This window comes from Somniosus microcephalus, chromosome 6 (genome assembly GCF_052327205.1).
Source record: "Somniosus microcephalus isolate GS21.2 chromosome 6, FLI_Smic_1.0, whole genome shotgun sequence".
Classification (NCBI taxonomy): Eukaryota; Metazoa; Chordata; class Chondrichthyes; order Squaliformes; family Somniosidae; genus Somniosus; species Somniosus microcephalus.
Genome location: NC_140992.1, coordinates 163,949,079 through 164,021,167, shown reverse-complemented (window position 1 = coordinate 164,021,167; position 72,089 = coordinate 163,949,079). Strand labels below are relative to the sequence as shown.

Genomic DNA, 72,089 nt, shown 5'->3' with positions numbered 1-72,089 from the left:
TAAGAGCAGAGAGGTTATGATGGAGCTGGACAAATCTCGAGTTAGGCAACTGCTGCAATATTGTTTGCAGCTCTGGTCGCCACACTATAGGAGAGAAAGCATTTCATTGGAGAGGGCGCAGAGGAGATTCACGAGGATGTTACCTGAGTTGGTGTGATTCAGCTACGAAGAGAGACTGGACAGGCTGGGGTTGCTTTCCTTAGAGCAGAGAAGGCTGAGGGGGGAGCTGATTGAGTTGTACAGAATGACTTACATCTGCAGAAAATTTCAAAGGAACTACCACTGAGAAAGCTTATAAAAATTGAACTCTGAAATGAGATAATAGACTGGCTTGACGGGGTAAAGTGATTCTTAGGCTTCAGAGGTGGCTCTGTAAGTCTTCAACTCTAAGTTTCACGGGATCAAGGTACTGTATTTGATATTGGTCGATATCCTGAATAAAACTAATAACTGTAAATCTATAGTGAAGTTAAGATCTGAGAATAAGGATTTCTGATGATAAGATTGTAAAGCTTTCTCTTTTTGGAACTGTTAAGGTTGTGATTGACTCACCAGCTGTAAATTATATGTCGGTTCTTTAATAAATCTATATATTTTTAGAATTGTCTCACATAATACTTCTGTATCAAACTTGCAAACTCAATCTCTCTCAACTCTTTGGCGAGGAGTTGCAGAATTCTGGGTGCATTTTCTGGACCCACATAATATCCAGAATGTTATGGTTTAGCTAAACATATTAAAAGTGCTATCTGAAGGACGGTAACATTTTCAGGTTGTTCCTTTCCTTTATGGAGAAATAGTCCAAACATTTAAACCCAATTAAGCGTCTTTAGGATTCGGCTACCTAAAACTTTAGTTGAAAGTGAACGTCTGAAGAATACACCTGATCCAGGGTAGAACTAAAGGGGCGAGGACAGGTAATAATCCTATCAGTTTGAATCTGGAACTCATTGCCTGAAAGGGTGGTAGAGGCAGTAACCCTCACAACATTCAACAAGCATTTAGATGAGCACTTGAAACGCCATAGCATACCAGGCTAAGGGCCAACTGCTGGAAAATGGGATTAAAATAGATAGGACTTGATGGCCGGGGCGGACACGATGGGCCGAAGGGCCTCTTTCTGTGCTGCATACCTCTATGACTCTAGGTCGATCTGTCAAGTGTATTAAGGGGGATTCCCTTCTTTGATTGGCTCCCCATGGCCCACGTGATCCCAGGGACACTTGTGAACTGCATGCACCTCTGGGATATGTGGACCTTTCCAGTTGGGGAAGCCCAGAAAGTGTCCAGACCTCGGGAGCCTTCAGGTAAGTCAGTACAGCGTACAGAAGTCGGATCCGGGCGACAAAATGCGTCCCGAACCCGAATGCGCGCAGAGTCCCGAAAAGATACTCGTGATCCACCCTGTCGAACGCCTTCTCCTGATCCAAGGAAAGGAAGGCGACCGACAGACCAGCCCTCTGGGAATGGTGGACCAGGTCTCGGACCAGACGGATGTTATCATGGATGGTCCGGCCCGGGACCGTGTAGGACTGGTCGGGGTGGATCATGTGGGCCAGCACGGCGCCAAGGCGAACAGACATGGCCCTGGCAAAGATTTTGTAATCCGTGCTGAGGAGGGAGACCGGGCACCAGTTCTTAAGGAGGCGGAGATCACCCCTCTTAGGCAGCAGGACAATCACCGCCCTGCACCAAGAGAGGGGCATCTCCCCGGTCGCCAAACATTCCCCCAGGACCCGCGCGTAGTCGCCCCCCAGGACGCCCCAGAACGCCCTGTGGAACTCCACAGTCAGCGCAACCAGCCCAGGGGACATCCCCCTAGAGAGCTGGCAGAGGGCGCCGGACAGCTCCTCCAAACTCAGAGGAGCGTCCAATTTTTCGGTGCCCTCCAGGCCGACCTTCGGCAGGTCCTCCCACAAAACTCTGCGCGCGTCCTCGCTGGACGGATCCGGAGAGAACAGAGCCCCATAATAGGGGCGGGTCTCCGCGCGGATTCCCTCCGGATCCGAGACCAGAGATCCGTCGTCGGCCAGCAGCTCCAAAGCTGCTTACGGACCCCTCGTCTTTTTTCCAGCGAGTAGAAGAAGGGGGAGCCGCGGTCCAGGTCCTGCAGGAACTGGATCCGCGACCTCACGTACGCGCCTCGGGACCCGACGAGCTGCAGGTCCTTCAGTGCACCCTTCTTCTCTTCATACACCAACCGCAGGGCCGGGTCCTCGACGACTTGACCGAGACGGGACTCCAGGTCGAGCACCTCCTTCTCCAACTGCCCGACCTGGGCCTCCCGCCTCTTGGTCGACCCCTTCGCGTACTCCTGGCAGAAGAGATGGATGTGAGCCTTGCCCACATCCCACCATAGCCTCAAGGAGGGGAAGCCCCCCTGCTTCCTTCTCCAGCCGGCCCAGAACCGACCGAACGAATCCCGGAACCGTGCGTCCTCCAGCAGCAGGCTGTTAAATTGCCAATACGCGGAACCCCCCCCTGTGCGCGCAGCGGAACGAGCTCCGCCCACACCAGGTGGTGGTCCGTGCACGGCACCGGCCGCATGGAAGCTGCCGGAACGCAGGAGACGTATGCCCGAGAAATGTAGAGGCAGTCGATCCTGGATGCTCCTCTCCCAGACCTCATGCAAGTGAAGGCGCTGGAGTCGGGATGGAGATTTTGCCAGACGTCCACCAAGTCGAGGGACCCGACCAGGTCACTCAACTTCTCCGTCGCCGCCGGGCAAGGCAGGGCGCCCGTGCGGTCCCTCGCCTCGAGGGTACAATTAAAATCCCCCCCCGAGGATAACGCACTCGCCCGCGTCGATGGAGCCCAAAAGAGTGGACACTTCTTCAAATAAGCGTGCCTGCTGCGCACCGGCCTGAGGGGCGTACACATTCACTAGATGAAGCGGCACGCCCCCCAGGCGAACAGTGACCTGGAGCAAGCGGCCCGGCACGATCTCCTTGACCCCCATGATCGCCGGCTGAAAATGCGGGGCCAACAAGATAGCCACCCCACTGGAAACACTGGAGAGGTGACTCATGTTGACACCTCCTTGCCACTCCAGGAACCACATGGCCTCGTCTCCCGGAACGGTGTGGGTTTCTTGCAGGAAGCACACCGCATACTTCCCGTCCCGAAGGACCGAAAAGTTATTAAATCTGCGGCTAGCTTCCCTGCTGCCGTTGATGTTGAGGCTGGCTATGGTTATCTTCATTTCAGAAGCATAAACCAACCCCTACTTATCACTAACGGGGGAAGGAAGGGTGGCCGCTAGTCGACCACCACTTCCTTAGCAGCCCAGTGAGAAACAAACGGAACTGACGCAGCTCGAGCGGGTTCACGCCCGCATCATTGCCCATGGTCTTGTAGGTGACGCGGGCCGACCCGATGAGCAGCGCCAGCTCCGACCATCTGTCGAGGGCCCGCCGGTTGCTTTGGCGACCCTGGCACGTGGCCACAAAGTCCCGGAGCTCCCTGATGGGAATAAGAATGAGGGGGGTCCCGGCGAGGGGCGCGAGGTCAACCATCGCCTCATCGGCGAAGGAATCTAGGTCCTCCTCCGCCCCTACCACCGAATCCCCGTCCTCCTCCGGGGGGTCACCACTGGCGGCCGAACCGTCCGCCACGCAGTGCGCATCGGGCGGCTCAGCCGCGACGGCCGGCCCCTCCTCCGCCCGGATCCAACCCCCAGGATCGGTAGCGGAGGATTCCTCCCTGGGCTCCTCTAGGGGGGCCGGGCCAGAAGACTTCGGCGGTTCAGAGACCCCCTCCGCCCCAGGCGCCGGAACGACCGGAGAAACCAGAAAGACGGGAGAATACGTGGACCCGGCCTCCTCCAAGTCGCCCGGCGCCGGAGACACAGACAGAGGGCCCTCCTCTGCTACGCCACCGGCCTCCGACCCAGCAGATGGGGTAAACTTTTGACAAACCTTGACGAAGTCGAGCAGCACCTGGGAAAAGTCTGGGCCGCTCTGTGCGAGCTCTTCTTCCGCGAGCTCGCCCGACCCAGACCCCAAGCCGCCCGACTCGTCGAGGGGCAATTCCACCGTTAAAGGGTCAATCCCCGCCGTGGGTTGTTCCGCGACCCCCCCCACGGGCAGGGTCTCGTCCCCATCCCCGGGAGGCACAAACTTGGCAGACGCCTCTGCCTCAGCCTGCCCAGGCACAGGCGACCCCTGCCGTTCACCCGCGATGGTGTTAGCGGTGGGGTGGGGCGCAGTATCCGCGGCGGGCGATGACTCCCCCCGACTGGAGGGACCTTCCTCCTCCCGGTCCTCCTCCTCGTCCAGGGGGTCGTGCCTTCTCTTGAGCGTGGAGAGGTAGAGGGAGGCCTCCATTTCTTCAGGGGCCTCCCCAGCTCCCTGCAGTGGAGCGAGTTCTTCGGGACCCCCGGGCCCGAGCCCGGCCACAGGTTCTGGTGTGCCCGCCTCGGCGGTCACGGCCACAGGCTCAGGCACGAGGTCCCCCTCACTTCCACACTCCGCGATCAGCGCGATGACGCGCTCGGGCGTCAGGGGCTCCAAATTAAGGGGGACGCCCTCCACGGGGGGACACACCCTGCAGTTTTTGGTTTTGCACCACGCCTTCTTTCCGACCGGACCTCCCTTCTCCCCCCCGCCGGAGGCCTGGATGGCGATGGCCTCCGACGACGACCGCGCCCTGGTGGCATTTGTTTGGGAGGGGGCACGGCTAGACCCGGAGGGAGGAGCGGCGGCGGCGCCAGCCTTGGCCACGCCAGTCACCCTGGCGGCTTTGGAGGTGGGGCAGTTTTTCCGAACATGCCCCACCTCCTTACAGGCGTGGCACCACACGCCGTCCATCATCCAGAAGATGCGGTACGGGGTCCCCTCATGGAGGACTGTAAAGGCCCCGTCCATCTCCCCCTCCTGCGCCAGCTGGATAAAGGCCTGGCGCCGGAAGGAGAAGACATGGTGAAGGCTGCTCTCCCGGAATCCGAGCGGGATCGGAGAAATCCCCGACCTCACCTCCCCAAGTTGGTATAAGTGGGGGAGGTGGAGCTCACCGGCGATAAAGGGCGGGTCGTTTGACAGAACGACCCTCTGCGCGGTGGCCTCAAGAGGGTCCACCGGCAGGAAGGTCCCGCCCATGGTGAGCCCCTTGGCGATGGCCTGGGCCACCGCCCGCTCGGACTCCAGGAAGAATACAGCCTTCCCATACATCTTCGAGGCGGCCACTATGGCCGGAGGGCCGACAACCCCAGCCATAGCCTTGACGCACGCCTCGATGGTCATGTTGGGGTGGGTGTAGCTCTTCACCCCAAGCTTCTTAGTCATTAGCCGGAACGGCGACGGGGCAGCAGCAGCAGCGGGAGCGGCCGTGGCTTTGGCCGCCGCCGCCGCATAAGTCATCGCCGGCCCCGTCACCGCCGAAGAAGTACTGGCCATAATGGGGTGGTTCTTAAAAAAGAGCTACACACACCCCAACTTCGTCACAGGCCTGGAGGTTTTTAATGGCCTCGGTAAAAGAGTCCTGAGCAGAGGGAGTGTAAATGTACTGGGCCGCCTCTCCCCTTGATGGTATAAATTGGGAGGGGGCCCTTTCTTCCCTCTGCTCAATTGGTAATAATAAATAAGAAGAAGGGAGGTGCCTTTTGGAGAGGCAGAGGGAGGACAAAGAGAGAGAGAGAGGGGGGGTGGGAAGGAGGGGGGGCCGCAAAGGCAGGGCCCCACTCAAAAGATGGTAGATGGTGGGTGGGTGTCGGCAGGGTGCACTCCCCCGATGGTGACACACAAAGTCTTTAAGCTGGTCTTCGGGCAGGGGGAGAGGATGTTTTCGCCTGGGCCGGCTGGAGAACGCCCAAGGTCAGCCCACACCAGGAACAAGCTTCACCTGGGCAGGCTCCAGCCAACCCAGGCCAGGCTTTCGGCCCGTCTTCTTTTCCTCCCCCCGCCTAGAATGCTAAAGTCTTTAGGGGGAATACACAGAGACACCCACCTGCAGATGTTAGAGTTGCAGCTCCTCCCCTCCTTCCAAGTGGAGCTGTTTGTATCCTCTCTCCCTCTCTCCCTCTCCTGGGCTGGAGGCCGAATTGGGAGGCAGTGCTGGAAAAGGCCTCTCCCGTTCTAATGCTGGCCTCCTCCTCTGTCCTCCATTCCTTCCTCTCCAGGCACCTCTGTAGATGATGTAGATGGGTTGGTGTGGGTAGGTTGTAGTGGTGGTGGCCTGGGGTCACTCCTTCCTTCCACTCCACTCTACTCCCAGGCCAAGGCAACCACACACTCTCCCCACAGTAGCAGCAGGAGCAGCTCAGCAACACAACCTGCTCCTCTGACTGCAAGGAACAGAATGAGCTTGTGTGAGGGTGCCGGTCAGTTGCATCAGTAACCCCTAGATGGCACCTTCACTGGTTGGTTCCTCTTTTTGCGAGACAAATAAGTTAAACAATAAACTGTAAACAAAACTCTAATAACCCTTTAAATAAACCTTAACAAATCAAATTAAAATTTGGTTGTTTGAACTAATTATGCACTCCAGTCCCCGCGGCGCCCACCGGTCACGAAATTGCTTGAGCGCACCGGTGGACACCGCGTGCTCCATCTCTAGGGCCACCCGGGCGCAAACATGGCCACGGAAGAGAGGGAGGCAATCCGGTCGGACGACCCCCTCGACCACCCGCTGCCTGGACCAATTAATGGCCTTCTTGGCCAGGCCCAGGAGCAGACCCACGAGGAGGTCCTCCAAACTGGCCGCTCCCCTCCGCACCGGGTGACCGTAGATCAAGAGCGTGGGACTGAAGTGCAACCAAAACTTGAGGAGCAGCCCCTTCAAATAATGAAAGAGGGGCTGCAACCTCTCACACTCACTATATGCGTGAAACACGGACTCCTCCAGACCGCAAAACAAACAGGCGGCCTGGGAGTCCATAAATAAACTTAAGAGTCTATTGCACGGGACTGCTCCGTGCAACACCCTCCAGGCCAAGTCCCCAATAGAACAAGGGAGGACTCCCGCATAGAGAGCCCCCCATTGGGGACCTCCGCCTCCGTCGGAAGGTAAAACGGCACGCCACGGCGTGTCCGGACGGCAGGCGAAGATGGCAAAGTGGAAGGTGTGCAGGAGCAGCCCGTACAGGAAACCCCTCCGTGCGGAATGAAAAGGCACGGAGGGCATTTCCTCGAGACGGCTCAGGTTGTGAGGCGCCGATCCCCGAGGGGAGTTTCGGGGCAGGGCGCCGATAAGGAACTCTGTCCGAACGGGGGTAAGCTCGGACGGAATCGCCCCACGCGCCTGAGCCGCCTCGATACACCTCGCGCCGCAGCATCGCTTTCACCGCCCCGATGGCATTGGCCGCGAGCCGGACGCTGTTCCAGGACATGCGCCGCGCCAACTCCTCTTGCGCCATCCAGCCCGCTCCTCCGCCATCGAGTAGGTCCCCGACTCTAGTCAACCTGGCAGGCAAAGCCCTGCACTCCGCCAGCCACCCGAACCCGCGGACGTGGAGGTGCGGATTCCTGAACAGCGGCTCCCGGAGGACAGCCGCCATTCCTGATGGGGGAGAGCTCCGCCTTTAGGTGACGCAGCTCCAAACCCATAGTAGTTCCTGGTAGAAGACAGGCAGCTCCCGTAGGCTGGCATGCCTGCCGCTCAGTTCCAAAAACAGGAGCTGCATGTCGTAATTGAGGCCGTGCAGCTGGCGGAAAAAATACGTCGCCAGCGCACACCATTTCGGAGGATTCTCGACGTACAGGTATCTCTGCAGCGTCTGAAGATGGAAAGTCGCAGCCTGGGTGCGGAGGCACACCAACGCCTGACCGCTCTCCCGAAGCGGGAGACTCAGAACTGCGGCAGAGACCCAGTGCTTCCTTTTGTCCCAGAAGAAGTCGACGAGCTTCTTTTGTATCTTGGCGACAAACGCAGGGGGAGGGATCAAAGTGACGAACCGGTACCACAGCATGGCGGCCACCAGTTGGTTTATGACCATCGCTCGACCCCTGTAGGACAACACCCGGAGCAATCCTGTCCAGCGTCCTAAGCGAGCGGTGGCTTTGGCCTCCAACTCTTGCCAGTTCGTCGGCCAGGCGTCCTCGGCAGGGCTGAGGTAGACTCCCAAGTAGAGGAGGTGTGTAGTGCTCCAGGCAAAGGGCCTGAAGTCCTCCGGCAGGGAGTCCACCCGCCACTGACCCACCAGGAGTCCGGAACATTTCTCCCAGTTGATCCTGGCGGAGGATGCGTCCGAGTAAATCTGCTGGCATTCCCGCATCCTCCGCAAGTCAACGGGATCCGTGACCATGAGGAGCACGTCATCGGCGTAAGCCGAGAGGACCACCTCCACGCCCGGCCCTTGCAGAGCCAGTCCCGCCAACCTCTTCCGCAAGAGGCGCAGGAAAGGCTCTACGCAAATGGCATATAACTGGCCGGACATGGGGCATCCCTGACGCACCCCCCTCCCGAAGCAAAGGGGCGCCGTCAAGGACCCGTTAACTTTAATCAGACACTCCGCGGCAGCGTACAGAAGTCAGATCCGGGCGACAAAATGCGTCCCGAACCCGAATGCGCGCAGAGTCCCGAAAAGATACTCGTGATCCACCCTGTCGAACGCCTTCTCCTGATCCAGGGAAAGGAAGGCGACCGACAGACCAGCCCTCTGGGAGTGGTGGACCAGGTCCCGGACCAGATGGATGTTATCATGGATAGACCGGCCCGGGACCGCGTAGGACTGGTCGGGGTGGATCATGCGGGCCATCACGGCGCCAAGGCGAGCAGACATAGCCCTGGCAAAGATTTTGTAATCCCTGCTGAGGAGGGAGACCGGGCGCCAGTTCTTAAGGAGGCGGAGATCACCCCTCTTAGGCAGCAGGACAATCACCTCCCTGTGCCAAGAGAGGGGCATCTCCCCGGTCGCCAAACATTCCCCCAGGACCCGCGCGTAGTCGCCCCCCAGGATGCCCCAGAATGCCCTGTGGAACTCTACGGTCAGCCGGTCCAGCCCCGGGGACTTCCCCCTAGAGAGCTGGCGGAGGGCGCCGGACAGCTCCTCCAAACTCAGAGGAGCGTCCAATTTTTCGGCGCCCTCCAGGCCGACCTTCGGCAGGTCCTCCCACAAAACTCTGCGCGCATCCTCGCTGGACGGATCCGGAGAGAACAGAGCCCCGTAATAGGCGCGGGTTTCCACGCGGATTCCCTCTGGATCTGAGACCAGAGATCCGTCGTCGGCCAGCAGCTCCAAGAGCTGCTTACGGAACCCCGTCTTTTTTCCAGCGAGTAGAAGAAGGGGGAGCCGCGGTCCAGGTCCCGCAAGAACTGGATCCGCGACCTCACGTACGCGCCTCGGGACCCGACGAGCTGCAGGTCATTCAGCGCGCCCTTCTTCTCTTCGTACACCAGCCGCAGGGCCGGATCCTCGACGACTTGACCGAGACGGGACTCCAGGTCGAGCACCTCCTTCTCCAACTGCCCGACCCGGGCCTCCCGCCTCTTGGTTTACCCCTTCGCGTACTCCTGACAGAAGAGACGGATGTGAGCCTTGCCCACATCCCACCATAGCCTCAAGGAGGGGAAGCCCCCCTGCTTCCTTCTCCAGCCGGCCCAGAACCGACTAAACGAATCCCGGAACCGTGCGTCCTCCAGCAGCAGATTGTTAAAGTGCCAATACGCGGACCCCCTCCGTGCGCGCGGCAGAACGAGCTCCGCCCACACCAGGTGGTGGTCCGTGCACGGCACCGGCCGCATGGAAGCCGCCGGAATGCAGGAGACATATGCCCGGGAAATGTAGAGGCAGTCGATCCTGGACGCTCCTCTCCCAGACCTCACGCAAGTGAAGGCGCTGGAGTCGGGATGGAGATTTCGCCAGACGTCCACCAAGTCGAGGGACCCGACCAGGTCCCTCAACTTCTCCGTCGCCGCCGGGCAAGGCAGGGCGCCCGTGCGGTCCCTCGCCTCGAGGGTACAATTAAAATCCCCCCCGAGGATAACGCACTCGCCTGCGTCGATGGAGCCCAAAAGAGTGGACACTTCTTCAAAGAAGCGCGCCTGCTGCGCACCGGCCTGAGGGGCGTACACGTTCACTAGATGGAGCGGCACGCCCCCAGGCGAACAGTGACCTGGAGCAATCGGCCCGGCACGAGCTCCTTGACCCCCAAGATCGCCGGCTGAAAATGCGGGGCCAACAAGATAGCCACCCCACTGGAAACACTGGAGAGGTGACTCATGTTGACCCCTCCTTGCCACTCCAGGAGCCACGTGGCCTCATCTCCCGGAACGGTGTGGGTTTCTTGCAGGAAGCACACCGCATACTTCCCGTCCCGAAGGACCGAAAAGTTATTAAATCTGCGGCTAGCTTCCCTGCTGCCGTTGATGTTGAGGCTGGCTATGGTTATCTTCATTTCAGAAGCATAAACCAACCCCTACTTATCACTAACGGGGGAAGGCAGGGCGGCCGCTAGTCGACCCGCACTTCCTTAAGTGCCGAGTGAGAAACAACTGGAACTGACGCAGCTCGAGCGGGCTCACGCCCGCGTCCTCGCCCATGGTCTTGTAGGCGACGCGGGCCGACCCGATGAGCAGCGCCAGCTCCGACCATCTGTCGAGGGCCCGCCGGGTGCCTTGGCGACCCTGGCACATGGCCACAAAGTCCCGGAGCTCCCTGATGGGAATAAGAATGAGGGGGGTCCCGGCGAGGGGCGCGAGGTCATCCATCGCCTCATCGGCGAAGGAATCTAAGTCCTCCTCTGCCCCTACCACCGAGTCCCCGTCCTCCTCCGGGGGGTCGCCACTGGCGGCCGAACCGTCAGACACGCAGTGCACATTGGGTGGCTCGGCCACGACGGCCGGCCCCGCCTCCGCCCGGATCCCACCCCCAGGATCGGTAGCGGAGGATTCCTCCCTGGGCTCCTCTAGGGGGGCCGGGCCAGAAGACGGCGGTGGTTCGGAGACCCCCTCCGCCCCAGGCGCCGGAACGACTGGAGAAACCAGAGAGACGGGAGAGTACGTGGACCCAAACTCCTCCAAGTCGCCCGGCGCCGGAGACACAGACAGAGGGCCCTCCTCTGCTACGCCACCGGCCTCCGACCCAGCAGATGGGGTAAATTTTTTGACAGACCTCGACGAAGTCGAGCAGCACCTGGGAAAATCCGGGCCGCTCTGGGCGAGCTCATCTTCCACGAGCTCGCCCGACCCAGACCCCAAGCCGCCCGACCCGTCGAGGGGCAAAGCCACCATTAAGGGGTCAATCCCCGCCACGGGTTGTTCCGCGACCCCCCCCAAGGGCAGGGTCTCGTCCCCATCCCCGGGAGGCACAAACTGGGCAGACGCCTCTGCCTCAGCCTCCCCAGGGACAGGCGACACCTGCCGTTCACCCGCGATGGTGTTAGCGGTGGGGTGGGGCGCAGTATCTGCGGCGGGCAATGACTCCCCCCGACTGGAGGGACCTTCCTCCTCCCGGTCCTCCTCCTCGTCCAGGGGGTCGCGCCTTCTCTTGAGCGCGGAGGGGTAGAGGGAGGCCTCCATTTCTTCAGGGGCGTCCCCTGCTCCCTCTGGTGGAGCGAGTTCCCCGAGTCCCCCGGGCCCGAGCCCAGCCGCAGGTTCTGGTGTACCCGCCTCGGCGGTCGTGGCCATGGGCTCAGGCACGAGTTCCCCTCACCTCCGCACTCCGCGATCAGCGCGATGACGCGCTCGGGCGTCAGGGGCTCCAAATTAAGGGGGACACCCTCCACGGGGGGACCCACCATGCGGTTTTTGGTTTTGCACCGCGCCTTCTTTCCGACCGGACCTCCCTCCTCCCCCCCGCCGGAGGCCTGGATGGCGATGGCATCCGACGACGACCGTGCCTCGGTAGCATTTGTTTGGGAGGGGGCACGGCTAGACCTGGAGGGAGGAGCGGCGGCGGCGCCAGCCTTGGCCACGCCAGTCACCCTGGCGGCTTCGGAGGCAGCGCAGTTTTTCCGAACGTGCCCCACCTCCTTATTGGCATGGCACCGCACGCCGTCCGTCGTCCAGAAGACACGGTACGGGGTCCCCTCGTGGAGGACTTCAAAGGCCCCGTCCGTCTCCCCCTCCCACGCCAGCTGAATAAAGGCCTGGCGCCAGAAGGAGAAGACATGGCGAAGGCTGCTCTCCCGGAATCCGAGCGGGATCGGAGAAATCCCCGACCTCACCTCCCCGAGTTGGTATAAGTGGGGGAGGAGGAGCTCACCGGCGATAAAGGGTGGGACGTTTGACAGAACGACCCTCTGCACGGTGGCCTCAAGATGGTCCACCGGCAGGAAGGACCCGCCCACGGTGAGCCCCTTGGCGATGGCCAGGGCCACCGCCCGCTCGGACTCCAGGAAGAATACAGCCTTCCCATACATCTTCGAGGCGGCCACTATGGCCGGAGGGCCGACAACCCCAGCCATAGCTTTGACGCACGCCTCGATGGTCATGTTGGGGTGGGTGTAGCTCTTCACCCCAAGCTTCTTAGTTATTAGCCGGAACGGCGACGCGGCAGCAGCAGCAGCGGGTGCAGCCGTGGCTTTGGCCGTCGCCGCCGCATAAGTCATCGCTGGCCACGTCACCGCAGAAGAAGTACTGGCCATAATGGGGTGGTTCTTAAAAAGAGCTACACACACCCCAACTTCGTCACAGGCCTGGAGGTTTTAATGGCCTCGGTAAGAGAGTCCTGAGCAGAGGGAGTGTAAATGTACTGGGCCACCTCTCCCCTTGATGGTATAAATTGGGAGGGGGCCCTTTCTTCCCTCTGCTCAATTGGTAATAATAAAATGAGAAAAGAGGTGCCTTTTGGAGAGGCTGAGAGAGGACAAAGAGAGAGAGAGAGGGGGGGTGGGAAGGAGGGGGGGCCCGCAAAGGCAGGGTCCCCACTAAAGATGGTAGACGGTGGGTGGGTGTCGCCAGGGTGCACTCCCCCGATGGTGAAACACAAAGTCTTTAGGCTGGTCTTCGGGCAGGGGGAGAAGGTGTCTTCGCCTGGGCAGGCTGGAGAACGCCCAAGGTCAGCCCCCACCAGGTCTTCTCGATGTGCAGGAGCAAGCTTCACCTGGGCAGGCTCCAGCCAACCCAGTCCAGGCTTTCGGCCGTCTTCTTTTCCTCCCCCCGCCTAGAATGCAAAAGTCTTTAGGGGGCATACACAGAGACACCCACCTGCAGATGTTAGAGTTGCAGCTCCTCCCCTCCCTCCAAGTGGAGCTGTTTGTATCCTCTCTCCCTCTCTCCCTCTCCTGGGCTGGATGAAGGATTGTGAGGCAGTGCTGGACAAGGCCTCTCCCGTTCTAATGCTGGCCCCTCCTCTGTCCTCCACTCCTTCCTCTCCAGGCACCTCTGTAGATGATGTAGATGGGTTGGTGTGGGTATGTTGTAGTGGTGGTGGCCTGGGGTCACTCCTTCCTTCCACTCTACTCCCAGGCCAAGGCAACCACACTCTCTCCCCACAGTAGAAGCAGGAGCAGCTCAGCAACACAACCTGCTCCTCTGACTGCAAGGTCCAAAATGAGCTTGTGTGAGGGTGCCGGTCAGTTTCTTCAGTAACCCCTAGATGGCACCTTCACTGGTTGGTTCCTCTTTTGCGAGACAAATAAGTTAAACAAATAAACTGTAAACAAAACTCTAATAACCCTTTAAATAAACCTTAACAAATCAAATTAAAATTTGGTTGTTTGAAGTAATTATGCACTCCAGTCCCCGCGGCGCCCACCGGTCACGAAATTGCTCGAGCGCGCCGGTGGACACCGCGTGCTCCATCTCTAGGGCCACCCGGGCGCAAACATGCTAGCACTGCTGGGGAGGGTTTAAACTAACTTGGCAGGGGGTTGGGGTACAGAGTGGAGCAATAGTAGGGGGTGATTTATGGCCAAATACAGAGAGAAAAACAAGTCAGCTGGGAAGGCAGAGCAAATATGTGAAGGCAAAAGAGAATATGGCAGGGCTGGAAGGCATTTATTTTAATGCAAGGAGTCTTGCAAATAAGGTGGATGAACTGAACTTGTTGTTGAACACATGGGAGTACGATATTGTTGCTATCACGGAGACATGGTTGAGGGAGGGTCAGGACTGGCAGCTCAATATTCTGGGGTATAGAATCTTCAGGCGAGACAGAGGGCGGTGTAAAAGGGGAGGGGGTGTTGCAATATTAATTAAGGAGTCAATTACTGCTGTAAGGAGGGATGATATATTAGCGGGTTCCTCTAATGTGGCCATATGGGTAGAACTTAAAAACAAAAAGGGGGCAAGCATTTTGCTGGGAATGTACTATAGGCCCACAAACAGTCAGGGGGCGATAGAGGAACAGATATGTAGGCAAATCTCAGAAAAGTGCGAAAATAATAGGGTAATAATAGTGGGGGATTTCAACTTCCCCAATATAAATTGGGACAGTCAGAATGTGAAAGGCTTAGAGGGTGCAGAATTCTTAAAGTGCATCCAGGAGAGCTTTTTGAGCCAACATGTAGAAAGTCGGACAAGAGAGGGGGCGGTACTGGACCTAATTCTGGGGAATGTAGCCGGGCAAGTGGTGGAAGTGTCAGTAGGGGAGCATTTTGGCGACAGTGACCATAATTCGGTGAGATTTAAGGTGGTCATGGAAAAAGACAAAGACGGCCCGGAAATAAGGGTTCTAAATTGGGGGAAGGCCGATTTTAATATGATAAGGCAGGATCTGGCCAAAGTGGACTGGGAGCAGCAGCTTATAGGAAAATCCACATCAAAACAGTGGGAGACTTTCAGAAGGGAAATTGAGAGAGTACAACGCCAACATGTTCCTGTAAAGGTCAAGGGTGGGACCAACAAGCAAAGGGAACCTTGGATGACAAGGGATATACAAAAATGCATTAGAAATAAAAGGGGGGATTTTGGCTGTTACAAAGGACTAAAGACGGAGGAAGCCCTAGAGGAGTATAAAAAGTGCAGGGGCATATTAAAAAAGAAATTAGGAGGGCGAGGAGGGGCCATGAAATAACACTGGCGAGCAAAATAAAGGAAAATCCTAAGATGTTTTATAAGTATATTAAGGGCAAGAGGATAACCAGGGAAAGGGTAGGGCCCATTAGGGACCAAAGTGGCAATCTGTGTGTAGAGCCAGAGGATGTAGGCGGGGTTTTAAATGAATTTTTTGCATCTGTGTTCACTATGGAGAAAGACGATGCAGACATAGAAATCGGGCAAGGGGACTGTGACATACTTGAACATATTAGCATCGAGAGGGAGGAGGTGCTAGCGGTTTTAGCAGGCCAAAAAGTGGATAAATCCCCAGGCCCGGACGAGATGTATCCCAGGCTGCTGTGGGAGGCAAAGGAGGAGATTGCAGGGGCACTGACACTAATTTTCAGAACCTCTCTGGCCACAGGGGATGTACCAGAGGACTGGAGAACAGCTAACGTAGTACCATTATTCAAGAAGGGTAGCAGGGATAAACCAGGGAATTACAGGCCAGTGAGTCTAACATCTGTGGTGGGGAAATTATTGGAAAAAATTCTGAGGGACAAAATTAATCTCCACTTGGAGAAGCAAGGATTAATCGGGGATAGTCAGCATGGCTTTTTCAAGGGTAAATCATGTCTGACAAATCTGATCGAATTTTTCGAGGGGGTGACTAGTGGGGTGGATGAAGGAAATGCTGTGGATGTGGTTTACATGGACTTCAGTAAAGCTTTTGACAAAGTCCCGCATAGGAGAATGGTTAAGAAGGTAAGAGCCCATGGGATCCAGGGTGCCTTGGCGCGTTGGATCCTAAACTGGCTGAGTGGCAGGAGGCAGAGGGTGATGGTTGAAGGTTGCTTTTGTGACTGGAAGCCTGTGTCCAGTGGGGTACCTCAGGGATCGGTGCTGGGTCCCTTGTTGTTCGTGATCTACATAAATGATTTGGATGAGAATGTAAAAGGTATGATCAGTAAGTTCGCAGATGACACGAAAATTGGTGGGGTGGTAAATTGCGAGGAGGAAAGCCTCCGGCTACAGGACGATATAAACGGGTTGGTCAGATGGGCGGAAAAGTGGCAAATGGAATTTAACCCTGAAAAGTGCGAGGTGATGCATTTTGGATGGACAAATAAGGCAAGGGAATACACAATGAGTGGTAGGACCCTAGGAAGTACAGAGGGTCAGAGGGGCCTTGGTGTACATGTACATAGATCCCTGAAGGCAGCGGAGCAGGTAGATAAGGTGGTTAAAAAGGCATATGGGATACTTGCCTTCATTAGCCGAGGCATAGAATATAAGAGCAGGCAGGTTATGATGGAGCTGTACAAAACGCTGGTGAGGCCACAGCTGGAGTACTGTGTGCAGTTCTGGTCGCCACACTATAGGAAGGATGTGATTGCTTTGGAGAGGGTGCAGAGAAGATTCACCAGGATGTTACCTGGGATGGAGCGCCTCAGCTATGAAGAGAGGCTGGACAGGCTGGGGTTGTTTTCCTTGGAGCAGAGAAGGCTGAGGGGGGACCTGATTGAGGTGTACAAAATGATGAGGGGCATAGATAGGGTAGACAAAGAGTAACTTTTCCCCTTAGTGGGGGGGTCAATAAAAAGGGGGCATAGATTCAGGGTAAGGGGCAGGAGATTTAGAGGGGATTTGAGGAGGAACTTTTTCACCCAGAGTGTGGTTGGAATGTGGAACTCAATGCCTGAAAGGCTGGTAGAGGCAGGAACCCTCACAACATTCAAGAAGCATTTGGATGAGCACTTGAAATGCCATTGCATACAAGGTTATGGACCAAATGCTGGAAAATGTGATTAGACTGGACAGGGATGGATGGGCGGCGCAGACACGATGGGCCGAAGGGCCTCTTTCTGTGCTGTAAAACTCTATGACTCTATGACTCTAAGAGAGGGAGGCAATCCGGTCGGACGACCCCCTCGACCGCCCGCTGCCTGCACCAATTAATGGCCTTCTTGACCAGGCCCAGGAGCAGACCCACGAGGAGATCCTCCAACCTGCCCGCTCCCCTCCGCACCGGGTGACCGTAGATCAAGAGCGCGAGACTGAAGTGCAACCAAAACTTGAGGAGCAGCCCCTTCAAATAATGAAAGAGGGGCTGCAACCGCTCACACTCACTATATGCGTGAGACACGGACTCCTCCAGACCGCAAAACAAACAGGCGGCCTGGGAGTCCGTAAATTTTGTCTTGAGATTTCTGAACATCTGCAGTTCATGATCAGTCGGAATAGGAAATACCATTGCTTGAAAAGCCAAGAAAATTCGCTATGTGTACTGAAACAGACTTTTTCATTTTTGACTTCTTGTTCTAAATGCCCAGGAGGGTGTGTGACTGTGACTTTGGATTTATCAAGTTTGAGCATTTTAAGTCTTTTTCCCCCCTTAGGTATCCATACCACTATAATACAGAATTGTGGATAATTTAAGCTTATGCTCTATTTTCATTTAAATGATTATCCTGTGCCTTATGTCTTTATAATGAAACGAGGGCCATTTTATAATTGTCTGTTTCGGCCCGGGACATTTAGGATCCTGAACTCATCAGGGATTTTCACCGTCGCCACCCTGATCGTCCAGGAGGAACGTCAGGAGCCGTTCCTAGGGGACGGGGCCCTGTGAGGGTGCCAGTCAGTTCCTTCAGTAACCTCTAGATGGCACCTTCACTTGTTTCTTTCCCTTGGTTAATTGTTTCTAGTCTCTTGTGTTTATTAGTTAATTGCCTTTTATCTGGTTTGTTGGTTTCACCTGGTTTTGCTGGTATTTAACTTCTGTGGTTTCTTCCCTCTGGGCTCAGTCCTGACAAGGGAGTTAGTCTTGACAAGGTGCTCTGTCTTGACTAGGTGCTCAGACTCGACAAGCCTGTTGCCTATGTGGTAGCTTGCCTTGACAAGCCGTTTGCCTCTGCACTTGGGTCCAGAAACAGCCTCGCCCGGACAGCACGGCCCCGTGTCTACACGGCCCCGTGACAGCAACCCGGACAGTAGGACTGAGCCAGTATGGACCCAGCAGCGATGGAGGAATTTCGTTCTATTCTCGTACGTTAAGGTGCTTTCCTCACCCTTCTTGCGTCCTTTCGGAATATAATCCATTGAGCGTGCTAACTCTGGAAAACGATGGCTCTGTCACTTACAAAGATTATGATCATATGATCGCCATGACATGTACCTGCTGCTAGTGGATGAGGAGGATGATTTTGTCTTGAGATTTCTGAACATCTGCAGTTCACGATCAGTCGGAATAGGAAATACCATTGCTTGAAAAGCCAAGAAAATTCGCTATGTGTACTGAAACAGACTTTTTCATTTTTGACTTCTAGTTCTTAATGCCAAGGAGGGTGTGTGACTGTGACTTTGGATTTATCAAGTTTGAGCATTTTAAGTATTTTTCCCCCCTTGGGTATCCATACCACTATAATACAGAAGTGTGGATAATTTAAGCTTATGCTCTATTTTCATTTAAATGATTATCCTGTGCCTTATGTCTTTACAATGAAACGAGGGCCATTTTATAATTGTCTGTTTCGGCCCGGGACATTTAGGGTCCTAAACTCATCAGGGATTTTCACCGTCGCCACCCTGATCGTCCTGGAGGAACGTCAGGTGCCGTTCCTAGGGGAAGGGGCCCTGTGAGGGTGCCAGTCAGTTCCTTCAGTAACCTCTAGATGGCACCTTCACTTGTTTCTTTCCCTTGGTTAATTGTTTCTAGTCTCTTGTGTTTATTAGTTAATTGTCTTTTATCTGGTTTGTTGGTTTCACCTGGTTTTGCTGGTATTTAAGTTCTGTGGTTTCTTCCCTCTGGGCTCAGTCCTGACAAGGGAGTTAGTCTTGACAAGGTGCTCTGTCTTGACTAGGTGCTCAGACTCGACAAGCCTATTGCCTATGTGGTAGCTTGCCTTGACAAGCCGTTTGCCTCTGCACTTGGGTCCAGAACCAGCCTCGCCCGGACAGCACGGCCCCATGTCTACACGGCCCCGTGACAGCAACCCGGACAGTAGCACTAAGCCAGTATGGACCCAGCAGCGATGGAGGAATTTCATTCTATTCTCGTACGTGAAGGTGCTTTCCTCACCCTTCTTGCGTCCATTCGGAATATAATCCATTGAGCGTGCTAACTCTGGAAAACGATGGCTCTGTCGCTTACAAAGATTATGATCATATGATCGCCATGACATGTACCTGCTGCTAGTGGATGAGGAGGATGATTTTGTCTTGAGATTTCTGAACATCTGCAGTTCATGATCAGTCAGAATAGGAAATACCATTGCTTGAAAAGCCAAGAAAATTCGCTATGTGTACTAAAACAGACTTTTTCATTTTTGACTTCGAGTTCTAAATGCCCAGGAGGGTGTGTGACTGTGACTTTGGATTTATCAAGTTTGAGCATTTTAAGTCTTTTTCCCCCCTTGGGTATCCATACCACTATAATACAGAAGTGTGGATAATTTAAGCTTATGCTCTATTTTCATTTAAATGAATATCCTGTGCCTTATGTCTTTATAATGAAACGAGGGCCATTTTATCATTGTCTGTTTTGGCCCGGGACATTTAGGATCCTGAACTCATCAGGGATTTTCACCGTCGCCACCCTGATCGTCCTGGAGGAACGTCAGGAGCCGTTCCTAGGTGACGGGGCCCTGTGGGGGTGCCAGTCAGTTCCTTCAGTAACCTCTAGATGGCACCTTCACTTGTTTCTTTCCCTTGGTTAATTGTTTCTAGTCTCTTGTGTTTATTAGTTAATTGCCTTTTATCTGGTTTGTTGGTTTCACCTGGTTTTGCTGGTATTTAAGTTCTGTGGATTCTTCCCTCTGGGCTCAGTCCTGACAAGGGAGTTAGTCTTGACAAGGTGCTCTGTCTTGACTAGGAGCTCAGACTCGACAAGCCTGTTGCCTATGTGGTAGCTTGCCTTGACAAGCCGTTTGCCTCTGCACTTGGGTCCAGAACCAGCCTCGCCCGGACAGCACGGCCCCGTGTCTACACGGCCCCGTGACAGCAACCCGGACAGTAGGACTAAGCCAGTATGGACCCAGCAGCGATGGAGGAATTTCGTTCTATTCTCGTACGTGAAGGTGCTTTCCTCACCCTTCTTGCGTCCATTCGGAATATAATCCATTGAGCGTGCTAACTCTGGAAAACGATGGCTCTGTCGCTTACAAAGATTATGATCATATGATCGCCATGACATGTACCTGCTGCTAGTGGATGAGGAGGATGATTTTGTCTTGAGATTTCTGAACATCTGCAGTTCATGATCAGTCGGAATAGGAAATACCATTGCTTGAAAAGCCAAGAAATTTCGCTATGTGTACTAAAACAGACTTTTTCATTTTTGACTTCCAGTTCTAAATGCCGAGGAGGGTGTGTGACTGTGACTTTGGATTTATCAAGTTTGAGCATTTTAAGTCTTTTTCCCCCCTTGGGTATCCATGCCACTATAATACAGAAGTGTGGATAATTTAAGCTTATGCTCTATTTTCATTTAAATGAATATCCTGTGCCTTATGTCTTTATAATGAAACGAGGGCCATTTTATCATTGTCTGTTTTGGCCCGGGACATTTAGGATCCTGAACTCATCAGGGATTTTCACCGTCGCCACCCTGATCGTCTAGGAGGAACGTCAGGAGCCGTTCCTAGGGGACGGGGCCCTGTGATGGTGCCAGTCAGTTCCTTCAGTAACCTCTAGATGGCACCTTCACTTGTTTCTTTCCCTTTGTTAATTGTTTCTAGTCTCTTGTGTTTATTAGTTAATTGCCTTTTATCTGGCTTGTTGGTTTCATCTGGCTTTGCTGGTATTTAGGTTCTGTGGTTTCTTCCCTCTGGGCTCAGTCCTGACAAGGGAGTCAGTCTTGACAAGGTGCTCTGTCTTGACTAGGTGCTCAGACTCGACAAGCCTGTTGCCTATGTGGTAGCTTGCCTTGACAAGCCGTTTGCCTCTGCACTTGGGTCCAGGACCAGTCTCGCCCGGACAGCACGGCCCCGTGTCTACACGGCACCATGACAGCAACCCGGACAGTAGGACTGAGCCAGTATGGACCCAGCAGCGATGGAGGAATTTTGTTCTATTCTCGTTCGTTAAGGTGATTTCCTCACCCTTCTTGCGTCCATTCGGAATATAATCCATTGAGCGTGCTAACTCTGGAAAACGATGGCTCTGTCGCTTACAAAGATTATAATCATATGATCGCCATGACATGTACCTGCTGCTAGTGGATGAGGAGAATGATTTTGTCTTGAGATTTCTGAACATCTGCAGTTCATGATCAGTCGGAAAAGGAGATACTATTGCTTGAAAAGCCAAGAAAATTCGCTATTTTTACGAAAACAGACTTTTTCATTTTTGACTTCTAGTTCTAAATGCCCAGGAGGGTGTGTGACTGTGACTTTGGTTTTATCAAGTTTGAGCATTTTAAGTCTTTTTCCCCCCTTGGGTATCCATACCACAAAAATACAGAAGTGTGGATAATTTAAGCTTATGCTCTATTTTCATTTAAATGATTATCCTGTGCCTTATGTCTTTATAATGAAACGAGGGCCATTTTATCATTGTCTGTTTCGGCCCGGGACATTTAGGATCCTGAACTCATCAGGGATTTTCACCGTCGCCACCCTGATCCTCCAGGAGGAACGTCAGGAGCCGTTCCTAGGGGACGGGGCCCTGTGAGTGTGCCAGTCAGTTCCTTCAGTAGCCTCTAGATGGCACCTTCACTTGTTTCTTTCCCTTGGTTAATTGTTTCTAGTCTCTTGTGTTTATTAGTTAATTGCCTTTTATCTGGTTTGTTGGTTTCACCTGATTTTGCTGGTATTTAAGTTCTGTGGTTTCTTCCCTCTGGGCTCAGTCCTGACAAGGGAGTTAGTCTTGACAAGGTGCTCTGTCTTGACTAGGTGCTCAGACTCGACAAGCCTGTTGCCTATGTGGTAGCTTGCCTTGACAAGCCGTTTGTCTCTGCACTTGGGTCCAGAACCAGCCTCGCCCGGACAGCACGGCCCCATGTCTACACGGCCCCGTGACAGCAACGCAGACAGTAGGACTGAGCCAGTATGGACCAGCAGCGATGGAGGAATTTCATTCTATTCTCGTACGTTAAACTGCTTTCCTCACCCTTCTTGCGTCCATTCGGAATATAATCCATTGAGCGTGCTAACTCTGGAAAACGATGGCTCTGTCGCTTACAAAGATTATGATCATATGATCGCCATAACATGTACCTGCTGTGAGTGGATGAGGAGGATGATTTTGTCTTGAGATTTCTGAACATCTGCAGTTCATGATCAAACGGAATAGGAAATACCATTGCTTGAAAAGCCAAGAAAATTCGCTATGTGTACTAAAACAGACTTTTTCATTTTTGACTTCTAGTTCTAAATGCCCAGGAGGGTGTGTGACTGTGACTTTGGATTTATCAAGTTTGAGCATTTTAAGTCTTTTTCCCCCCTTGGGTATCCATACCACTATAATACAGACGTGTGGATAATTTAAGCTTATGCTCTATTTTCATTTAAATGATTATCCTGTGCCTTATGTCTTTATAATGAAACGAGGGCCATTTTATCATTGTCTGTTTCGGCCCGGGACATTTAGGATCCTGAACTCAACAGGGATTTTCACCGTCACCACCCTGATCGTCCAGGAGAAACTTCAGGAGCCGTTCCTAGGGGACGGGGCCCTGTGAGGGTGCCAGTCAGTTCCTTCAGTAACCTCTAGATGGCACCTTCACTTGTTTCTTTCCCTTGGTTAATTGTTTCTAATCTCTTGTGTTTATTAGTTAATTACCTTTTATCTGGTTTGTTGGTTTCACCTGGCTTTTCTGGTACTTAAGTCCTGTGGTTTCTTCCCTCTGGGCTCTGTCCTGACAAGGGAGTTAGTCTTGACAAGGTGCTCTGTCTTGACTAGGTGCTCAGACTCGACAAGCCTGTTGCCTATGTGGTAGCTTGCCTTGACAAGCCGTTTGCCTCTGCACTTGGGTCCAGGACTAGCCTCGCCCGGACAGCACGGCCCCGTGTCTACACGGCCTCGTGACAGCAACCCGGACAGTAGGACTGAGCCAGTATGGACCAAGCAGCGATGGAGGTATTTCGTTCTATTCTCGTACGTTAAGGTGCTTTCCTCACCCTTCTTGCGTCCATTTAGAATATAATCCATTGAGCGTGCTAACTCTGGAAAACGATGGCTCTGTCGCTTACAAAGATTATGATCATATGATCGCCATGACATGTATCTGCTGCTAGTGGATGAGGAGGATGATTTTGTCTTGAGGTTTCTGAACATCTGCAGTTCATGATCAGTCGGAATAGGAAATACCATTGCTTGAAAAGCCAAGAAAATTCGCTATGTGTACTAAAACAGACTTTTTCATTTTTGACTTCTAGTTCTAAATGCCCAGGAGGGTGTATGACTGTGACTTTGGATTTATCAAGTTTGAGCATTTTAAGTCTTTTTCCCCCCTTGTGTATCCATACCACTATAATACAGAAGTGTGGATAATTTAAGCTTATGCTCTATTTTCATTTAAATGATTATCCTGTGCCTTATGTCTTTATAATGAAACGAGGGCCATTTTATCATTGTCTGTTTCGGCCCGGGACATTTAGGATCCTGAACTCATCAGGGATTTTCACCGTCGCCACCCTGATCGTCCAGGAGGAACGTCAGGAGCCGTTCCTAGGGGACGGGGCCCTTTGAGGTGCCAGTCAGTTCCTTCAGTAACCTCTAGATGGCACCTTCACTTGTTTCTTTCCCTTGGTTAATTGTTTCTAGTCTCTTGTGTTTATTAGTTAATTGACTTGTATCTGGTTTGTTGGTTTCACCTGGTTTTGCTGGTATTTAAGTTCTGTGGTTTCTTCCCTCTGGGCTCAGTCCTGACAAGGGAGTTAGTCTTGACAAGGTGCTCTGTCTTGACTAGGTGCTCAGACTCGACAAGCCTGTTGCCTATGTGGTAGCTGGCCTTGACAAGCCGTTTGCCTCTGCACTTGGGTCCAGAACAAGCCTCGCCCGGACAGCACGGCCCCGTGTCTACACGACCCCGTGATAGCAACCCGGACAGTAGGACTGAGCCAGTATGGACCCAGCAGCGATGGAGGAATTTCGTTCTATTCTCGTACGTTCAGGTGCTTTGCTCACCCTTCTTGCGTCCATTCAGAATATAATCCATTGAGCGTGCTAACTCTGGAAAATGATGGCTCTGTCGCTAACAATGATTATGATCATATGATCGCCATGACATGTACCTGCTGCTAGTGGATGAGGAGGATGATTTTGTCTTGAGATTTCTGAACATCTGCAGTTCATGATCAGTCGGAATAGGAAATACCATTGCTAGAAAAGCCAAGAAAATTCGCTATGTGTACTAAAACAGACTTTTTCATTTTTGGCTTCTAGTTCTAAATGCCCAGGAGGGTGTGTGACTGTGACTTTGGATTTATCAAGTTTGAGCATTTTAAGTCTTTTTCCCCCCTTGGTTATCCATACCACTATAATACAGAAGTGTGGATAATTTAAGCTTATGCTCTATTTTCATTGAAATGATTATCCTGTGCCTTATGTCTTTATAATGAAACGAGGGCCATTTTATCATTGTCTGTTTCGGCCCGGGACATTTAGGATCCTGAACTCATCAGGGATTTTCACCGTCGCAACCCTGATCGTCCAGGAGGAACATCAGGAGCCGATCCTAGGGGACGGGGCCCTGTGAGGGTGGCAGTCAGTTCCTTCAGTAACTTCTAGATGGCACCTTCACTTGTTTCTTTCCCTTGGTTAATTGTTTCTAGTCTCTTGTGTTTATTAGTTAATTGCCTTTTATCTGGTTTGTTGGTTTCACCTGGTTTTGCTGGTATTTAAGTTCTGTGGTTTCTTCCGTCTGGGCTCAGTCCTGACAAGGGAGATAGTCTTGACAAGGTGCTCTGTCTTGACAAGATGCTCAGACTCGACAAGCCTGTTGCCTATGTGGTAGCTTGCCTCGACAAGCCATTTGCCTCTGCACTTGAGTCCAGAACCAGCCTCGCCCGGACAGCACGGCCCCATGTCTACACGGCCCCGTGACAGCAACCCGGACAGTAGGACTGAGCCAGTATGGACCCAGCAGCGATGGAGGAATTTCGTTCTATTCTGGTACGTTAAGGTGCTTTCCTCAACCTTCTTGCGTCCATTCGGAATATAATCCATTGAGCGTGCTAACTCTGGAAAACGATGGCTCTGTCGCTTACAAAGATTATGATCATATGATCGCCATGACATGTACCTGCTGCTAGTGGATGAGGAGGATGATTTTGTCTTGAGATTTCTGAACATCTGCAGTTCATGATCAGTCGGAATATGAAATACCATTGCTTGAAAAGCCAAGAAAATTCGCTATGTGCATTAAAACAGACTTTTTCATTTTTGACTTCTCGTTCTAAATGCCCAGGAGGGTGTGTGACTGTGACTTTGGATTTATCAAGTTTGATCATTGTAAGTCTTTTTCCCCCCTTGGGTATCCATACCACTATAATACAGAAGTGTGGAGAATTTAAGCTTATGCTCTATTTTCATTTAAATGATTATCCTGTGCCTTATGTCTTTATAATGAAACGAGGGCCATTTTATCATTGTCTGTTTCGGCCCGGGACATTTAGGATCCTGAACTGATCAGGGATTTTCACCGTCGCCACCCTGATTTTCCAGGAGGAACGTCAGGATCCGTTCCTAGGGGACGGGGCCGTGTGCGGGTGCCAGTCAGTTCCTTCAGTAACCTCTAGATGGCACCTTCACTTGTTTCTTTCCCTTGGTTAATTGTTTCTAGTCTCTTGTGTTTATTAGTTAATTGCCTTTTATCTGGTTTGTTAGTTTCACCTGGTTTTGCTGGTATTTAAGTTCTGTGGTTTCTTCCCTCTGGGCTCAGTCCTGACAAGGGAGTTAGTCTTGACAAGGTGCTCTGTCTTGACTAGGTGCTCAGACTCGACAAGCCTGTTGCCTATGTTTTAGCTTGCCTTGACAAGCCGTTTGCCTCTGCACTTGGGTCCTGAACCAGCCTCGCCCGGACAGCACGGCCCCGTGTCTAAACGGCCCCGTGACAGCAACCCGGACAGTAGGGCTGAGCCAGTATGGACCCAGCGGCGATGGAGGAATTTCGTTCTATTCTCGTACGTTAAGGTGCTTTCCTCACCCTTCTTGCATCCATTCGGAATATAATCCATTGAGCGTGCTAACTCTGGAAAACGATGGCTCTGTCGCTTACAAAGATTATGATCATATGATCGCCATGACATGTACCTGCTGCTAGTGGGTGAGGAGGATGATTTTGTCTTGAGATTTCTGAACATCTGCAGTTCATGATCAGTCGGAATAGGAAATACTATTGCTTGAAAAGCCAAGAATATTCGCTATGTGTACTAAAACAGACTTTTTCATTTTTGTCTTCTAGTTCTAAATGCACAGGAGGGTGTGTGAGTGTGACTTTGGATTTATCAAGCTTGAACATATTAAGTCTTTTTCCCCCCTTGGGTATCCATACCACTATAATACAGAAGTGTGGATAATTTAAGCTTATGCTCTATTTTCATTTCAATGATTATCCTTTGCCTTATGTCTTTATAATGAAACGAGGGCCATTTTATCATTGTCTGTTTCGGCCCGGGATATTTAGGATCCTGAACTCATCAGGGATTTTCACCGTCGCCACCCTGATCGTCCAGGAGGAACGTCAGGAGCCGTTCCTAGGGGATGGGGCCCTGTGAGGGTGCCAGTCAGTTCCTTCAGTAACCTCTAGATGGCACCTTCACTTGTTTCTTTCCCTTGGTTAATTGTTTCTAGTCTCTTGTTTTTATTAGTTAATTGCCTTTTATCTGGTTTGTTGGTTTCACCTGGTTTTGCTGGTATTTAAGTTCTGTGGTTTCTTCCCTCTGGGCTCAGTCCTGACAAGGGAGTTAGTCTTGACAAGGTGCTCTGTCTTGACTAGGTGCTCAGACTCGACAAGCCTGTTGCCTATGTGGTAGCTTGCCTTGACAAGCCGTTTGCCTCTGCACTTGGGTCCAGAACAGGCCTCGCACGGACAGCACGGCCCCGTGTCTACGCGGCCCCGTGACAGCAACCCGGACAGTAGGACTGAGCCAGTATGGACCCAGCAGCGATGGAGGAATTTCGTTCTATTCTCATATGTTAAGGTGCTTTCCTCACCCTTCTTGCGTCCATTCGGAATATAATCCATTGAGCGTGCTAACTCTGGAAAACGATGGCTCTGTCGCTTACAAAGATTATGATCATATGATCGCCATGACATGTACCTGCTGCTAGTGGATGAGGAGGATGATTTTGTCTTGAGACTTCTGAACATCTGCAGTTCATGATCAGTCGGAATAGGAAATACCATTGCTTGAAAGGCCAAGAAAATTCGCGATGTATACTAAAACAGACTTTTTCATTTTTGACTTCTAGTGCTAAATGCCCAGGAGGGTGTATGACTGTGACTTTGGATTTATCAAGTTTGAGCATTTTAAGTCTTTTTCCCCCCTTGTGTATCCATACCACTATAATACAGAAGTGTGGATAATTTAAGCTTATGCTCTATTTTCATTTAAATGATTATCCTGTGCCTTATGTCTTTATAATGAAACGAGGGCCATTTTATCATTGTCTGTTTCGGCCCGGGACATTTAGGATCCTGAACTCATCAGGGATTTTCACCGTCGCCACCCTGATCGTCCAGGAGGAACGTCAGGAGCCGTTCCTAGGGGACGGGGCCCTTTGAGGTGCCAGTCAGTTCCTTATGTAACCTCTAGATGGCACCTTCACTTGTTTCTTTCCCTTGTTTAATTGTTTCTAGTCTCTTGTGTTTATTAGTTAATTGACTTTTATCTGGTTTGTTGGTTTCACCTGGTTTTGCTGGTATTTAAGTTCTGTGGTTTCTTCCCTCTGGGCTCAGTCCTGACAAGGGAGTTAGTCTTGACAAGGTGCTCTGTCTTGACTAGGTGCTCAGACTCGACAAGCCTGTTGCCTATGTGGTAGCTGGCCTTGACAAGCCGTTTGCCTCTGCACTTGGGTCCAGAATAAGCCTCGCCCGGACAGCACGGCCCCGTGTCTACACGGCCCCGTGATAGCAACCCGGACAGTAGGACTGAGCCAGTATGGACCCAGCAGCGATGGAGGAATTTCGTTCTATTCTCGTACGTTCAGGTGCTTTCCTCACCCTTCTTGCGTCCATTCAGAATATAATCCATTGAGCGTGCTAACTCTGGAAAATGATGGCTCTGTCGCTTACAATGATTATGATCATATGATCGCCATGACATGTACCTGCTGCTAGTGGATGAGGAGGATGATTTTGTCTTGAGATTTCTGAACATCTGCAGTTCATGATCAGTCGCAATAGGAAATACCATTGCTAGAAAAGCCAAGAAAATTCGCTATGTGTACTAAAACAGACTTTTTCATTTTTGGCTTCTAGTTCTAAATGCCCAGGAGGGTGTGTGACTGTGACTTTGGATTTATCAAGTTTGAGCATTTTAAGTCTTTTTCCCCCCTTGGTTATCCATACCACTATAATACAGAAGTGTGGATAATTTAAGCTTATGCTCTATTTTCATTGAAATGATTATCCTGTGCCTTATGTCTTTATAATGAAACGAGGGCCATTTTATCATTGTCTGTTTCGGCCCGGGACATTTAGGATCCTGAACTCATCAGGGATTTTCACCGTCGCAACCCTGATCGTCCAGGAGGAACATCAGGAGCCGATCCTAGGGGACGGGGCCCTGTGAGGGTGGCAGTCAGTTCCTTCAGTAACTTCTAGATGGCACCTTCACTTGTTTCTTTCCCTTGGTTAATTGTTTCTAGTCTCTTGTGTTTATTAGTTAATTGCCTTTTATCTGGTTTGTTGGTTTCACCTGGTTTTGCTGGTATTTAAGTTCTGTGGTTTCTTCTGTCTGGGCTCAGTCCTGACAAGGGAGATAGTCTTGACAAGGTGCTCTGTCTTGACAAGATGCTCAGACTCGACAAGCCTGTTGCCTATGTGGTAGCTTGCCTCGACAAGCCATTTGCCTCTGCACTTGAGTCCAGAACCAGCCTCGCCCGGACAGCATGGCCCCATGTCTACATGGCCCCGTGACAGCAACCCGGACAGTAGGACTGAGCCAGTATGGACCCAGCAGCGATGGAGGAATTTCGTTCTATTCTGGTACGTTAAGGTGCTTTCCTCAACCTTCTTGCGTCCATTCGGAATATAATCCATTGAGCGTGCTAACTCTGGAAAACGATGGCTCTGTCGCTTACAAAGATTATGATCATATGATCGCCATGACATGTACCTGCTGCTAGTGGATGAGGAGGATGATTTTGTCTTGAGATTTCTGAACATCTGCAGTTCATGATCAGTCGGAATAGGAAATACCATTGCTTGAAAAGCCAAGAAAATTCGCTATGTGTATTAAAACAGACTTTTTCATTTTTGACTTCTCGTTCTAAATGCCCAGGAGGGTGTGTGACTGTGACTTTGGATTTATCAAGTTTGATCATTGTAAGTCTTTTTCCCCCCTTGGGTATCCATACCACTATAAGACAGAAGTGTGGATAATTTAAGCTTATGCTCTATTTTCATTTAAATGATTATCCTGTGCCTTATGTCTTTATAATGAAACGAGGGCCATTTTATCATTGTCTGTTTCGGCCCGGGACCTTTAGGATCCTGAACTGATCAGGGATTTTCACCGTCGCCACCCTGATTGTCCAGGAGGAACGTCAGGATCCGTTCCTAGGGGACGGGGCCGTGTGCGGGTGCCAGTCAGTTCCTTCAGTAACCTCTAGATGGCACCTTCACTTGTTTAACATAGTAACATAGAGATAGGAACAGGAGTAGGCCATTCGGCCCTTCGAGCCTGCTCCGCCATTCAATGAGATCATGGCTGATCCTCGTCTGAGATCATAGCTGATCTTACCAGTTCAGTACCCCGTCCCCGCCTTTTCTCCGTAACCCTTAATCCCCTTAGCCTTCAGAAATATATCCAATTCTCTCTTGAAAATATTTATTGAATTAGCCTTCACAGCCCTCTGTTGCAGGGAATTCCACAGGCTCACCACTCTTTGAGTGAAGAAATTCTTCCTCATCTCTGTTTTAAATGATTTGCCCGCTATTTTTAGACTGTGGCCCCTGGTTCTGTGCTCCCTGGCCATTGGAAACATTCTCTCTGAATTCAGCCTGTCCAGGCCTGCCATAATTTTATATGTTTCGATGAGATCCCCTCTCAATCTTCTAAACTCCAGTGAGTACAAGCCCAAACTATTTAATCTCTCTTCGTAGGTCATTCCCGCCATTCCAGGTATCAGCCTGGTGAATCGCCGTTGCACTCTTTCCATGGCAAGAACATCCTTCCGCAGATGGGGCGACCAAAACTGTACACAATACTCCAGATGCGGTCTCACCAGCACCTTGTACAGCTGTAGTAAGGTATCCCTATTCCTATACTCGAACCCCCTTGATATGAAGGCCAACATACCATTTGCCTTCTTAATCGCCTGTTGCACCTGCATGCTCTCCTTCAGTGACTGGTGCACAAGAACACCCAGGTCCCTCTGCACTTCCCCATCTCCCAATCTATTGCCATTTAGATAATAATCTACCCTCCTGTTTTTACCCCCAAAGTGGATAACCTCGCATTTATCCACATTATAGTGCATCTGCCACGTATCCGCCCATTCCCCCAACCTGTCCAAATCGCACTGTAGCCTCCTGACATCCTCATCAGAGCCCACCCCTCCTCCTAGTTTAGTGTCGTCAGCGAATTTGGAAATATTGCATCCAATTCCCTGATCCAGATCATTTATATATATTGTGAACAGCTGGGGTCCCAGGACAGATCCTTGCGGCACCCCGCTGGTCACTGCCTGCCACTCTGAAACGAGTTAATTGTTTCCCTTGGTTAATTGTTTCTAGTCTCTTGTGTTTATTAGTTAATTGCCTTTTATCTGGTTTGTTAGTTTCACCTGGTTTTGCTGGTATTTAAGTTCTGTGGTTTCTTCCCTCTGGGCTCAGTCCTGACAAGGGAGTTAGTCTTGACAAGGTGCTCTGTCTTGACTAGGTGCTCAGACTCGACAAGCCTGTTGCCTATGTTTTAGCTTGCCTTGACAAGCCGTTTGCCTCTGCACTTGGGACCTGAACCAGCCTCGCCCGGACAGCACGGCCCCGTGTCTAAACGGCCCCGTGACAGCAACCCGGACAGTAGGGCTGAGCCAGTATGGACCCAGCGGCGATGGAGGAATTTCGTTCTATTCTCGTACGTTAAGGTGCTTTCCTCACCCTTCTTGCATCCATTCGGAATATAATCCATTGAGCGTGCTAACTCTGGAAAACGATGGCTCTGTCGCTTACAAAGATTATGATCATATGATCGCCATGACATGTACCTGCTGCTAGTGGGTGAGGAGGATGATTTTGTCTTGAGATTTCTGAACATCTGCAGTTCATGATCAGTCGGAATAGGAAATACTATTGCTTGAAAAGCCAAGAATATTCGCTATGTGTACTAAAACAGACTTTTTCATTTTTGACTTCTAGTTCTAAATGCACAGGAGGGTGTGTGAGTGTGACTTTGGATTTATCAAGCTTGAACATATTAAGTCTTTTTCCCCCCTTGGGTATCCATACCACTATAATACAGAAGTGTGGATAATTTAAGCTTATGCTCTATTTTCATTTCAATGATTATCCTTTGCCTTATGTCTTTATAATGAAACGAGGGCCATTTTATCATTGTCTGTTTCGGCCCGGGATATTTAGGATCCTGAACTCATCAGGGATTTTCACCGTCGCCACCCTGATCGTCCAGGAGGAACGTCAGGAGCCGTTCCTAGGGGATGGGGCCCTGTGAGGGTGCCAGTCAGTTCCTTCAGTAACCTCTAGATGGCACCTTCACTTGTTTCTTTCCCTTGGTTAATTGTTTCTAGTCTCTTGTTTTTATTAGTTAATTGCCTTTTATCTGGTTTGTTGGTTTCACCTGGTTTTGCTGGTATTTAAGTTCTGTGGTTTCTTCCCTCTGGGCTCAATCCTGACAAGGGAGTTAGACTTGACAAGGTGCTCTGTCTTGACTAGGTGCTCAGACTCGACAAGCCTGTTGCCTATGTGGTAGCTTGCCTTGACAAGCCGTTTGCCTCTGCACTTGGGTCCAGAACAGGCCTCGCACGGACAGCACGGCCCCGTGTCAACGCGGCCCCGTGACAGCAACCCGGACAGTAGGACTGAGCCAGTATGGACCCAGCAGCGATGGAGGAATTTCGTTCTATTCTCGTACGTTAAGGTGCTTTCCTCACCCTTCTTGCGTCCATTCGGAATATAATCCATTGAGCGTGCTAACTCTGGAAAACGATGGCTCTGTCGCTTACAAAGATTATGATCATATGATCGCCATGACATGTACCTGCTGCTAGTGGATGAGGAGGATGATTTTGTCTTGAGACTTCTGAACATCTGCAGTTCATGATCAGTCGGAATAGGAAATACCATTGCTTGAAAAGCCAAGAAAATTCGCGATGTATACTAAAACAGACTTTTTCATTTTTGACTTCCAGTTCTAAATGCCCAGGAGGGTGTGTGACTGTGACTTTGGATTTATCAAGTTTGAGCATTTAAAGTCTTTTTCCCCCCTTGGGTATCCATACCACTATAATACAGAAGTGTGGATAATTTAAGCTTATGCTCTATTTTCATTTAAATGATTATCCTGTGCCTTATGTCTTTATAATGAAACGAGGGCCATTTTATCATTGTCTGTTTCGGCCCGGGACATTTAGGATCCTGAACTCATCAGGGATTTTCACCGTCGCCACCCTGATCGTCCAGGAGGAACTTCAGGAGCCGTTCCTAGGGGACGGGGCCCTGTGAGGGTGCCAGTCATTTCCTTCAGTAACCTCTAGATGGCACCTTCACTTGTTTCTTTCCCTTGGTTAATTGTTTCTAGTCTCTTGTGTTTATTAGTTAATTGCCTTTTATCTGGTTTGTTGGTTTCACCTGGTTTTGCTGGTATTTAATTTCTGTGGTTTCTTCCCTCTGGGCTCAGTCCTGACAAGGGAGTTAGTCTTGACAAGGTGCTCAGTCTTGACAAGGTGCTCTGTCTTGACTAGGTGCTCAGACTCGACAAGCCTGTTGCCTATGTGGTAGCTTGCCTTGACAAGCCGTTTGCCTCTGCACTTGGGTCCAGAACCAGCCTCGACCGGACAGCACAGCCCCGTGTCTACACGGCCCCGTGACAGCAACCCGGACAGTAGGACTGAGCCAGTATGGACCGAGGAGCGATGGAGGAATTTCGTTCTATTCTCGTACGTTAAGGTGCTTTCCTCACCCTTCTTGCGTCCATTCGGAATATAATCCATTGAGCGTGCTAACTCTGGAAAACGATGGCTCTGTCGCCTACAAAGATTATGATCATATGATCGCCATGACATGTACCTGCTGCTACTGGATGAGGAGGATGATTTTTTCTTGAGATTTCTGAACATCTGCAGTTCATGACCAGTCAGAATAGGAAATAGCATTGCTTGAAAAGCCAAGAAAATTCGCTATGTGTACTAAAACAGACTTTTTCATTTTTGACTTCTAGTTCTAAATGCCCATGAGGGTGTGTGACTGTGACTTTGGATTTATCAAGTTTGAGCATTATAAGTCTTTTTCCCCCCTTGGTTATCCATACCACTATAATGCAGAAGTGTGGATAATTTAAGCTTATGCTCTGTTTTCATTTAAATGATTATCCTGTGCCTTATGTCTTTATAATGAAACGAGGGCCATTTTATCATTGTCTGTTTCGGCCTGGGACATTTAGGATCCTGAACTCATCAGGGATTTTCACCGTCGCCACCTTGAGCGTCCAGGAGGAACGTCAGGAGCCGTTCCTAGGGGACGGGGCCCTGTGAGGGTGCCAGTCAGTTCCTTCAGTAACCTCTAGATGGCAACTTCACTTGTTTCTTTCCCTTGGTTAATTGTTTCTAGTCTCTTGTGTTTATTAGTTAATTGCCTTTTATCTGGTTTGTTGGTTTCACCTGGTTTTGCTGGTATTTAAGTTCTGTGGTTTCTTCCCTCTGGGCTCAGTCCTGACAAGGGAGTTAGTCTTGACAAGGTGCTCTGTCTTGACTAGGTGCTCAGACTCGACAAGCCTGTTGCCTATGTGGTAGCTTGCCTTGACAAGCCTCTGCACTTGGGTCCAGAACCAGCCTCGCCCGGACAGCACGGCCCCGTGTCTACATGGCCCCGTGACAGCAACCCGGACAGTAGGACTGAGCCAGTATGGACCAAGCAGCGATGGAGGAATTTCGTTCTATTGTCGTACGTTAAGGTGCTTTCCTCACCCTTCTTGCGTCCATTCGGAATATAATCCATTGAGCGTGCTAACTCTGGAAAGCGATGGCTCTGTCGCTTACAAAGATTATGATCATATGCTCGCCATGACATGGACCTGCTGCGAGTGGATGAGGACGATGATTTTGTCTTGAGATTTCTGAACATCTGCAGTTCATGATCAGTCGGAATAGGAAATACCATTGCTTGAAAAGCCTAGAAAATTCGCTATGTGTACTAAAACAGACTTTTTCGTTTTTGACTTCTAGCTCTAAATGCCCAGGAGGGTTTGTGACTGTGACTTTGGATTTATCAAGTTTGAGCATTTTAAATCTTTTTCCCCCCTTGGGTATCCATACCACTATAATACAGAAGTGTGGATAATTTAAGCTTATGCTCTATTTTCATTTAAATGATTATCCTGTGCCTTATGTCTTTATAATGAAACGAGGGCCATTTTATCATTGTCTGTTTTGGCCCGGGACATTTAGGATCCTGAACTCATCAGGGATTTTCACCGTCGCCACCCTGATCGTCCAGGAGGAACGTCAGGAGCCGTTCCAAGGGGACGGGGCCCTGTGAGGGTGCCAGTCAGTTCCTTCAGTAACCTCTCGATGGCACCTTCACTTGTTTCTTTCCCTTGGTTAATTGTTTCTAGTCTCTTGTGTTTATTCGTTAATTGCCTTTTATCTGGTTTGTTGGTTTCACCTGGTTTTGCTGGTATTTAATTCTGTGGTTTCTTCCCTCTGGGCTCAGTCCTGACAAGGGAGTTAGTCTTGACAAGGTGCTCTGTCTTGAGTAGGTGCTCAGACTCGACAAGTCTGTTGCCTATGTGGTAGCTTGCCTTGACAAGCCGTTTGCCTCTGCACTTGGGTCCAGAACCAGCCTTGCCCGGACAGCATGGCCCCGTGTCTACACGGCCCCGTGACAGCACCCTGGACAGTAGGACTGAGCCAGTATGGACCCAGCAGCGATGGAGGAATTTCGTTCTATTCTCGTACGTTAAGGTGCTTTCCTCACCCTTCTTGCGTCCATTCGGAATATAACCCATTGAGCGTGCTAACTCTGGAAAACGATGGCTCTGTCGCTTACAAAGATTATGATCATATGATCGCCATGACATGTACCTGCTGCTAGTGGATGAGGAGGATAATTTTGTCTTGAGATTTCTGAACATCTGCAGTTCATGATCAGTCGGAATAGGAAATACCATTGCTTGAAAAGCCAAGAAAATTCGCTATGTGTACTAAAACAGACTTTTTCATTTTTGACTTCTAGTTCTAAATGCCCAGGAGGGTGTGTGACTGTGACTTTGGATTTATCCAGTTTGAGCATTTTAAGTCTTTTTCCCCCCTTGGGTATCCATACCACTATAATACAGAAGTGTGGATAATTTAAGCTTATGCTCTATTTTCATTTCAATGATTATCCTGTGCCTTATGTCTTTATAATGAAACGAGGGCCATTTTATCATTGTCTGTTTCGGCCCGGGACATTTAGGATCCTGAACTCATCAGGGATTTTCACCGTCGCCACCCTGATCGTCCAGGAGGAACGTCAGGAGCCGTTCCTAGGGGACGGGGCCCTGTGAGGGTGCCAGTCAGTTCCTTCAGTAACCTCTAGATGGCACCATCACCTGTTTCTTTCCCTTGGTTAATTGTTTCTAGTCTCTTGTGTTTATTAGTTAATTGCCTTTTATCTGGTTTGTTGGTTTCACCTGGTTTTGCTGGTATTTAAGTTCTGTGGTTTCTTCCCTCTGGGCTCAGTCCTGACAAGGGAGTTAGTCTTGACAAGGTGCTCTGTCTTGACTAGGTGCTCAGACTCGACAAGCCTGTTGCCTATGTGATAGCTTGCCTTGACAAGCCGTTTGCCTCTGCACTTGGGTCCAGAACCAGCCTCGCACGGACAGCACGGCCCCGTGTCTACACGGCCCCGTGACAGCAACCCGGACAGTAGGACTGAGCCAGTATGGACCCAGCAGCGATGGAGGAATTTCGTTCTATTCTTATACGTTAAGGTGCTTTCCTCACCCTTCTTGCGTCCATTCGGAATATAATCCATTGAGCGTGCTAACTCTGGAAAACGATGGCTCTGTCGCTTACAAAGATTATGATCATATGATCGCCATGACATGTACCTGCTGCTAGTGGATGAGGAGGATGATTTTGTCTTGAGATTTCTGAACATCTGCAGTTCCTGATCAGTCGGAATAGGAAATAGCATTGCTTGAAAAGCCAAGAAAATTCGCTATGTGTACTAAAACAAACTTTTTCATTTTTGACTTCTAGTTCTAAATACCCAGGAGGGTGTGTGACTGTGACTTTGGATTTATCAAGTTTGAGCATTTTAAGTCTTTTTCCCCCCTTGGTTATCCATACCACTATAATACAGAAGTGTGGATAATTTAAGCTTATGCTCTATTTTCATTGAAATGATTATCCTGTGCCTTATGTCTTTATAATGAAACGAGGGCCATTTTATCATTGTCTGTTTCGGCCCGGGACATTTAGGATCCTGAACTCATCAGGGATTTTCACCGTCGCCACCCTGATCGTCCAGGAGGAACGTCATGAGCCGTTCCTCGGGTACGGGGCCCTGTGAGGGTGCCAGTCAGTTCCTTCAGTAACCTCTAGATGGCACCTTCACTTGTTTCTTTCCCTTGGTTAATTGTTTCTAGTCTCTTGTGTTTATTAGTTAATTGCCTTTTATCTGGTTTGTTGGTTTCACCTGGTTTTGCTGGTATTTAAGTTCTGTGGTTTCTTCCCTCTGGGCTCTGTCCTGACAAGGGAGTTAGTCTTGACAAGGTGGTCTGTCTTGACTAGGTGCTCAGTCTCGACTAGTCTGTTGCCTATGTGGTAGCTTGCCTTGAAAAGCAGGTTGCCTTAGTGGTTGCTTGTCTTGAGCTCCTATGTCTATAACTGTACCGGTGTTATGTTTCTGCTTGTATTTAAGTTCTGTGGTTCTTTCCTTTGTTCTCGGTCTTGACAAGGTGCTGACAAGTTGGTCAGTCTTGATAAGGTGCTCAGTTTGGACAAGCTGTTTGCCCTGTGGTAGCTTGTCTTGAGCTCAGTTTTGACAAGCCAGTTGCCTCACGGTAGCTTGTCCTGAGTTCTTAACTCGACAAGCCGGTTACCCTGCGGTAGCTTGTCCTGAGCTCAGTCTTGACAAGATGGTTGCCTCACGGTAGCTTGTCTTGAATTCCTATCTTGACTAGCCATTTGCCTATGTGGTAGCTTGTCTTGAGCTTCTATGTTTGTATTGTTTACCTGTGTGATTCTAGTAAAGTACTGTTATTTAAGACTGCATATCTGCTTCTCGCCTTGTCTGTCTGCACTTGGGTCCAGAGCCAGCCTCGCCCGGACAGCACGGCCCCGTGTCTACACAGCCCGGTGACAGCCAACCCTGACAGTTCTCCTGTATACCGTTTCCACCACGGATGTCCACTTTATATTTACATGACCGCAGCCATGCAGAAAACACCAAACTAGTGGGATCAATATATGTCTCAACCAAAATCACTGATGATAAGTTTAAGTGTACGCTTCTGTTTTTTTCTGATTTAACAATTCCAGAATACACTCAGGTTTTCCTAATGCAGCCTCCAGCTGTTTCTTAAAGGATTTCAGGGTTTCTATACTGAACGACTCCATCTAGCTCGCTATGCCATGGGGTGATCGTATTTTTGTGTGGAAGATATCACCCTGATATCAGACAACAATTTAACTTTTGAAGTTTTGCATCTGTCAACCCTTATACTACTCTCGCAATTTAGTTGGATTTAATTTAATTTTCCAGAATTTCCTTTTTCACACTAATTCGAATCAAGCATAAACCATAATCCCACCATCCAGATGCTTCTTTATGAGAATGAAAACCCCGAGTTTCCTAACTATTTCATTATAACTCGAACCTCTAACACTAGGGATTAGCCTTGTGTTCTTCGATGCGTTACCTTCAATGATTGAATTTCTCCAAGATTTGTAGGTTTGGGCTAAATAATCAGGATGCAATCTAACTGAATGACTAATAAGTTTTATTATGGCTTCCTATAACTTGTCTTCTATTGCTTTGTCTACATTGTTCAAGAGTGTGTTGGCATAATTGAGAGATTCTTTGGATTGATTGCCCATACTGATCATCAAATCAAATAAGAATCTTCTGACTTTCAGCTTAATTCATGGGGAGGTCTGTTGAGTATCTTTGTTCTTATGTGCAGTAGAATATATTTGTGAGCCTTAAATTGCAACTGATATTGTTTTACAAACTTACATACGTCAACTAATCCATTTATAATTTCTGCTGCCTCGCCCAATTTCAGTGTTACTGTGAGTTTGGTGTCATCTGTAAAAATCAACAATTTAAATTTTATTTCTAAATCCAAGCCACTTGCACTCGAAATTATTGTCCATCATTTTTATCTGTAAATGAAATATATTTTCGTACCTCATTACTAATAAATACTATCATCAACAACAATCCCAAAGCATCATCTATCTGAAACAGAAATACACTCAGCTATAAAATGCCAGACCACATTTGCTGTTTTCAGCCATATTCAACGAGTAAATCATCTCAAAATTCCACAGGAATTATGAGTCGGAAGATTGGCGGAACCCCAGTAAAGGGCGTAAATGGCAAAAAAAAGAACGGACATTGATGCCGTTTCCTCAGTATCCCAGTCGATTTTCCGTCAAAATGATCACGGAAAGTGCAGATTCGCTCCATAACTTTCCTCCAATTGCTCCTCGTTTTTTTCTCACCCTATTGTGTAACACTGGCCAGAATTTTGCGTTAAGTATAATGACGAGGCTATCAGTGCACATCGTTATTATGAAGACAACCGGACAGCAACTTCTGACCTCCGCACATGTGCAGTAAACCAGGAATTCAGGAAGTTTCTGTCCAAATTGGCCTGCTGCTCTACAAACTTCGTGACACCGGTACCTCGCCGATAGACTCGACATTGAAATGTTTGTCAGGGCGTGAAGTTGCGCTAATTCCCCACGGGTTACCCAATAAATACGGCAGAAAAAGCTAGGGCTTGTGAATTCAGGTATAAGTGATTTTTTAAAGGCGTGATGAAACTCCGTTACTGCAAGCAAGCTCTCTGGCACCGAAAATTAACTTTTAAATGTGCTGGAGATTAAACTGTTTAAAAATGAACATATTTTTTACTTTTTCTTTCTTTCTCTTTTAGCTCTCTCTCCTAATCTTTTATTTCTTTCCCTCTCTTTATTATTCTTGCTGTCCTTGATTTTACATTAAATTAAATATTGGTCCGGATTTTACGGGGCCTATGATGGTGTACGCACAGCGTGTGCCATCGTACGCACCCCACAATTAACAGGATACCGCATACGATGCGCATGCGCGAAAAGCTGGAACTTGCGATCAGTCCAGTTTCTCCTTGACAGATCGTAACCATCCGCTACAAATTCACTTTCGCTGGTGCAGAGTTGGGTTATTTGACCAACTACTGCCCAGCAAATACCCGCCAAACCCTTACACCTGGTAAAAGCAAGCGTAAGGTCTTATTTTTTTTACCAGCGTAAGGATTCAAATGAATGTTGAAACAAATTTGTTTACATGATTTATACATTAAGTTAATTTAAAATTAATATAGGTTATTTCTGTCCATTTTAAAAATGTTTATATTTCTTTTTCACAACTTACATTTTTATTTTAAATGTTTAAGTAAAGGGTATTTTAATTCATTTCGAACCGGCGATTATGTATTTTTATTTCAGTGTTCTGAAGTTGTATTTATTAGTTGGTTTCTATTATACTTATGGTGATTCCGCACGTAAATGGAAACCGCTTAAGCATGATAGGAATCCCCCTTTTTCAATGGTTGGCCTGGTCCACTTAATCTCAGGGGCACTTGCGGCCTGCATGTGCCCCTGGGATGCGAAGGCCTTCAAGCAGGCTTATCCTTGCAGGCTCAGGACCGCAAGCGCCCGAAGCTCCGGCGCCATCAGGTAAGTACGGAGTTTTCTTGCAGTTCAGAGGCGTACATGGGTGACAAGCCTCTGACTGCAATTTGCTGGCCATTATAACGGACACTACCTGGTTTTGACTCCGCTTGTCTCTGTAATTATTCTCCAAGAGACAGGCCCATTGCTTCCCCTGTCCACACACGCCATAGATACCACGTAGAGCGTGCTGCACTGAAAAGGTTCTCTCTTTACAGTAAATTGCCTCACAAAAGCCCAGGAAAGGTCTGTGGGCTGTAATTGCAATGAACGGCGACCGCCGTTCCGTTACGCTGACCACAATATCCAGGCCATTAAATCAGCTTGGTTAATCTAAATCTATATCTAAGTGGAAGATGCGGGTAAAAGTAGTAAGATAAGCAATTTAACACTAATAAGACAGGCTTGTAATTTTACACAGATAGTCCAAAGTGTCTGAAGTGAAAATTGCGGAACTATAGTAGCGTGTGAGTGTTTCTCCATCTTGGACTTCGTACACATAATCAGGAGAGAGTTGGTTTGTTTTTCAGTTAAAAAACCTCCGGTACTTTACGAGGATACAGAGAAAGGAGACTAGAGTAGATTTTTCCCTCTTCTAAATCTCACGTTATACATCAGAATCAACATATATACATCACAAACATAAAAGTGTAAACATTTAGTTAAACCTCTATAACATAGATGAATGTTTATTCTAACGCAACACCATCGCTTTATTCTTCAAACAAGGGGTGAAATATAGGAACTTACCGGTTCTTCACAATGATGAGATCCATCTTGATTTGTCTCTGTGTCCAGCAAAATAAAACATGCAGAAAAAACTGTGAGTTTATTGGTTACGGTGCAAGTGAGCAATTAGACATACATGCAACTTCTACTCAGCCTACTGTCTGCCAATATTTGGTGATGGCAATTGCACATATATTTCCAACTGCCGTGCATCTGAATCGCCCTGTATCATAATTACTGTCATGCACTTGAATGCGAAAATTCACAGAACCTAAATTGTACCTGTACTAACAGTAACCATAACCTGTGATAGAATTGAAAGTTCATTTTAATTATACATTTATCTTATCTGCGCAAAAATACAAACATGAATCTTGCATTAGCGGACGAAAAAACGAATTATGTATTCAAGTTATCAGATGCCCGTTCCAGTCCCACTAAAACATTATCATTAATGCCACTGACAGTCACGCCGCAGTTCTCAATCTACTGAGGATCCCCTGCTTTTTTATTGAGGTTATTAAACATAAACACTTGAAACGTTCCTTACCTATGCGATTCCGTAACAGGCATCGTTTCCCAATTATGATCCCCAGCACTAGACATATGAGTCCACTGACTACACATACAACCGTGAGTAAGTATTCCAGTTTAATGCCAATGCCTGTAAGATTAATACATATAACTAGAAAGCTCTGCAATGTATGAGTTTCCATACACTCATGACTCAAAAAATACTGACATTTCGGTACTGGAACATTACTTAGTTAACCTCAACCATGCATTTAAACTCTACATTCATGACCTTTATTTCACATAGGTGCACCTCAACAGGAAGGCTTTTAAAATTATAACAAATTACATTTTGATGAGATTAAGCTTGATTGTTGGTATTTTTCTGGCAACTCACCAGTGCCTCTTTCTTTGAATTGGGTGTTCCTTTGTTCTGTTTTGTTTGGTTTAAAGCCTACTGCTGGATATGGCCAGTCAAAACACACAAGCTTGCTGCGCTGTGTAATTGCTTGGCCCTATCTCAGGACGATATACAGCAGGCAGTTTGCAGTTTCAATCTTTTCCGCCAATATGAAATATAGATCCAACTTTAACAAGCTTTAGCTGTACATTCACCTGAGGTCTGGGCAGCCGACGTGTTCGGGACCGGGTCTGAAGAGTGCAAGCATTATAGGAATAGAGACCTGGGTCAGGGTCAGCGGGAATAATATATAGTGGAAGCACTAAAACTGGCGAAGGGAACCTGAGGGCATTGGGCCTGCAGGATCACCAGGAGCAGGGATTATTACAATTAGAACAGTTTCAAGGTAGTTGGAGACTGAAGGCGGTCCAAGTGTCAGAGACAAATACAGGAAGCGAAGAGACACTCACAGGAAGGGGAAGGGAAATAATATTCTATCAATTATTTTAAATCGCTTTCGCGGCAAATTTCAAAACGTCAAAATTAAAAAGTTAAAAGCATTTGAAGAACTTTCAAAGTCCACTGGCTACACATTGGAGAAATGAGGTGACAGGCGAAGAGTAAGATCTAAAGTTAAAGAAAAACTATTGGTGTGAGCGAAAGTCTTGACAGGTAGCTCATGGAGTTAACATAGGATAAAGAGACACAAGAGAAAGTGCAAACATGATTTATAGGATGATTCCAGAACGGAGAAGGTATAACTATCAAAAACAATGAAGTGACTTCTTTTCTCAAGAAAATACAAGACTGAGAAGGGAACTTATAGATGTCTTTAAAATGATGAAGGGGTATCGATTGGGTAGGCATAAATCAGGTGTTTTCACCTGTTGGGGAGTCCAAAACAAAGGGCCGTCAATATACGATAATCACTGATTAATCCAATAAGGAATTCAGGTGAAATGTCTTTTCTTATTGATTGGTGAGAATGTGGAACTCGCTACAACATGGAGTGGTTGAGGTGAAGAGCATAGATGCATGTAAGGCGTATCTATAGAAGCACACGAGGGAAAAAGGAATACAAGGCTGTGTCGCTAAGTTGAGGAAGCTCGTGTGTAGCATTAACACCGGCTGTGAGGCCAAAGCCGTGTTTCTGAGCTGTAAATTATGTGTGACATTGACATTTCTAATGGGGTACTACTTGTTGGTACTAGATGGGAACTTGAGCGATAAATGGGGATATTATAACTTTAATATTACCAAAAACATGTCGACAGGGAGAATTTTCAATGGAGAATGGAATCACATAAGAATTACTAAAAATGATAGATTTTGGGGATTCATTCACGTAATAATAGTTAGTTCACAATGAAGCAATTTGCTTTTGTATCAGTAACCATTTACGTTGTATTTCCGTTCTGAATCCGGTTCCAGGGTTTGACCTGGAGTGGAAATCTCAAGTCACAGATTCACTTGCGTCCTCACTATCTAACGCACCCTCTCATTTTCGGACTGGACACATGGTTTCACATTTAACCGAGTTGGGATGTAATTTCAACTCTTAATGATAGTGCGAAACGAGCAATGTAAGAACTGCCTCTCGTTGCCCACCTCTGATATCGTCTATCACACACTATCACCAAAAGTTACAACCATCTCCGTGGAATTCTACTGCAGTGTTTATAAGGAGTGTTGTCCAATCTCCCGCCAAAACTTCTGTCAAAGATCGGGTGAAATCGCAGACAAATGACGCAAATGGCCGATTACACAGTTTCCCGAAGTTTTCTGTGGATCATCCGCCAAAGGTAACGGAGGAGATCGGAGGATCCTGCTCGCACATTACAGGCGGGTGCTACAATGTAACTTGACTCTGGACCGAACAGATATGCGGCGTTCTTCATAGGATCTTGGCACACGGATTTGGTTTGACACAGCTGTGAGTATATATCCAGTGCGATGATAAATATCTTGAATCTCTTGCACAATTTGCAAACCTACTAAACTTGATTCTAAATATCTAGCGACCGGAGATTTTCTCTATCCATTCCAACAATATTTATAACTTGATGTATTGGGAGACGGTTTCCCCTATGCTTGTATCCAGATTCCTGTACATTTCGTGCAGTGAAATATTTTTACGGGTGGTCCGTAATCTCCCGCCGTAACTTCGGCGAAAGATTACCGGCAACTCCGGTTAAACTGCGTCTACCACTATTTATTGTGATTTCCCCCTATCGTCCGCCAGATTAAAAGCGAGAGCTCAATAGAACTTTTGGAATTTTGCCTCTTGCCATTTCGAACAAATGCAGGAGCCAGGCAATTGGCCCGTGGCTTTGCCAGTATGGAACCAGAAACTGCAAGTACTGATGAAGAACTATTGCATTAGATTTTGATATGCTTTAAATAACAATGGACCAGGTTTTGCTCTCAGCAGGGTACGAAACGCCCACCGAAAAGCATGAATCCATCTACAGTGTTTCTGGGACCCGTGTGAACAGGGCAAACAACTATATATCTCCTTAATCAATCTGATTCAATAACCATTCTTGAGAAGTGCAGAGTCTGGTACAGGAAGTGTCAGTTAGAATACTGAAAAAAATGTCAACAAAATATTTACATTTGTTAAAAGTTTAAATCTCAAACAATAACTACAATCTGAAGGAATGAGGCTCCACACTTGTAAAAGTTAATTTGCATTGCCAGAGACGTTGTTTTGTCAGTCATTGAGACTTACCAAACATTTAAAAGGGTACTTACATGTAATCGACAAGCCCTAACTTTTTACACAGAATTCTTTAGATTATGCAGCACAGGAACTGGCAATTCTATCCAGCTACTCTGCTGGTGTTCATACTCCTGACAATTTCCCCCATCTACCTAATCTCAGCCTTTCAGCATATCTTTCCATTACATTTTCTCTCATGGTATGGTTTCCTTTTGAAAGCATCTAAGCTATGTGCCTCAATTATGTCTTGTGATTGGGTGGATGCGGGGAGGATGTTCCCGATGATGGGTGAAACTAGAACTAGGGGGCATAGTCTTAGAATAAGGGGCTGCTCTTTCAAAACTGAGCTGAGGAGGAACTACTTCACTCAGAGGGTGGTAGGTCCATGGAATATGCTGCCCCAAAAAGCTGTAGAAGCTACATCATTACATAAATTTAAAACAGAAATAGACAGTTTCCTAGAAGTAAAGGGAATTAAGGGTTACGGGGAGCGGGCAGGAATTTGGACATGAGTCTAGGTTCGGATCGGACATGGCCCTGTGGGTAGCGGAGCGGGCCCAGGGGCCGTGTAGCCTGCTCCTGCTCCTATTTTGTGTGTCTAATTCTGTTAGATTCAGGAGATGGTTCTGTGATAGTAGATTGGCGGTTAGGATCAGATCAGTCATGATCTTATTGAATGGCGGAGCAGGCTCGAGGGGCCGATTGGCCTACTCCTGCTCCTATTTCTTATGTTCTTATGTTCTTATGTGATAGTGAGTTCCACGTTCTAACCACTCTTTGAGGAAAGGCATTTCTACTTATTTCCATATTGGAAATATTACTAACTATCTCGTATTTATGGCCCTTAGATTTAGATTCTCCCACAAATGGAAACATTCTCTCCACATCTAGCATTCCAAAAATTCATAATTTTAAACGCCTCCATCAGGTCTCCTCTAAGTTTTATCTTTTCTAAAGGAAAAAGCCCCAACCTGCTCAATCTTTTTCAATAGCTGTATTCGCCCAGTTTAGGCACCACCCGTGCATGTTTTTCCCTGTTCCCAGTGCTTCCCCGTTCTTTTTCTAGTATGGAGACCATAACTGTGCACAATACGCTAAGCGTGGCCTGCTCAGTCTCCTATACATGCTTAAATAAGTGCTCTACTTTTGAATTCTATACCCTAAGAAACAAATCCCTGTGCTTTGTTAACCATTTAATTGTTTTCATGACATGCCATGCTGCTTCTAATAATTTGTTCTCCTGTACCACTAGATTGCTTCGCGCTTCTACCCCATTCAATTTATTATTTTCCAAGGTGTTGGTTAGGTTACTGTTTTTTCCAACCAAAGTGCATCATCTCACAATTATCTTACATTTATTATGTTCAAGTTCATTTGCCACTTAACTGCAAATGTTCTAATATCATCTAGCAGTAGGTTGCATTCTTCCTGTGTTAGCTATACCTCCAAGTTTGGTATCGTCTGTCAATTTTGATGTTGAGTTAGTTATTCCTAAGTCACAATCAGTAGGGTAAATTATCAATAGCAGTGGCCCCCAGGACTGATCCTTATAGATCACGGCTTTCTACCTTTCTCCAGTCTGAATAACTACCCTTTACCCCATCTCCCTGCTTTCGCGTTCTTTTTTATTAGCCAATTTGCTATTGTTCCCCTGACTCCACATGCCCTACCATTTGTCATGAATCTATTGTGTGGTACGTAAATCTAATATGTAACATCTACTGTATTAATGCCTGCTCACTCTGTTCCTTCTTCAAAGAATATTATCAGGTTAATTAACTTGCCTTAGACTTTTGGAATCCATGCTGACTACTTTGTAGTTTATTTTCTGTCCCTAAATGCGCTCTATCATTGATTTTAGTATAGATTCCAGTAACTTTCCTATCGCTGACGTTAAATTCACTAGTTTTCCACAACGACCGGTGCTGTGGCCACTGTTGCTCACCATTTCTAAAAACGATTCGGACTCGAGAGGCATATGTTCTATTTCAAAATTTGCAGATGACCTCAAATTGGGGTTGTACTTAATGCGGAAGAGGACTCTGACAAAAAATACGAAGACTTTAATAAACTTGCTTAATGAGCGTGTAATTGGCAAATGAACTTCAACATAGATAAGTGCGAGGTAATAAACTTTGGCAGGAAGAATAAAGGGGCCACATTCTCCTTGGAAAATAAGTGTCTAAATGGGGTAGAGGAGCAGTGGGATCTGGGGGTACAGATAGACAGATCAATAAAAGTAGCGATGCAGGTTAATAAGGTCATATATAAAGCAATCAATGCACTGGGGTCATTTCTAGAGGGATAGCATTGAAAAGCAGGTCAGTTACGTTAAATTATACAGAACCACACTTGGAGCACTGTGAACAATTCAGCTCTCCCTATTGTAAAGAGGATATAGAGGCTCTGGAGAAGGCACAAAAATATTTACTAGAATGATATCAGAACTGAGACGTTATACATATCAGAAACGATTGAACAGGCTTGAGCTCCTTTCTCTAGAAAAGAGAAGACTGAGCGATGACCTAATAGAGGTCTTCAAGATTATGACAGGGTTTTATAGGGTAGACGTAGAGACGTTGTTTCTACTTGCAGCCGAGACCAGAACTAGGGACCATACATATAAGATAGTCACTAATAAATTCCAAAAACAATTCAGGAGAAAGTTCTTTACCCAGAGAGTGGTGAGAATGTGGAACTCGCTACCACAGAGAATAGCTGAGGCGAATACCATAGAAGCATTCAAGGTAATGCTAGGTAAGCACTTGAGGGAGAATGGATTAGAATGATATGTTGATGGTGTTAGATGTGGGAGGAGGCTTTTCTGGAGCATAAACATTGATCTAAACCTGTTGGGCAGAATTGCTTGTTTCTATGCTGTGAATTCTTTGATTTTGTTTAAACTGGTGCCTCTGCTATCTCCTCTCTAAATTCCTTGAGTATGTGTGGGTGCATAGCAACCATGTCTGCCGTTTTATCATCTTTCAGTTTTCCTCGTTATTCAATTGTGTTCTCCTTTTCTGTTCCAACTTTATTAATATTCTTGTTAGCTCATTCTCTAGTGAAGTGTCTATTTCTTTATCTTCTTTATTAACAACTGAGGTGAAGTAATTATTCAATAGTTCTGTCATTACCCGTGAGTTAATCTTGCTCATCCTTTAGTGGCCCTATCCCTACTTGAATTTTAATGTTGTTATTTGTATGTCTATAGATCATTTTGTTATTACTTTTTATATTCCTTGATAATTTGGTTGAGTAATTTCTCTTGGTGTTCCTGCTGTTATATTAACTTCTCTCCTTCGTATGCCGTTTTGACCCCCCTATTTAGTAACCAATACTTCTTATCTGTCGTTTTCTTCAAGATTCACTGTTCGGATCCTTACGGCAAATTATCGCCTCCAATTCATCCATCATGTTTCTAGTACTACTTACATTGCTATGCTAACAGTTTAATTTACTATTCCTCTCTTTCTGTTTTTAATATTTATTTTCTGTTTAAACTTAATGACTTCATCCGGTCTCTGACCATTCGTGTTATCTTTATTCCTTCCTTTAGTTTGTCCTTTAATATATTTTTCTTGTTATTTTATTTTGGTTTCTGTAATTTCAAGCAGTTCCTTCCCTCCTTGTTATGAGTTTAAAGTCTTATTTACAGCCCATTTATCCTTTCCGCTCGGACATTGACCAGCCCGGTTCAGATGCAACCCAGCCCAATGGTACAATTCCTTCCTGTCCCAGTACTGCTGCCAGTGTCCCACTTTACCACACAAATCTTTTAGCCACGTGTTGACATTTCTAATCTATTCGTCCCCATGCCTATTTGTACGTGGTTCGGGAATAATCCGGAGATTATTACCCGTGATGTCTTGCTTTTTCAATCTTTCCTATATCATTGGTTCCGAAATGGAGTGCAACAATTGGATCTCACCCCTCCCTTTCCACATTTCTTCCATCCGTTTTCAGCTGTCCCTTACACTTGATCCTGACTGCAAAGAATACTATCTACCACTAATTATTAAAACCCTACAACTATAAGCATTCTACTCTGCACCTCCTCCCCTTGGGCAGCCTCCAGCTCCACACTGCGTTGGTCTATATTTTCGCTGTCCTTCCCACAGTCTCACTTACTATCCTCACATGTATCGTGTAAGTTATACCTGTTGGGTCGGAGCACTGTCTGCTGGGCCTCCTAAACCACCTCACCAGCGTTCCCATTACCCGGCAGACTGACAGTCACACTCTCCCATTCCTGCACCTGTGCCAGCCTTTGGTGTGTGACTTTGCTCTAGAGTAAATTATCCAGTAATTCTTTCTATTCCTCCTCCCTTATTTGTCGGAATGTCTCTAGCTGGGACTGCAACTCCAGGACTCTAAGCCGCTTGTCTCGAGGCAGAGACCTTTATTGCAGATGTCGCAGTCTGGGACATTGTTGATGTCCGCTAACACACAAATTCTACAATCACGGCAGAACGCCTGCGCTGCCCTTTCATTATTACTTAATTCATTGATTTATTTGTTGGTTATATATAGTTTATTTATTGAACTATTTGGTCACTTGAAGTCTAGATTTATTAAATAGGTGTATTTAGCTTATGTTAAATAAATCAGTATTTTTAACGTGATTAATTACGTAGTTATTCATCAATTGTTAGCGTCTTTAAATGGAGCTAGAATGTAATCACTTAACCCCTTTGAATTAAACTTTCTTTCAATACTATTAAATCCTTACTAAGTCAAGCGTAACGCTGACCACTAAAGATACTAAACACACAAAGTGACATCTAGATAATTTCCGCTATACTTATTTTAATTTCCTCGAGTTCTGCTGCTCTGCTTTGTGTGTGGATTATGACATCGCGTTTTCTATTTCCACTGGTGCGATTATTTACTTCTGTACTGTTGTCCCTTAGTGTAAACACTACGCACCTCTTTCCCCCTCTGCATCGAATTCACACTCTAACCAAATTCCCGTTGCTACTCTCTTTAGCAAGCCTCTCTGTTCAGCATATACTCCCAGCACTGGTCGTATATATCAGTTAAGTACTTACAACCTCACACCGGCAGTCAACCGGGACGATACGAGGCCAAAGCATCTCGGACAGCAATTTAATGATTTCCAGGTTTAACTTCGCATGTACGGGCCCTGGATTTTGGCGGCCGATTTCCTCATAATTAACGGTGAGCGCTGTTAGTCCTTGGCATCTTACCTGGGTTACAATTGGACACCAAATTAACAGCTAATTTAGGAGTCTGAAGGTTGGAGTGAGATACCAAACAACTGTAAGGAGTCCCTTTCTGGACTTCCTGTGTCTCTTGCAGAAAGCTGGACGCTTCGTATAGTCCCGCTGAGTTCAGTTACTTCGTGGTTTTTATCCCGATTACAACGTTGGTTTTATTTTTGTACCAGGTGAAGGTGATCATCTCCGGGTAAAAGTCCACCGTTTCACATACGAGAAGAGGATACATGTTAGAATTTCCGTCACGTGTTTTGGAGACAATTGTCGGGTTAGCTGGCGGTGCTACAGAGGGGACCAGGAAAAATCATATATACGTTCAGCATTTTACAATTATAACATTTTTATATCCCAAGTCCAAGTAAAGTCAAATAATTCATATGTTGCATTTAACTGGATTGAAAAAAAGCATGTACTTGACGGCCATCATGTACTTTCACAAATACTCAAGAAACAGCCGCAATAATGGAGCGTTTCCTCACAACTGTCACAAAAGTCTCACATGCAGTGAATCATGTTCAAATGCAATCATGTCTGCGATGTGGGTAAACGATGGTTTAACCGGCAAATCCAACCAATTACAACGCGATTAATGACCAGTTCATTGTTTATAGTTATACTGATTAGCAGAGGAATGTTGGGTAGAACACTTGGGGAACTGCCTGTTTTCGTTCCAGCAATGCTGTGCGTATTTAAACTCCATAAAGAACAGCAGGCAGGACCTGGTTGGATTCTGACCTGAAATACAGCAGTTCCAACAGAACAGTAACTCCTCCCTACTGAAGTAAACAGCCCAGGTTAATTGGTTAATGCCTAGAATATAGCTTGAATCCAGAGTATTTTACGAACATACGAATATGCGAGAAATGCCGAATAGATAACGACCTTCTGGCCCACACACCGCACCAGACGGCAGCCTGTTGCAGAGTGCCACTATTTTCTGGAAAAAAAGAACCACCTCCTTGCATTTAACCCAAATCGAGCCTGATACAACTTAGATTTGTTAGCCCTGGTCCAACCTAACCTATTTAATTAAATCAAACTGTCAATTGGAACACAACGTGTTCCCTTCATTTTCTTATAAACCTCAAGCAGATCACCTCTATGTTCCGCTACTCTAAAGTTTAGCGTCCCAACACTTTTAGCCTTTCTTTATCAACTTTGTAGCTTCAGGGGAAGACCAGCGTAAACGCCAGAGAAAATGGTAGAAACGGCTGTTTATGCCATTTCATCAGGGTATCCGCAGATATTTGTGCTGAAGGTCATAGAGTCATAGAGTCATAGAGTTTTACAGCACAGAAAGAGGCCCTTCGGCCCATCGTGTCTGCGCCGCCCATCCATCCCTGTCCAGTCTAATCCCATTTTCCAGCATTTGGTCCATAGCCTTGTATGCAATGGCATTTCAAGTGCTCATCCAAATGCTTCTTGAATGTTGTGAGGGTTCCTGCCTCTACCACCCTTTTAGGCATTGAGTTCCACATTCCAACCACCCTCTGGGTGAAAAAGTTCCTCCTCAAATCCCCTCTAAATCTCCTGCCCCTTACCCTGAATCTATGCCCCCTTGTTATTGACCCCCCTACTAAGGGGAAAAGTTCCTCTTTGTCTACCCTATCTATGCCCCTCATCATTTTGTACACCTCAATCAGGTCCCCCCTCAGCCTTCTTTGCTCCAAGGAAAACAACCCCAGCCTGTTTAGTCTTTCTTCATAGCTGAGGCGCTCCATCCCAGGTAACATCCTGGTGAATCTTCTCTGCACCCTCTCCAAAGCAATCACATCCTTCCTATAGTGAGGTGACCAGAACTGCACACAGTACTCCAGCTGTGGCCTCACCAGCGTTTTGTACAGCTCCATCATAACCTCCCTGCTCTTATATTCTATGCCTCGGCTAATGAAGGCAAGTATCCCATATGCCTTTTAACCACCTTATCTACCTGTTCCGCTGCCTTCAGGGATCTATGTACATATACACCAAGGTCCCTATGACCCTCTGTACTTCCTAGGGCCTACCACTCATTGTGTATTCCCTTGCCTTATTTGTCCGTCCAAAATGCATCACCTCGCACTTTTCAGGGTTAAATTCCATTTGCCACTTTTCCGCCCATCTGACCAACCCGTTTATATCGTCCTGTAGCCTGAGGCTTTCCTCCTCGCAATTTACCACCCCACCAATTTTCGTGTCATCTGCGAACTTACTGATCATCCCTTTTACATTCTCATCCAAATCATTTATGTAGATCACAAACAACAAGGGACCCAGCACCGATCCCTGAGGTACCCCACTGGACACAGGCTTCCAGTCACAAAAGCAACCTTCGACCATCACCCTCTTCCTCCTGCCACTCAGCCAGTTTAGGATCCAACGCGCTAAGGCACCCTGGATCCCATGGGCTCTTACCTTCTTGACCAGTCTCCTATGCGGGACTTTGTCAAAAGCTTTACTGAAGTCCATGTAAACCACATCCACAGCATTTCCCTCATCCACCCCCCTAGTCACCCCCTCGAAAAATTCAATCAGATTTGTCAGACATGATTTACCCTTGACAAAGCCATGCTGACTATCCCCGATTAATCCTTGCCTCTCCAAGTGGAGACTAATTTTGTCCCTCAGAATTTCTTCCAATAATTTCCCTACCACAGATGTTAGGCTCACTGGCCTGTAATTCCCTGGATTATCCCTGCTACCCTTCTTGTATAATGGTACTACATTAGCTGTTCTCCAGTCCTCTGGTACATCCCCTGTGGCCAGAGAGGTTCTGAAAATTTGTGTCAGAGCCCCTGCAATCTCCTCCTTTGCCTCCCACAGCAGCCTGGGATACATCTCGTCCGGGCCTGGGGATTTATCCACTTTTTGGCCTGCTAAAACCGCTAGCACCTCCTCCCTCTCGATGCTAATATGTTCAAGTATGTCACAGTCCCCTTGCCCGATTTCTATGTCTGCATCGTCTTTCTCCATAGTGAACACAGATGCAAAAAATTAATTTAAAACCCCGCCTACATCATCTGGCTCTACACACAGATTGCCACTTTGGTCCCTAATGGGCCCTACCCTTTCCTTGGTCATCCTCTTGCCCTTAATATACTTATAAAACATCTTAGGATTTTCCTTTATTTTGCTCGCCAGTGTTATTTCATGGCCCCTCCTCGCCCTCCTAATTTCTTTTTTAAATATGCCCCTGCACTTTTTATACTCCTCTAGGGCTTCTTCCGTCTTTAGTCTTTTGTAACTGTCAAAAGCCCCCCTTTTATTTCTAATGCATTTTTGTATATCCCTTGTCATCCAAGGTTCCCTTTGCTTGTTGGTCCCACCCTTGACCTTTACATGAACATGTTGGCGTTGTACTCTCTCTATTTCCCTTCTGAAAGTCTCCCACTGTTTTGATGTGGATTTTCCTATAAGTAGCTGCTCCCAGTCCACTTTGGCCAGATCCTGCCTTATCATGTTAAAATCGGCCTTCCCCCAATTTAGAACCCTTATTTCCGGGCCGTCTTTGTCTTTTTCCATGACCACCTTAAATCTCACCGAATTATGGTCACTGTCACCAAAATGCTCTCCTACTGATACTTCCACCACTTGCCCGGCTACATTCCCCAGAATTAGGTCCAGTACCGCCCCCTCTCTTGTAGGACTTTCTATATGTTGGCTCAAAAAGCTCTCCTGGATGCACTTTAAGAATTCTGCACCCTCTAAGCCTTTCACACTCTGACTATCCCAATTTATATTGGGGAAGTTGAAATCCCCCACTATTATTACCCTATTATTTTCACACTTCTCTGAGATTTGCCTTCATATCTGTATGTATAAGGTATGACGGAGAACACTGCATAATTTCTCCACACAATTATTCAGCGAAAAAGAGCTCGGATCTCCGCCAAGATCATTAGCTGGATATGTGATTCACGCAGAAATGTATTCACTGTATAATCTGAGGAATTAAATACCCTCTCAAACGACACTACATCAACTTTTTTCTGCAAATTATCTCCTACCAACTCACTGTTCGTTACAAACAGCGGATGTGCCAATAAAAAATCCAATTTACAGCTCATGCAGTGACCTCTTTGCTTTTTACTAAAAAATGTTGAAGAAAAGTAGTCACTTTAATCTATAATCAATAATTACTTTAATTGATGTAATCAATAATCCGTAATAATCATTAAAAAAATTAGGACCATGAAGCCCAATCGGAATCTTGGAGCGGCTTCAGTGGGGAGAAAAACTTCAAACTAAAAATCGTAGCTTGTATCAGGTCCGGAAAATGGTTAAACGTATTTTTCATTAATATTTTTGAGCGATTGCGAGTTGAGTTGCTTTATTCACGGGACTGAGATGTGCCGCTTACTAGGAATCCTTAAATTACACCCGTCGTTTGGGGGATTTCCAATTGTCTACTTATACTGGAGAACGGCTGGAATTAATTTAACGATAACATAACTTTTGAGAAGTGTTTGAAATTACTGCTTGCTATCAGTTTTAGAATTGTATTAGATCTCTATACTCGATTATTAAACGATCAAACTTTCAGCATTTACGATCGCCAAATTTTACCGAATATGACATTTCTCAGAAACACAGCGTTACAAACGTAGAGCCAATCAGAGCGGATTCAGATAATTTGAGTCGAATCGTTATTAAACCATTTTCAAATTAGTTCTCAATTTCTGTAACACGGCCAGAGCTTCAATAACATAACACATTTTTCAAAATTATAATTATTGTTCTTCCAATTTATGATTACATTGTGTACATTGAAAGCATTTCACTTAGAATTTTATCGTATATATTGAGGATTAATATACAGGTGACGAAACGCAAATAATAGGCATATAAGGCAAAAATCATTCTACCTTACTTATTAATATTTTCAGTTATTTGAATTATCTGTGAGAGAATTACCTGCAATGCCACCTACCGTGGACAACAATCCTTGATCCAGTTCCGTTTCGGATTGTGTTTCGCCGTTGTTTGACTCCGCAGTAATAAACCCCAGCGTCCTGGAAACGGACATCAAGGATCTGCAAGGATCCACCTCCTTTCCTAAGGAAATGTTGTTTCCTCATGTCTGAGCCGGGTTGCAGAAAAATACTTTCGCCGAGTTTCCACCAGAAAACATTCACTTCTGAATTATCTGGAAAAGGAGGGAACGTACAAGCGACGGTAATGTTTGCACCGACCGTCACAATCTTGTGTTGGGGGCTTTGGTCCACGTGGAACACGGCATCGCCAAAAACTGTGGAAGAAAAATAAAAACATGGAGGCATCAATTAAACGTATCAAATCTGATGTAAATGGGTGCTAGACAAAGATATATAGACGGATAGGAATGGAGACAAAGGAGGATGACAAATACTTGTGGAGATAATCCCCAGGATCTCGATGAACTGAAGCACAGCGCGCACAGACATCTTGAACAAAGGAAATAACTATTTTCTGCCAATAAACAGGAAACTCTGATGCTTTAATACAGACATGTTTGCAACGAGTCTGCTATAAACGATGAAACGATGACGTGTGAAACCCGCACGTTGAAATCAGCCGTACATTGAAAGAAATGAAGAGAGGCAACGTTTCGTTGTAACTGTGACCTTTGTATGGTTTGAAACATCACAAGCAACAGAATTTGGACGAAATAAAAGAAAGCGCACACTGGCCAACCCTATGTCCGGTATGTCGGTTAAATATCAGTTCTATATCAAACAGTTGATCAAAATAATTCTTTTGGAAATTTAATTGTGTTGGTTATGGACTGGACACGCCAGTAGCCTTCCACTATTGCTCTAAGTGACCGGAATAAAACTATTCCGCGAACTGGGCAATTTGTTGACGCAAGGTTAACGATTGTGACCATAGGGAGAATTAAGAAAGCAGAGGAGTTGAAATGGGAATGTGGTTTCTGGATATAATCGCCTGTTCAATCTGCATGTAGCAAGACAAGACAGAGAAACGTTTTGGATGAGTCTGGACGTCCTTCGTTCCAACGTGTTCTATTTCAATTTCATTTGCTATGTTGTTTACGATTGAAATGCAAATATACGAAAAGCCTTTTATTGCGATCTCATTGCTTTTAAAATAAATTGTGCTTGGAGATGCGTGTAGTCTGAAACAAAAAAACAGGTAATCGAGCAACAAGTGACCAACAAAGTGGAACCAGTGCTCGACCTGAAACGTTAACTCTGTTTCTCTCTTCACAGATGCTGCCTGACCTGCTGAGTATCTCCAGCATTTTCTGTTTTTATTTCAGATTTCCAGCATCTGCAGTATTTTCTTTTTGTATCAGTGTAATGCGGCGTAAGCTTCAGTGGGGACAATGTTGCTTTTCCACTCAGTAATTTCACCAAATTTTGTCACTCGTTTAATTTTCTTTTGCTGCTCAACTCTGGAAAATGCTGGAAAAGTGTTTAGACTCTGGGCTGGCTTGAGCTGGTAATAGATTAATTAAAGGACTCAATAGGTTCTGCGATCTGTTGTGATCTAATTGTCTTAATGTTCGTGTGGCATCTTGGGCCGTTGTCAATATGAAGAGATAAAACTTTCAGCTTAGTTGCTAACCTTCAGCGTAGCAGCGAGAGAATAGTATTGACCAGGGTCAAAACAAAACACTGCATAGAGCGAGTGGAGAACCAGTCTCCGGCGGAGTTTCAGATTTGGGGTTCAGTTGGTAAAAAATTATATCTTAAGCGATAAACCTTGAGTTTCTGTTTCATTTTATTGATGTATTCACAAACTGTTCATTTTATTATGGGCGACCGCTGGAACATGTCATGTCTGATCTCTGTGCAGTGGGGAGGGCTTGTATATTCATACGTCCCAGAGAATCGCATGGATCTACAACAGCTTGCACTCGCATAGAACATATCTGACCTTGAGGAAAAGCTGGGGCCTGCAATTTCATGTAGTAAGGTAAGGTTTTCTGTTGTGCACATACCAGGATGCTGTCACTCCACAGTCACAGCGAGTAAGTGGAAAGGGAAACAGTGGGATTTCCTTCCAGTTAGAAAGAGAAGAGTCGAGGCAGTGTAGGAAATGTCGGAGACTGTTTAATTGCCAGACAGGCATTCAATAGGCTAGAATTAGCTGTTGCACAATCGGGATCAGATGAAGTGCAGATTCGCAGTTAGCTTATGGGATTCCCCGTTGTTCGGTTATAGCCGTATCCCAAATGTTGTCTTTTCCCTCCCTGGTAATTTTGTACGCTATTATGGAGCTGTACCAAAATATTCTGGGGAAGGAAGAGCAGCAGCTAGAAGTCCGAATATCCTGAAGTCTGTGCCGATTAAAAAGCGGGGCCTCAAAAACAGTCATTTGCTAATTACTTCTGATGCAATGCACTGTTGCATGTGGCAATAATAAGATATGAGACGTATGTGCAGATTGATGTAGAAGGCATAAATTCAGATTTCACTAATATTAAAAGTATTTCGTGTACTGAAGTGGGCTGTGCAGGCCAAATGGGCTTCACCAGAACAAGGCTGTGGGGAATAACTTCGCTGGCAGAGCAAGTCGGGTTGTGGGTAGATTTGCTCTAATGTGTGGGGAGGGGAAAACTAGACGTTGAAGCAGAAATTTTGATAGGGTGTAGGAAGCATAAATATGAAACTATAATAATACTAGTATATCAAAACAAGCAGACATTACCTATGAGTTTGCAAAACACATGGCTTCAGCAGTAAGTTGTTAATACATGCAATTTCAATAACATTGGATAATCCAGTCACAAATTTCTTAAGGGTGTCTGATAAATTAACATGTTGTCTTCACTATTGCAAGGCTCAGAGTTAAACATTCTTGGCAGTTTAATCAAGTATCCCACTACAGCACGAGAGTATAAGGTTGATGTCGAAATGGTGTATCAATTTAAGGAAGGGATATGTAGTGATTAGAGAAAATTTAGCCAAAACAGGGATGTGATGAGCGGTGACTTTAATTATGTAAACACAGATATCAGTGGCAGTAATTTAAATGGAAAAGAAAGATGGGATTTCCATATTGTGCCCAAGACTATTTTCACTTCAGTCTGATTTACTCCAACAATGAAAGCGTTCAATGAAAGCGTTAATTCCAGATCTGGCAGAAAAAAAACATTCAGTGAGGCAAGTATATGTAATATAAGGGGAAGAGAGCAACGACCATAACCAAAGTGGACTTGACATTATAACTGAAAACCATCTTACAAAATTACAATATATTTATTTAAGAACAACGCAAATTTCAAGAAGATACAGCTAGTAACTAGACAAGTTATTTAGAAAGCGGTGTATAAAAGGTGTGTCGCACAGGAATCATCATTGCGCCTACTGCTCAATTTGGTTTACATCTATATATATACACCGGACTAGAGTCGCAGGTAAAACAATAATTGAGCAACGAGAGACTTTCAAGGAGGAGATACATAGGGTACAGACTAAAGCCATTCCCTTCAGGAGGAAGCAACGGAATTCAAAGCAATAGCTCCCTGCACCCCTAAAAGAACTGCAATTAAAATGAAACAGAAAAAAGGGGACTATGGGTTAATACCACGTTCAAAATACAATAACCAAGCAGAATATAGACAGTGCAGAGTAGCACTGGGAAAGGAAATAAGAGGGACAAAGAGATTGCATAGACATTAGCGGGTAACATAACTGTTTTATAAATGTTTGAACAGGAAAAGATAGGTAGTGATGATTTTGTACCAAAAGGGAAATCTTCTTGTGGATTCAGAGGGCATGAATGATGTGCTGAATAAGTACTGTTCATCTTTCTTTACTGGAGACGAGGATGCTGCCAATGTAGCAATAAAGGCCGTAAAGTGTTGGATAGGACAGAAATGGATAACGTACAGATACTTAAAAGGTTTGCCGTGCTCAAAGTAGAGAAGTCAGCCGGTCCAGATGCGATGAATCCTAGGTTGCTGAGGGAAATAAGGCTGGATATAGCTGAGGCTGTGACCGAACTCTTTCTAACCCTTTTTATATGGGACTGCTACCAGAGCACTCGAGGGTTACAATGTTACACCGCTGAGGGGAGGGAGATAATCCAGATAACAGGTCAGCAAAACGTGGGTGGTGAGGAAACTGCTAGACAATATATTCCGGGATAAAATTAATTTTCACGAGGAAAAACATTGATTAGGTAATGACAGCCGACATGGATTGTTAAAGGCGAGTTGATTGAGCTTTTCCGATTAAATAAGGGATGGGTTTGATGAAGGTAATGAAGTTGACGCTCTGTATCTGGAAATTCAAAAGTCGTTTGACAAAGTGCCACATAATATACTTGTTAGCCAAATTGAAGACCGTGGGATTAAATGGGCAGTGGCAGCGTGGATACGAAATTGGCTAAGAGACAGTATGCAGAGTAAAGATGAATGGATGTTTTTCAGACTGGATGGATGTATATAGTGGTGACCGCAGGCGTCAATATTCAGGCACCTATTTTTTTGATGCATATTAATTACCTGGAATTAGGTACGGGGACAAAATTTCAAAGTTTCAACTGGCACAAAAATTGGAAATGTAGCAAATAATGAGGAGGACAGAAGCAGGCTACAGGAAATATAGACAAACTTGGAAATGAACAGATATGTGCCGGATTAAATTTAATGCAGTGAATTATTCAGCGATGCATTTTGTGAGGATGAATGAACGGAGCCAATATAAACAATATCGTGCAATTTTAAAGGGGTGGAAGAACAGAGGAACCTCATGGCTTTCATACACACGTCTTTGCAATGAACAGCCATGTTGCTAAGATGTTAGGAATACATTTGGGTGTCTTGGAATTACAAATAGTGGCATAGTGTACAAAAGCAAAGTAGTTATGCTGAATCATTCTCAATCATTGGTTAGCCTTCAGCTGGAGCATTGTTTCCATTTCTGGGCACAACACCTTCGGAACGATTTCAAGGCCTTGGACAGTGTGCAAACGGGACATACCAGAATTGCTCCTGGTATGAGGAGAAAATTATTAGAGCTGATCAATAATGATGAGTGGTTTTGCTTGAGTCATTAAGTTGAAACTGTTTCTACTCGCTGGAGGGTTAGTAACGAGAAAACATTGATTTACGTTCATTTGTAAATGAAATAGAGGGTAGATGAGGATGGCGATTCTTGCATAGCCATTAGTTATTGTCTGCAATGCACTGCCTGAAGGGATAGAGCAAGCATATTCAATAGTAACTTTCAAATGGGAATTGGATTTTTATTGAAAAGGAAAAAAATGCAGGGCTGTGGGGAAAGTGTACAAGAGTGGAACTTATTGGATAGTTCCTTTAAAGAGCTAGTACAGGCATTTAGAGACGAGTGGCCTACTTGTGTGCTGTAGATTACTCCATCATAACCACCGATAGTGTATGCTACGACATGAATATATGACATTCACACCCCTGGATAAAAATACTGGATTGAATAAATAATGTTTTCACCAAAAACGCCACATAGATTAATGAAAAGTCTCACCATCAATTTCTCGAGGCCGTGAGGCATGTGCAATAAATGCAGCCATGTAAGAATATACCAATCCAGGGCACAACTTTTTAAAAGTGCATTAATCGAGAAGATGATGGCCCGGATTTTGCAACAGGGATATGATTAGGCTAACGGTACTCACCGTTATCATAGAGAAGATCAAACAGCAAATTCCAGATTGCACACTTGCGCAGTTTAAACTTGTAAATCTGGAAGATGTTGCCCAACTTATTCTGCGTCTCCACATGTTTCACTATACTGGTGTCCCTCCGATGGACTCAGCATTTGCATCCACGTAAAGGGCGTGAATTTTCCACACTTACCCATGAGTTAGCCACTAAACACATCGGAAAATTTAGGCCTGATACATTCAGGTTTAAGAGAAAATTTAATGGCGTGAAAAGGCATAATTACTGCATAGCAACCTCTCTGGCACTGCCAATTTAATTTTACAAGTGAGGAGTCTCATTCATTCAGAATTGGAAATTTAGAATAAAAGGAACTTTAAAAAATAATTCTGGTTCTTTTATGTATCTCTCTTAACCCCATCATTCTTGCCCTCTCTTTATTTTGCTTTCTGTGCATGATGTTACAAATAATTCAGTCTAATTTATAACTCCTTGTTCATGATTCATGGGTTAGACTCTGCGTGTCTCTGGGAGGACTCTTCAATCTGATTGGTTGAACAGCCTCACTGTTATTTGCTGCTCAAAAGCCCGCGAAAAGTCGGTGGGCAGCTTTCAGCGTGATGAATGGAAAATGCCGTTGCTTGGCCGCTAACCAAAACAACCGGGCCATTTTAAGATGAAACAACTGATGGAAACTGGCGCATAATTTAAATACGTTTTAAAGTAATTTTGCGACAATAGAGGTCACTGTTAAATAAAAAAGTAATCCCCAAGATGAACGAGTACGTCGACGAAAATCAATTTAGTTTTCCTTTATTCCACTCATCCCCCCGGCCCCAAGCATTAGTGAGAACCTGGTTTCATTTGCTTGCTTGACCTGACGTTTGCAATGTGAACGCGTAAATTGAAATTTAGCAGTTTGTGGTCATTCAAATAAAGAAAGTTACTTTGAATTACATGTCTTCTTGTCAAGTTTCAAATTCTTCACACAATTTATTAGTTTTGCACCGCAGTGTCTTTTGATTTTACGAGAGCCAGAAAACTCTCAAAGACAGCAATACAAAGCATATCTGGTTAATCTGCTACTTAGTTGGTAATATAGATAGAGCAATGATGACCAGAACAGCCAAAAGTGCTCTGGGATCTATAACGACGATTCAACAGACAGGAGGAGTCGCTTAAATGGTTCACGTAAAGAACTCCGCCTCATAAATTCTGAGTAGCGCATCGAAAAATCCGCTCAGATCCTGAATGTGGGGCTCAAACCAACATTTTCAGATCGGAAGTTTTGTTTTGGCTTGCCCAGTCGGTCATTAACTCATCGTGCTCACTTAACGGCATTAAATGCGTAATTTCAGTTATTGATGTTCATAGAATCATAGAATGATACAACACAGAAATATGCGATTCGCCCGATGGTACCTCTGCCGGCTCTTTGAAAGACATATCCAATTAGTACCACTCCCCTGGGCTTTCCCCAAATCCCTGCGATTTTGTTCCTTTCCATGTATTTATTTTTGAATTTTTACGATTGAAACTACTTCAATCACCCTTTCATGTAATGCTTTGCAGATCATAACAACTCGCCAAGTAAATATTTTTCCTCATCTCCACTCTGGCTCTTCAGCCGACCCTCCTGCCAGTGAAAACAGTTTCTACCTATGTGCTCTATCAAAAGCCTTCAACATTTTGAACACGGCTACTGAATTTATTGAATCTCCACTTAACCTTCTCTGCTCTAAAGCGAACATTCCCAGCTTTTCTATTCTCGCCAAATAACTGACGTCCTTTAAACCTGGTACCATTCAATAAATATAGAACGGAAGATATAGAATAAATATTCGGGAAGTCTCGATCACATAGTGTAGGTTTCTTAACACAAACAGAAATTGGAAGGACAACGGGAATGTTATACTTGATTATTGGAGGACTCGTTGCAAATTGTGGCCCAGAAATTACTAAAATCCCACTGCATGAATAAAGGAATTAAGACGAACGATCTTATGTTTTTCACTCGAGCAGTAGTATGTTGGTTTATAAAGAGTAAAAACGGACTCACGAAGTAATTCAATGTGATAAGATTTAGCTTATTTCCATTTTTCAGATATTTTGGATAGTTGTTTAGAATATACCTGAGCAAACCATATAACAATTCATATCTTGTTCAACATGAGTTCCTATAGCAATTATTTCCACTCTAAGAAATGCAAACTCTATTGGAGTACAAATTGTACTCAGGAGCTGCCCTGTTGTTACCTTGCATAACAAATCTTCGGTTAACCAGTACAAAAACGTAGGTCAATTGCTCCACAAAACGAAGAACTGTGGACGCGATAAGAAAGCGATGAAAACTCGAATGATGGTGTGGTTTAATGGAATTTCGAGCGTTAAAAAAGCGGGAGGATTTGAATGGATGGTGGGAGCCAGCCAGCTCGGATCTGAATCAAGTGCACAGAGCGTACTTTACAGGCGGTGAGTCATTGAAAAAAATTACAGTGCAAGTAGGCCGCTATTAAAGTGCGGATATATCTGTGCTGTCACATGATGCGTAATAGCCAAATGACATGTTTCCAATATGTTGCAACGAACGGATCTAATTTTATACTTCGACTGCTAGTGCAGTGGGGCGAGGTAATAAACCATTTCCTTTGCTTATCACAACGCGCATGTTATTTTAATCAATAATTGGTAAGACTTTCAAGCCTAGCGGAACAAACAACACACTGGAAAGGTCATTTACTTCCCGTAGGTATATTACTGCAGAATAGGCGACTAGCCGTACGCCCACACATTAAGTCTCGCATGCTGAATATGATTTGGGTCACATTGTGCTAATCAGTTAATTATTTGCGGAGTTATTCGTCCAATATTCATAGTGATGCGTTTCTATTGGGCGCTAAAACGCAATATAATTATTAATTTAAAATCTTGCAGATAAGGCTTGCTGAACAGCTTTCTCTTGTCGCGTTTGGGTCACATTTTGAGCACTCAGTCAATGTGATTTATTCATCAAGTAAACACTGCTGCGGGAAACAGCATGTTTTTATTTCTCCCTCTAAAATGGTTATAATGCCCCACTTCCATTTTATCTAGCGGTCCATGTTAATAAGGAAAGCCGAATGATGAGGGAAACAATTGCTACTGTATTGGAAAACATTGTATTGTCGATATTAGCTAGTTGAACCATTAATATTGCATGGGAATAGTTGATGCTTTATTTAACTTAGAAACAATTTTTTAAAAAGGAACGTATTAGGCAGCATCGATGGAGAGAGGGAGGCTCGGTTAACTTTTCCGGTCCATGAACTTGCCATCCCCACAGATGCTGCCTCACCTGCCGAGCTTTTCCAGAATTTCCTGTTTTAATTTCAGATTTGCAGCTACTGTAGTCTTTTGGTCTTTGGAAAGGTGTGTGTTATCGTTCAATCGAGCCCGGTGGTAAGAATCATTTTGGTCGTTTTGTAAAGCGATGTTACCTGTAGCGCTTTACAGAACAGGCATTTATATCCACTGTCCATATCTATTGAATTATACATGCGCTCTGTAGAATATGTCTATACTTTTGCTAGAAATTCACAGCAGGCAAAGGTATCAGTGAAGTATTTTACGGTGTAGTTAGGTGAAGCCAGTAAATCATTCTGTTTTGGTCAAGTCACAACTCATGAATACGAAAAGGAGATAATATTTTTGTTAGATATTTTTATAAAATTAAAGAAGAAAATGCGTTCTAAATCACTACCAGTTTAAAACGTGGCCCTTTATATGGGGAATGACCTACCTTAAGGCTTAGAAGACCGACCGACCGACCTCTGATGGTTTTTTGATTCGCATGCAGGTATTGTAGGACGAGGCATAAAATGTTTTCGCACTCAGCTCTTAAATGCCTATTTGGATAATCGATTTCCTTCAACAATGTCGCAAAGTCCGATGACAACTCAGTATCGAACCAGTTTTTCGGCAGTGTTACTGTTAAGTATGTGTATTGTATTGAACAATTAACACAAAGACTTAAACGTATAACTCAAACAGGTCTTTACTGGTTGGAGGTAGGGACTATATGTAGGTCTTTACTTCATGCCCACAGGCGGGAACTGAGGGGAGATCAGTACCCACAGTACTATTTATACCCCTATGGCCAGGAGTGGTACTGCGTATCACTACGCCCTACAAGTAGTGCAGTCCTGTCCATAGGTTCAAAGTAGCACACATATTACATACACAACATTCCTCCCTTCCTAGCTTTACAGTCATCTCCCCATTTAACATAACGTAATAACATATATACATATATAACTTCAGGTTTACATAACAAAATAACATAGATACATAGATAACTTCATGTCAAAACAGATCACAGATTCAGTCTCTGCGGAAAACAGTTCACAGATTCAATCTCTGTGGTGTAGTCGGTTCACGTTGCTGGAGTGATTCATTCAATAGTCCTTCCATGGATTTAACAGTTTGAACTTCCGAACTGAATTGGCTCCGTTCGGAGGGACCACGTGTGTGATCTGGTAGAGGTAATAATGGTTCAGATGGGTCATCTTCTGTTTCGACTTTTCCTTTTCTGCTTCTTGGAGACTCTCTGGGCTCCACTGTCAGCTGCATGCGCAGTTCCTCCTTCTCTTCCTCCTTTTTCCGTAGTAGAGCCACCTTCTCCCGATGTTCCGTAGACTTTCGGTGCTCCTCCATGATTTCTGTATGGTGGGAGTCGAAGTTACAAGTTGGGCAGGACAGGACATAGTAATATTCGGTGTCGTCCTGATCTAGGCCAGCGAGAGGGTCTTCTATTTCCTTCATACCCAGCTGGGCGTTAGCCAGCTTTTGTTCCAAGTCCAGACATCTTTCCTGAAGAGACTTCTTCATGCGTACCTCTTCATCCAGCTTTTTCTGGGCTTTCAGCAAGTCGTTTACTAATGACCTCATTTGAGATTTTACTACACAACTTCTTTTGGAGATTGATTGATCGGACTATTCAATCCCTCTACCGGAGCAGCTGTTTCAGCGGTCTGTTGTTCTATGTTGACGTGAGTCAGCGTACTTTTGGCATCTAAGGGCTGCTCTGTTGCAGTCATCTCAGTCTGTGTTGCCACCTCAGCTCTTCCAATAACCTTTGAGAGCTCTGAACCCCTTTCGTTTGAATATTGAAGTTCGTGTTCAAGTTTTTCCCATTTCAGAGTCCTGTCCTTCAGCATATGCAGGAGTTGGCTGACCGTTAACTCCTCTGACATCAGACGTTTTGTGTGCTCCTGCTCCATTTTCTCCATCAGCTGCTTCTGTTGTCTTTCCAGATTCTCCAACTCTATATCAAAGAACTCTTTCGTTGCATTCAACTCTTGCTCAAAACGGCAAAGCATTTGTTCTAATTGCTGTTGCAGTTTGAAATGGAGTTGAGTTCGAGCCCGGTGTCCCTCAGAAATGGGCATATCAGTAGACTTGACAGACTCAGAATTCTCTGTTAAACTATGTTGTTGTTGCTCAGTGGAATTCTGTGCTGAAACTTTGTCTTTTGCACATGGGTTGGTCTTACCATCATCAGTTCTAGAGTCTGGGCTGATTATCTGCACCGAGTTCTCACTCTTTATGGCTTTTAGCGAATGCCAGTCCATATTTATGTTTCTAAACCACTCCCGGCCTAGTAGTGGTGGACCTCCCTCCGGTAGCACATATAAGTCCATTATTTGACTTCCTTCGCCCTTGTTGGCCACTGCAACCTTTATTGTCCCGATGGGGTACACTTTCTGCCCCGTGTAGGTTGTCAATATAATCTCCGTATCCTGTAGGGGAATATGTTGGAATAACCTTCTGTAATCTTTCTTATTCATGACCGACAATGCCGATCCAGTGTCCAATTCCATTTTTACTTGGACTCCTTCTATCTGAAGAGTAACCCAAATTGTCTGGAGGTCTGCACCCTTACCAACGTTGAGTACCCTTAAGCTAGCCAGTTCAATACTGCTTACACCAGCCAGTTCATTACTGCTAGCGTCTGAATCGGACTCCTGTTCGGCCACCTTGTGTACTTTTGCGTATTTTCCTTGCGGTGACTTCTTGTTGCTGGTCTTCTTCCCTGACCTGCATACTCTAGCTATATGTCCAAGCCTACCACAAGTTCTACATTCTTGGTTTTTAAACCAACACTGGTTCTGATCATGCGTTGTCTTTCCACAACGATAACATTTGCCAGAACTCACACCCAATTTGTGTGCACTGAGCTCCGGTGACCGTAGCTGCATTACTGCCGTGCCTCTCGCTGCGGCTTCGTGTGCTGCTGCCATAGTGACCGCCTTCTCAAGCGTCAGCTCATTCTCCTCGAGCAGTCGCTTTTGTGTATCCTGTTTAAATAAACCACACACAAATTTGTCTCGTAGTGCATCTGTCAGTCCCGTTCCAAACTGGCAATATTTCGCTAATTTACGCAATTCCAGCAAATATTCAGCATTGCTTTCATGCTGTAGCTGCCTTTTGTCGTAAAATTTTAATCGTTCCGCTAGCATCAGCGGCGTGGGGTTTAGATGAACTTTCAGGACAGTAACAATCTCATCGAACGTCTTATCCGCCGGTTCATCTGGTGATAACAGGTGTTTCAGTTGCCCGTATGTCTTCGCACCCATTAAATTTAATAATGTTAGAGCTTTACCTTGGTCACGAATTTTATTGGCCTTACAATAATTTTTTACTCTTTCAACATATATTGCCCAATCTTCGAGGTCACTATCAAAGGTGCTAATATTCCCATGTTTAGGCATTGTAGGTTTGCAATTTCTCAGATTTTATTTTCTTTACTTGTTATCAAAGATGGCGGCTTCCCGCTCTTGCCGTCGTCCTCCGCCCACAAAATGGCGGTTTTCCCGCGCTTGGCGGTCTTCATCCGTCCCCCGACGCCGTCTCCCTTCAGCCCCCGAGTGCGGCCCTTATCTTCGCCGCGATCGCCCGAGTGCTGCCCTTATCTTTGGTCCCGATCGCTGGTCCGCGCTGCGCCTCGCACTTGAAGCGGCTCCCGGCCTCTGGCTCACCCGCTCGCGCGGCTCTTGCTCGCTCCCTCCCGGGCTCTGGCTTACCCGCTCGCGCGTTTCACCGCGGCTCTTATCAGGGATTGCGATCGCCCTTATCGTCTCCAACTTCCCCAGCCCTGTCTTTGCAGCCAACGCTGCACGGCTTACCCCACCACCTAGGTTGAACAAGGAAACTGCAGAAAGACTTCTGTCAGTCGCTGGAAGCTGTCAGGATAGCTGCTGCACTCCAGTGCTCAGTCGCTGATGGAGGCTTCAGAGTCCTAAAGCCTGTCGCTTGTAGTGGGGTGGTGATGTTTGAAACCTCTCTTCAACTGCCGCAGGGTAAGAACCTGACTCGTCGCCAGTGTTAAGTATGTGTATTGTATTGAACAATTAACACAAAGACTTAAACGTATAACTCAAACAGGTCTTTACTGGTTGGAGGTAGGGACTATATGTAGGTCTTTACTTCATGCCCACAGGCGGGAACTGAGGGGAGATCAGTACCCACAGTACTATTTATACCCCTATGGCCAGGAGTGGTACTGCGTATCACTACGCCCTACAAGTAGTGCAGTCCTGTCCATAGGTTCAAAGTAGCACACATATTACATACACAACAGTTACAATCTATATGAGCCACAGGAACCTAATTGATCACTGTGTGGGAAATTCTGATATTAGTGAAATCTTTCTCCATTTTAATATTAACCGCTTGTCATCTTTCCATCGTACGTTTCCCCAATACCTTGCTATATCAGGCCTATTGTTTCTCCTATTCCCCTTTCTCTTTTAATGAGTAGTAACACTTTTCGGAGCAGTATATTACCAGCTATCAGTGGAAGAGTAACAGCATATACCATTCTGGTCCTTGTAAGATTAAATACACCAGCCACTATAGCCATATAAGCATTAATACTCACTATAATAATTCTGTAGTAGTTGCAAGGCTTCAATCGGACAAGGTCACAACAATGTTAATATTTGTTTAATTGTGAAACGCATAAATACTTAAAAATAAATAAAAGGGCGTTTGAACTGTTTTCAATTCGGCAAAGCTTATTTACGTTTACTTGTAAATTGTATGATTCTGCAGCTGGTCAAGCTGATCTGCTATGGTTTGGAATGTAGGTTGCAGAAAAGTTAAAAGGCAGCGAGACTTGTTTTCCCTGTCTGTGCAATTAATCTATTTGTGTACTTCAAGAAGAACCATAAGGGCCTACCTGTTACTGTTAACATTTGAACATGATTTCCGGGGGCTCACCAATGTTGATGGCGCAAGAATACCAAATTTATTTATTTTACATGAAGATAGCTTCACAAAATTATGAAGCAGCCTTCGCTGCAAAGGAATTGTTGCAAAGATAAAATCCAGTGGTTTTAAAAAATTAACATTAAATCTGCAGTCATCAGATGAATCTCATCATAGGTCACTAAATGCTGGCACACTTATTTAAGACTTTGCCTCTCAAATCGCCGGCCTTAACTCATTCAGTGTCATTTCTCATCTTCAGAGTCAGAATGCTTGAGCTGGGAGAAATGGAAGCTAACTCGAATATTAATTACAAGCACTCCGGTATCTACTATAAAACTACCAGACCTGGTTATTATGTTTCTGAAATTGAAATTGACAAGTTATATTGATATGAGTTGCTGTTCAACCACTCGAGAATGTTTAATTTACATAAATGATTAACATAGGATTATATATATATACATATATATGCAAATGTTCATTAAAAGTTCGCTATTGTGGATCCTGCCCAATGCTGTGTAACTTTATTGGTTTGGAAATAAAATTGAACATTGACAATTAATGTCGGTCCAATAATATCAGTGAAGTCTGAACCTGTCCCTGGTAGGTATCATGGGAGGCAGATTTGTGTTAAAGTTAACAAACCTCTCTCACCTTGCAGACTGGACTGCTCTTTGGAATCGAAATACTTTGAATAGATAAAATGGTCTCATGCACAATAGTGCGCAATATTTGATAGAAAGTTCTAAGAAGAATTTCAATCAATTAAAAAAATGTAATTATTACATTGGACCAAACTGGGAACTTCTAACTTATGTTTCTGTCAAAATTATTTTTAGTTTATTGGACAGTGTGGTTCCACCAGGTCTCATCACTACCGGAGTTGAGTGGCAGACCTGCGCGAGGCACAGAGTCAGCGAGAGGAGGATAAAAACAGCACGGAGAGGAGACCTGTGACCGGAGCTGAGCAGCGGACCTGCGAGAGGCACAGAGTCAGAGAGAGGAGAGAGAGAATTAAAAATAATCGAAGTCTGACGTCACCAGAGAGCAGGTAAGTGATTGGTAGGTGAGTATTTCTCTCTTTCTCGCTTTTTACCAAGTTAATTTATGTCATTTATAGTTTCTAGGGTCTCTGCTGTGTAGCGTGGGCTGCTGTTAAACAAGGGTCCTTGAGTATAGCATTTAATTTTAGTGTAATTAGTGGTATTGATTTGATTTAATTTAATTTGAATGAATTAATGGGTAAGTCATGCCAACACAGCTCACCCCCCGTGGCATGCACCTCCTGCACTATGTGGGAAATCAGGGACACTTCCTGTGTCCCTGACGACCATGTTTGCGGGAAGTGTCTCCAGCTGCAGGTAATGACAGACTGCATTGCGGCGCTGGAGCTACGAACAGACACATACTGGAGCATCTGCGATGCTGTGCACATCGTGGATAACATGCTTAGGGAATTGGTCACACCACAGGTAAAGGATGTAGAGGCAGGAAGGGAATGGGTGACCACCAGGCAGAGTCGTAGGCACAGGCAAATAGTGCAGGGGTCACCTGTGGCCAACCCCCTTTCAAACAGATATAACACTTTGGATATTGTTGAGGGGGATGGCTTATCGGGGGAAGGCAGCAGCAGCCAAATTCCTGGCACCATGGGTGGTCCTGCTGCTGAGGACCGGATGAAAAAAGCAGGAGAGCTATAGTGATAGGGGATTTTATTGTAAGGGGAATAGATAGGTGTTTCTGCAGCAGCAAGTGCGACTCCAGGATGGTATGTTGCCTCCCTGGTGTAAGGTTCATGGATGGCTCAGAGCGGCTGCAGGGCATTCTGGAGGGGGCGTGTGAACAGCCAGTTGTCATGGTGGATATAGGTACCAGCGATATAGGTTATAAAAAATGGGATCAGGTCCTAAAAGCTGAATATAGGGTGTTAGGAGGTAAGTTAAGAAATAGTACCTCAAAGGTCGTAATCACAGGATTGCTACAAGTGCCACGGGCTAGTCAGAGTAGAAATAGAATATGTGGCTAGAAGAATGGTGCAAGGAGGAGGGATTCAAATTCCTGGGATATTGGAACCAGTTCTTTGGGAGGTGGGACAAGTATAAATTGGACGGTTGGCACTTGGGCAGGGCGGGGACTGATGTCCTGGGGGAGTGTTTGCGAGTGCTGTTGGGGAGGGTTTAAACTAAAATGGCTAGGGGTTGGGAAACTCTGCACGGAGACAGAGCAAAGGGAAGCAAGGACAGAAACAAAAGACAGGAAAAGAAAAGCAAAAGTGGAAGGCAGAGAAATCAAGGGTGTAAATCAAACATGGCCACAGTAAATAATAATTCTAAATGGCATAAGAGTGTTAAAAAATCAAGGCTGAAAGCTTTGTGTCTTAATGCGAGGAGCATTCCTAATAAGGTGGATGAATTAGCTATGCAAATAGATGTAAACGGAGATGATATAATTGGGATTGCGGAGGCATGGCTCCAGGATGACCAAGTCTGGGGATTCAACATCCAGGGGTATTAAGTATTCAGGAAGGACAGGAAACAAGGAAAAGGATGTTGGGTAGCATTGCTGGTTAAAGAGGAGATTAACACAATGTTAAGGAAGGATATTAGCTCTGATGAATTGGAATCTGTATGGCAAAGCTGAGAAATACCAAGGGGCATAAAACGTCAGTGGGAGTTGTATACAAACCCCCAGACAGTAATGCTGAGTTTGGGGAAGGCATTAAACAGGAAATTAGAGATGCGTGCAATAAGGGCACATCAGTTATCATGGGTGACTTTAATCTACATATAGATTGGGCTAAACAAATTAGTAACAATACTGTGGAGGAGGAATTCCTACAGTATATACGGGATGATTACCTGGACCAGTATGTCGAGGAACCAAAGGGAGATCAGGCCTTCTTAGACTGGGTATTATGTAATGAGAAAGGATTAATTAGAAATCTTGTTGCACAATGCCTCTTGGGGAGGAGTGATCATAATATGTTAGAGACCTTCATTAAAATGGAGAGCGAAGTACTTGACTCAGAGACTAGGGTCCTGAATTTAAAGAAAGGAAACTACGATGGTATGAGGCTAGGATGGATTGGGGAATGTTACTTAAATGGTTGATGGTGGATAGGCAATTGCAAACATTTAAAGATCGCATGGATGCACGAAAGAATTTGTTCTTCCCTGTTTGGCAAAAATATAAAACAAAAAAGTGACTCATCCGTGGCTAACAAAGGAAATTAGGGATAGCATAAGATCCAAGGAGAGGACATATAATTTGGCTAGAGGATTGGGAGCAGTTGAGTATTCAGCAAAGGAGTACAAAGGGATTAATTAAGAGGGGAAAAATAGATTATGAGAGTAACCTGGCAAGGAATATAAAAACTGACTGTAAAAACTTCTATAGATAAGTGAAGAGAAAAAGATTGGTGAAGTCAAGCGTAGGTCCCTTGCAGTCAGAATCAGGGGAATTTACAATGGGGAACAATAAAATGGAAGAACAATTAAATACATACTTTGTTTCTGTCTTCAAAAAGGAATACACAAATAA

At 46.2% G+C, this 72,089-nt stretch overlaps 1 pseudogene; it reads right to left on the bottom strand.

The window, feature by feature from the left end:
* Positions 1-34,250: 34,250 nt before the first annotated feature.
* LOC147116164 (natural cytotoxicity triggering receptor 3 ligand 1-like) lies at positions 34,251-55,131 on the bottom strand (annotated as a pseudogene).
* Between the last annotated feature and the right edge of the window lie 16,958 nt (positions 55,132-72,089).